Below are 72,089 nucleotides of genomic sequence, written 5' to 3'. Positions count from 1 at the left end.
TTTCACTGTATGGTCCAGGAAGTGAATCTCTTGTATGGACTGGTCCAGGCTGAGGTTGATGGTAGGGTGAAAATTGTTGAAATCCTGGTGGAATTCCTCAAAGGCCTCCTTCCCATGGGTCCAGATGAGGAAGATGTCCTCAATGTGGCACAAGTAGAGGAGGGGTGCTAGGGGACGAGCGCTGAGGAAGCGTTGTTCTAAGTTAGCCATAAAAATGTTGGCATACTGTGGGGCCATGCGGGTACCCATAGCAGTGTCGCTGACTTGAAGAAACTGCAGAACTGGAATTAATTTGCAAACTGTATATCAAATTAGGCCTGAATAAAGACTGGGAGTGGATGGGTCACTACAAAAAGTAGTTTTCACTCTGCTGATACTCACACCTTCTTGTCAACTGTTGAGAATAGGCCACTTCCACCTTAATTGAATTGGCCTCATTAGTACTGACCTCCCACTTGGTAAGGCAACTCCCATCTTTTCATGTGCTGTGTACACCCACCCACCCCGCTTACTGTACTTTTCACTCCATGCATCTGATGAAGTGGGTTTTATGCTTATGCTCCACAAAAGCTTATGCCCAAATAAATTTGTTAGTCTCTAAGGTGCCACAAGGACTCGTTTTATCTTCACATAGTGATTCATCCTTCCTGTACCAGCCAGAGAAGCCCCTGCTCGTGCAGGGAATTCCCCAGGGACCAGATCCCCTGGCTTTATGGTCCCTTTATGCTGCCAGAGCCAGAATGAAAGTCACAGTCCAGGGATGAATTGGATCAAAAATCTTTATGTACAGAATTAAAATGTTTCCCCAAAAAAGTTGTGACTCCTGGCTGGGAGCAGTGTACATCTGCTACCTTGCTGGTGATGAGGGGATGTGGTGGATGACTTCTTCCTCTGGAAATTTTTGGCACTTTGTAGAAATAGCTCTTGGTGCCTATATTGTGTAGAGAATGATGGCCTCTGCTGGGGTTGAGGCTTACAGTACTTCTGCTTTGATGCAGGAGTATAGACTCCCAAGGACCTCAGTGTCACCTACAGTCCCTCAGAGCATAAAGCTTCATCTGTTTTCTCATTGAGAAAGTTCACAGCCCTCAAATGGAACAGCCAAGAGAGTCTTGTACCTTGTACTTCCTTATGGATCCCTGGTGACTGAAGCCAAGAGAGTCCCCCCATGGCAATTGAGGCAGCCATAAATCTGAAAGCTATGGCCACAAAATAAAGGACTGTCCTGGAGGAATGTACTTGCCCCCTTCAGAGATTATGGGTTTAAATTAATTTCTGCTTTTTTGAGGAAGCCCATCTGCAAACTTACCTATGGAGTCCTGATATTTGCACTTCAACAGGTCGTTGGCCATTCTTCTTTGGAGACTCGATGTAGAATAATTTTTCTAGACAATCTAATTTCTTGGACTCCTTGTCTTGAGGTGTTGCTTTCTACTCACTGTCTCTGTCTCTTGTTAGCCAGAGTGACAACCAACGATTTTCAGTGAAGGGTGCATACAGAATTGCTCAAAGCGATGGGAAGGCACTTAGTACTGTCTGCAATTCCTCCTCCGAGCCTTGACCAGTCTGTTCAATAGGCAGTGCAGCAGATTGGAATGGTTGTAAAGCCGCCTTGTGAGGTTGTGGAGCAGGGGATCTAGCTGTAGATTGGGGTGCAGACACTGGCCTTCTAGCCTGAGGCAGCCCTGTAAGGCCAAAGAGGTTGTAGGCATAAAGGGGGAGGATCATAGAGAGCAGCCGCCTTGTTCAGGCTCCTGTATCTGAGGTAATAGAGATTAGCCCTCAACTCCACTCTGTACACTGGCTCAGAGTATCCTGGACCCAGGGAATGAATCAGTGATACCTCCCTACTGTCACCATAGCCTCAGGATGGGAATGACTACTCCTCTTGGAGAGGGGGAGCCAATTCAGCTGGAGTGCTGGGTGCCTCAGAGTGTGCTTGGATTGGTATCACTGATGTGGTCTGTACTGATGTAGGATCAGTGCAGGCTGGTACCAGAGAAGGTACCTTTACTATTGCCAACAGTGGGGAGTCTGATAACGAAGACAAAGATCTTTAGATGGCGTATAGGGTTTTGGCAGTGTAAGATGATGCTGTAGTCAGGCAGTTAGATGACACTGGTACCAGGATTGTCAGTACCGGGGGCCTCGGTGCTGAGAGGTGGGTGCCAGGCAAGTTTTGTAGCACCTAGGACACCAGTTTAGTGGCACAGTGACTGGTGCCTGAATGGGAACCAGAGGGATCCTCTTGGGGCCTTGTGCTACCCTTTTCAGCTGAGATTTTATAGGATTTGTGGCTCCTGGAGCAAGAATCTGGTAAAGGAGACCTGGCTCTCATCCCTTTGTGGGCTCAGGGCTCTTTTCTCCCTGTCCCCTGAAGTTTCCTAGAGAAGGACGGGTCTTCAGGAGCAGCAATCAACCCCAAGAGCTGAGGAGCCAGGAGGAGCACTTTCTGATACATGCTCAGGAGTTTCTGCCTTAGGCATCTCTGGGTCTGAAGAGAGATGCATCGAACTCTCCAGTAGGAACATCTGTAAGTGACAGGTTTCAGAGTAGCAGCCATGTTAGTCTGTATCAGCAAAAAGAAAAGGAGTACTTGTGGCACCTTAGAGACTAACAAATTTCTTTGAGTATAAGCTTTTGTGTTAGTCTAAGGTGCCACAAGTACTCCCTTTTCTTTTATCTGTAAGTGAGATTCCTTAGCTCTCTGCATTCTCTTAGGAAAAGGATTTACACATGGCACAGCTATCTACAGTAACCATCTGGCATGCCCATTGTTGGGAGGCATTACTGCCTTGCATGAAAGGCAATTTTTAAAACCTGCAGATTTGAGCTCAGTCGTAGTGCCTGGTCTCAGTACTGGGGCAAACTCACAGGCAAAAACAAACAAGTTTCCTTTTAAAAGGAAGAAAAGAAAGGCTATCAGAAAATCTAACACTAAGGACAGTCTCACAGCTAAGTATCTATTTACAAGTATCTCCAGAACAATGAGTAAAACACAGTGAGCCAACAGACTCAGACACTGCAAGTTCCAACTCACAGCCATGGTGGCAAGAAGGAACTGAGGGGCAGTTGGGGTTGCCCCACCCTTTATGGCCTTGGCAAGAGGCACAAGAACAGTTGGGGTGCAGGCATAGGCCCAATGGACAGCGCCGGCCAAAAGACTCTGAACTTAGACAGTAGTGGAATATGGATAAGCACACAGAGGAGGAAAACTTCCAAGTGTAACTTGAATATAAGCCACTATAATGCTATCTGCCTGCAGCTATAGACAGCTTGAAACAATAGTTCTGAGAGATGTAAACTTCCACCTCCCAGCACTGTGAACTCAAATCTAATCAGAGTATGGCAGGAATCCCTGTTGAGGTTACAGGGACAAACCATCCCGATGAGTTGAAAGAATAGTAAACATGGCAGGCGACCAGCTTGGCTTAATAGTGAAATCCTAGCGGATCTTAAACATAAAAAAGAAGCTTACAAGAAGTGGAAGGTTGGACATATGACCAGGGAAGAGTATAAAAATATTGCTCAGGCATGTAGGAAAGATATCAGGAGGGCCAAATCGCACTTGGAGCTGCAGCTAGCAAGAAGGGTTTCTTCAGGTATGTTGGCAACAAGAAGAAAGCCAAGGAAAGTGTGGGCCCCTTACTGAATGAGGGAGGCAACCTAGTGACAGAGGATGTGGAAAAAGCTAATGTACTCAATGCTTTTTTTGCCTCTGTTTTCACTAACAAGGTCAGCTCCCAGACTGCTGCGCTGGGCATCACAAAATGGGGAAGAGATGGCCAGCCCTCTGTGGAGATAGAGGTGGTTAGGGACTATTTAGAAAAGCTGGACGTGCACAAGTCCATGGGGCCGGACGAGTTGCATCCGAGAGTGCTGAAGGAATTGGCAGCTGTGATTGCAGAGCCCTTGGCCATTATCTTTGAAAACTCGTGGCGAACGGGGGAAGTCCCGGATGACTGGAAAAAGGCTAATGTAGTGCCAATCTTTAAAAAAGGGAAGAAGGAGGATCCTGGGAACTACAGGCCAGTCAGCCTCACCTCAGTCCCTGGAAAAATCATGGAGCAGGTCCTCAAAGAATCAATCCTGAAGCACTTACATGAGAGGAAAGTGATCAGGAACAGTCAGCATGGATTCACCAAGGGAAGGTCATGCCTGACTAATCTAATCGCCTTTTATGATGAGATTACTGGTTCTGTGGATGAAGGGAAAGCAGTGGATGTATTGTTTCTTGACTTTAGCAAAGCTTTTGACACGGTCTCCCACAGTATTCTTGTCAGCAAGTTAAGGAAGTATGGGCTGGATGAATGCACTATAAGGTGGGTAGAAAGCTGGCTAGATTGTCGGGCTCAACGGGTAGTGATCAATGGCTCCATGTCTAGTTGGCAGCCGGTGTCAAGTGGAGTGCCCCAGGGGTCAGTCCTGGGGCCAGTTTTGTTCAATATCTTCATAAATGATCTGGAGGATGGTGTGGATTGCACTCTCAGCAAATTTGCGGATGATACTAAACTGGGAGGAGTGGTAGATACGCTGGAGGGGAGGGATAGGATACAGAAGGACCTAGACAAATTGGAGGATTGGGCCAAAAGAAATCTGATGAGGTTCAATAAGGATAAGTGCAGGGTCCTGCACTTAGGATGGAAGAATCCAATGCACTGCTACAGACTAGGGACCGAATGGCTAGGCAGCAGTTCTGCGGAAAAGGACCTAGGGGTGACAGTGGACGAGAAGCTGGATATGAGTCAGCAGTGTGCCCTTGTTGCCAAGAAGGCCAATGGCATTTTGGGATGTATAAGTAGGGGCATAGCGAGCAGATCGAGGGACGTGATCGTTCCCCTCTATTCGACACTGGTGAGGCCTCATCTGGAGTACTGTGTCCAGTTTTGGGCCCCACACTACAAGAAGGATGTGGATAAATTGGAGAGAGTCCAGCGAAGGGCAACAAAAATGATTAGGGGTCTAGAGCACATGACTTATGAGGAGAGGCTGAGGGAGCTGGGATTGTTTAGTCTGCAGAAGATAAGAATGAGGGGGGATTTGATAGCTGCTTTCAACTACCTGAAAGGGGGTTCCAAAGAGGATGGCTCTAGACTGTTCTCAATGGTAGCAGATGACAGAACGAGGAGTAATGGTCTCAAGTTGCAATGGGGGAGGTTTAGATTGGATATTAGGAAAAACTTTCACTAAGAGGGTGGTGAAACACTGGAATGCGTTACCTAGGGAGGTGGTAGAATCTCCTTCCTTAGAGGTTTTTAAGGTCAGGCTTGACAAAGCCCTGGCTGGGATGATTTAACTGGGAATTGGTCCTGCTTCGAGCAGGGGGTTGGACTAGATGACCTTCTGGGGTCCCTTCCAACCCTGATATTCTATGATTCTATGCTGCTGATTGTCTAAAGCTACATTCTGATTTGGCTGGCCAGGCCTTTTGAATGATGTCACGTCATACACCAACTCACAGGAGTTTAAAGGTAGCACCTTGGACTCAAACATATAATATTCCTACACTTATTCCCCACAATTCAGGATAACACTTTCGCATGTGCTTAAATGCTACCCTGAATAGGGTTTCTTGAGTCAGGGGCATTATATTTAATGAGGGAGGGAGAGGAATGAGGCCACAGATTTTTAAGAAAAAAAAATAAAATACTTCCCTCTGTATTAATGATTTAAACAATTAACCATTTAGCTGCTTCTGGTTTCCATGAGAGCACTTCTCATTTGATCATTAGCATTCACTAATTTTCTCCTCTTACAAAACTGGAGACACAAAGTAACACTGAAGGAACAAAGACTAAATCTTTCAGTTTTTAAGCAAGTGTGTTAACCGGATAGATTAATTTCCCATAAATGGCATTTGGAATTTCCATTGGCAGGAGCATGGAGCCAGTGACAGGGCATGGCTGGAAAAAACAAATATTCTCACTTGTAACATCTCAGGCAGCACCCAGTGAGGATGGGGCTGAAGCGGCAGGTGACAGGGCTGGAATAGTGAGCAGCTGGAAGAGGAAAACAGAGCTTTAAAATGATCACAAAATGCCAAGCTGCAACAGTATAGTCCTTGAGCCATTTCAAACTCCTTTGCTAGAGTTAAAGCCAAAACCTGGGAGCTGTTCACTGTTCCAAATTCAGGCTGAGATTTAGAAAGCAACTCAAGGGCTGTAGATATCCAATTTCCAGGCATCCAAACCCCTTTGGCAGCTTTGAAAAATGAGCCTGAACTCATAAGAGACAGTGAACTACGATTAGTTGCTGGATTACTGCTGAAAAGGGTAGCTGGGATTCTGTGGATACAGGGTGGTGGGATGGAAGGGGGTCCAAATACAAGATATCTTAACAAAAGCAAGAAGATTATAAAACAGAAAAGCACCAATATCTCCAAATTAGCAGAGAAAAATCTAATTTTTCTCCAATGATTTTTCAGCATGTTATTAGGAACTACTTTTCCAGAGTGCAAGTATATTGTATATGTCACAAAATCCATTCAAATTTATACAATTAGTGAACCACCTAATGACATTATTGCAGGCTGTGCATAAATAGACTCCTTCCGCTGTCTCTCTCTCAGCACACCAATGGCATTCAACCCTATCCCACTACTTCCACACTCAGAAGGGCCTTATGGCTCTATTTAAATAGCTCACCATTGTTATCTATTGCACAGCCATTCATTTTAGTACCACCGGCCAGGGACCATCCTTACTCATTGCTGCTGGATACTGTGACAGATACTGGGGTGGGAAACTGGTTGCTGGAGTGGGGATGAGGACTTCTACACTCTTGTCTGAAACAAGGAATCTTAAAGTCACCTCTGCCCTGGACTAGAGGGAGAGTGAACAAAGAGATGCATCCCCTCCTGAGAATCAAAAGTTTCAATTGATTCCTGGTACCAAAAAACCAGACCACCTTCTCAAGTGCCTTCTGCCATTGCAGGGGCCTCAGGCTCTGCTGCACCTTTTGTCCTCCCTGTTCTCTGTTTAAGATACATAGTTTAGTCTCTGGAGGGCTGAAATACTTTAGTCTAATTCTGGTTTGGGAGCTTGGTGTGAGGGGTGGCTAGTTAGTGTTTGGTGGCTTTTGATCTACAGGAGGTCAGACTAGATGATCTGGTGGTCCCTTCTGCCTTAAAACTCCACATACAACTTTACTGTCCTCCACGCAGCTTCTCTCATTCCCAAACTTCCACAATACAGTTGTACATTGTCATTATAAAATTCTGCTACACTTACAAATTTTATGTACCAATGGCACTGTCCAGTTTCATGCTGGAGTCAACTATTACCTTGAGTTTGTTTTCCTAAATCTGCCACAAAATTTTTAATCTACTGCCCCCAAGTGCAATGGGAGCCTGGGGCTCTGCAGCAGAAGCTGGGCTTATTTTGCCAAAGAGAACATGGGGCCTTAAGTATAACTTGTAAGCTAGCTGAATGACATCTAATAAAGTATGTTACTACTGATAAGGAACAACAAAGCCAATTTAAAAGAAAAAGATACTGCAGCAAAAAGGAAGAGTTGGTCCAAATGCACGGAAATCTGAAAGCAGATCTTGACTTAAAAAAATTAAGACACCCCTAAAGCAGAGAACTTCTCATCACAAAGAGCCTTGTCAGACATGGGTTGGGAACAGCCAATTAGGGTCCAGAACCAGAGCCCACTGAAATCAAAGGAAAGATTCTCATTAAGCACTGGATCAGGTCCAACCAGGGAATTCCACATTACCCAACTTACCCATGGAATCCTTTCTTGACATAATGGGTCAATTGCCATTAGCACAGGTGCTGGAGATGCATCTCCCTTGGTAGGCATCGGATGGAGCTGCTCTGCAAGGCGTTCAGTGCAAGGACTCTTGACTTCACTCACTGCTTGCTCATCAAAGCTCATATTTGTCAGCCTTTCAGACACACTGCAAAGCCCCTCTCTTCTCTAGAGGATTTGGAGTGTTTGTGCTTGGGGCCGGTGGGTTGTTCCTTACATGCTTACCATCCACAGAGACAGAGTTCTATTATGGGTGTTTTATAAAAGCCAATTGAACACCTATTATATGAAATGAGGTATTTGAATATCACAAGATTAACATAGGTGAAGGTTCCAAAGAGTCAGAATTTAAGGCCAGAAGGGATCAGATCATGTAGTCTGACTGTCTGTATGTCACCAGCTATTAAAATTTCACTATTACCTACAGATCCTATTATCAGTATAGCTGTAGTCCTAACAGCCTTAGTGATGGATCAGGACCCCTCTGGCTAAAGCGTATCTTCCAGAAAGGCACCCAGGCTTGATTTGGCAACCGAACTCAAAAGGAGTCACATGTTTATAAATCAACAATGCTAGTAACTGATACTACATTTATAGTCAACAGCTACCAGAACTTACTCGAGAAGTAGGACCACCATCTATGCTGTAAGCACCACCTTATCCTCGTAACCAGATTGACTCTCACCTGCCTGTGTACAGTTGAGCTCTGATCATGCCACAGGTTTAGGTTGTAAAAACCACACAATAGTGTCACCTGTGCTTATGCATCTACACCAGATGCTCTGTTCAACTTTGTGCACGCATCCCGGGAAAATCTAAGCTCTTTGGCCGAGGCCCTGTAGGATGAAGAGTGCCTGCACACTCTTGAGTGTACACAAAGTAGCACCAGTAGCATATCAGGTCACGCATTCTGGATGCCCTTCTTCATAGGCAGCTGGGTGGACGGGGGACCAGTCAATATGGTTACACAGGCCTATCTACACTGCAAATCAGTGAGACAACCTGTAAGATAAACAAGCTGCCCAGGAGGACAAAACTGCCATGATTACCCAGGCCCCTACAAAGTTATGTACATGCTTTACTCACCTCCATAGTCCTGTTGACCTCAATGGAACGATTCAAATGCATAAAATAAAGCAGGTGCAGAACTCTTTGCAAGGTTGAGGCCTCAGAGTATTATCCACATTGCATGTTGCCACATTTAAAGCGGACCACAGCACTAGCAGCTCAAACACTTAAAAGCTGTAGTGTAGACAGGGTGTTTAGGCAATGATTCAAATGGGGGAATCCCCAAGCTATAGGAGCGCTTTGATACAATATGATAAGCGCCACATTAATGGAAATCCAACACCCTAGACCAGAGAGCTACTGTGGAATTTTCAAACAAAACCAACCTGTCTGGTTAGAGAGATCCCAGTTTTATTTATAACAAGCACCTCATACTCCTTTCTATCTTGCCCAAGGGAACGAGCATTAATACTCTCCACAGCTATGAAGAGAATTGCTTCAGACTATTTTCTCAAAATTACTGTACCCTAAAGAATCTGAGGCACATTGGACCCTTCTTACATGCTAATTTGCTTTCTGTGTTTAAAACAGAACAGACCATAGTATTGCAATTTCTCCTGGTTAGGCAACCTGTCAAACAAGGGCCTCTATACCACTTCCCTGACCCTAGCTCACTTTTTTCCTGTTTCCCCTCATCAGCCCAGCTGAATGCTGTACAGCTGAGAGAGCCCACAGCACCACACCCAATCCCCTAACAATGATCAGGCTGCTAACAATCTTGAATTAGTCTTGTGAGTCAGCTTTCAGCTGATTTCAGGGGCAGGAGTGCCTGTAACCATCTGGGCAGGACCCAGAGACCAAATATGCAGTTAAGAGGAGAAATTAACCATACAATGTCTTGTCAAATCAGAGAAAGGGGAAGAAAGGTGTATGCTAATGCCAGGGTATGGAGAATGTATCCTGAGTAAGTTCATTGGCGAACCTTTGTATTGCTCTCCGATGCAAAAATAGAGAAGTCACAGGAGATGCCCATTGATCGCCTAACGGGGCTGGAGTCCTCTGCCCACTGCTCTCAAAAAAAAAAAAAAAAAAAGGAAAAGAAAAATTCACTACTCCTGGAGACTGAGCTTTCCAGGACCCAGAGAGTCTGAAGGTATTTGAGTTTGGCCTCAGCTAACCTAAACAGACCTGTTTACTTAATGAAGTTCCTGCCTCATGCCCCAATGTCAACAGATAGACAACTATCATGTTGGCCAATCTCCCCACAATGCCCAACTTTTAAGCAGTGGTCCTTTAGGACAGGCACCACCAGTATGACAGCATGCAGCTGCAGGTTTGAGTGACAACCCTACACAGTGTGACATGCCTCGACCCTGACAGACCAGCACCTGGAGTAGTTCAAATCATGGTGAGAGCTTACTGAAGGTCATGTGGGGTTCAGCACCGCATGAATGAGATCCAAGTTCCTTTCTGGTCTGAATCCTAAGGACTAGTTTTCCCTCAATGCCTCAAAGATGGCTCCACACAACACTTAAATCCATTCATGAAATGGACCCCAAGAAGCAGGTCTAAAAGGGAAACCATTATACCCCCTCACCAAAGAGGGGATGGACAACTAGTCTTGGTCTATCTTTTAGGTTAAACTGTTTCTCCAGACTTCACCTTCAATACAAAGGGGGAAAGCCTTTCAGCTGATGGCTCAGACATGTGGAGAGAGTTGCCTAGATGTGGCTCTTAATGGCCCAGCTACCCAATGGGAAATGCAGAGACCCTCTTTTCCCCAAGAGCAACTGTGACCATTGCCAGCCCTCTGAATGTTCTTGCAGCTGACAAGGCCAAATGGGAACAAAAATGATACAGGAAATTCAAGTGGCCCAGGGAGAACTAAAGACTTTTAGTTGGAGATTGCAAAACAGGGGTATGAAAGTAGGGATCCTTCTATGTAGATACAAAAAGATCACCTCTCCCAGCTTGATACTTCAGGTAGTGGCACAAAGTCTGCATCCAAAGATTCCATTTGGAGAGACCCTGCAGATTTCATGGGGACTAAGTAGCACTGGAAAACATCCTCAGGAATTTGTGATTCACTCATGGCTCCAATTTCCAGAAGATTAAAATGACAACTTCCTCCCCCCCCCCCCCCCCCAACACAGATTAAGGGATTTGGGACACCAGTATTCAAGGGGTGGAGAGATGTGTGCGCCATGTAAATGAGTTCTATAAAGCAAACTTGACCCATTAAGAATGCCCACTGGCCCCAAAAGAAACAGATCTCCCCTGGGGCGGGCATGGACAGTCAAAAGGACAAAGTCTAACTTAGGCAAGGGAGAGATGCTAAACTATCAGGCTACTGAATTATGTATTACACTCATGCCAAATCTCAGACTGAGGCCAATACATGACAAACTTTTCTTTGCGGAAGAATGGGAACCGTCGGGCAAGAACTCAAACTGTGGTTGGGGGCATCATGAGGTCTGCCGTGGGCACCAGCGATGCCACAGATAGCTCTGTGCTCCTAGGCATGGGTTTACTGCAGCGAGCAGGCCTGTAAACATTGCCTTATGCTGAAAGGAGAAGGCAGCTATCAGCTCTGGCCTCCCTGCTGCTCACTGGAAAGGGGTGGTACTCGGGGGTGATGTTGCTCTCTGCTCCACCCCCTTTCCTTCCTGGGTGGAAGGAGAGCACAGAGCTGGAGGGAATGCCTATAGTAACTCCCCACAGCACAGGGAGCAGGCAGAAACTGGATTTACAGGCAGCTAGCTAGTGCTACTGCATTCAGCCCTGGAAGCACTGTTCATCTTTGAAAGACATCCTAGATTGGGGGAGCAAGTGGAACAAGATCAGGACTGCTGGATATAGCAACACCACCAATGATGGATGAAAGGAAGGAAGGGGCTTGTGATTGGATATAAGTGAATGTAGAGAAGTGAATGGATTAAGTAGAAGAATCTAGTCAGACAGAAGGAATGAGAGACCAGTTTAAAAAAGGAAAACACCAAAGTTAAGCAAAAGAAGCAGTCAAGCCACAGTAAATTTAATGTAATTATTTAATGGAGAGGCATTGCAAGACATTACAATCACACATGCAGATTTATGAACATACTCCCTGATTCAGAGGGGCAGTGACAATAGGGATTTCCCCTGTACTCTGTCTGTGGCTGCTGTTATTCATGCCCGGTTTGGCCTTTGCACCTCCAGAATGCTCAAGATTGTACTAAAATGGCAGGTTCTTTTTAAAATTCCCACAAGAATAACTTTAGATCCTTCCAAAAAAAAAAAAAAAAAAAAAAAGTCTTGCTCCTTCTTGTAGCTTTGACAGAAGTGGTCACCTGGAACAACTTCCATCTACAACCCCAACAGCGAAAAGTGCTCAGGACTCACAGAAGGGATGGAGGGGGAGAAGAATCAATTTTGGTTAAAAGTATTAAAGACAGGGGCAATGTAGGAGGTAGGGATCTATAGGCGAGGGAATTTAAGAGCTTCGGAGTAGCTAACCCTAGCAGGGGGTGGGGAGGGGGTTGGGGGCAGAAGAGAGGCTTGTTATTCATTGTTTAAAAAGTTATGGAACTAGGATGTTACTGAAGATAAGTTGCCATCCTCTGCTAGAATAAGATGTCACCCACAGGCTTCTGCTAAGCTGCAGTGTAATTACATTCACTGTCAGCAGCAGCGAAGCTTGTGTAATGCCCTTCAAACTCTCTACAGCAAAGCGATATTTTGACAGATTCCTAACTGCTCTGAGCAAAGATGCACTGACTTTTCCACTGCACCTCTCACATGCCCAGGTGCCAGAGCAGGCAGCTAGTGCTGCTCCCACAAGTGCATGTGGGTGAAGTGCAATGGGACAAAGAGGCATATGATCTGTTCTCCACGTCATCAAAACGCCAGGTCAGCAGGGCATCACTGGAGCTGCTTCACTGCTCTAAACAGCAGGAACATGGACTGGGATCATGAAGAGAAGGCAAGTAGGGCAGGACATATGTCTGACTGGCTGCTGCAGCCTGTATGGAAACCACTACTGCTTGGCCTGCAGTAGCAAGGGCGAGACCACCATTTGCTTAACACCTACTCTAATACAGTGGTGGATACACGGAAAGAACCTAGATGGACACTGACAAGGACATTTTATGGTACATTACTTGACTAGTGCAGACAATATTTTAGTAGAAAGTCTCTAAACACACACTCAAACATGCAGCTTTAGAGTATCAGCCCAATTACTGAATAGTCTCAGTTGTAAGTGCCAGAGCAGATCATCCTTTAATTACTGTTTGGTAAGAAGCGCAGCAGTGTCCCACAATTTAGGAACAAATTGGAGGATATACCAGATACATTACCTGTGTTAAAAGTTTAGAGCCTACCCTAGAGACAATTTCATCCTGTTACTTGAGAGGATGGGATTTGCATGTAACTAGGAAGATTTGAATAGATTTAGGCTAAAATTTGTAAGTTTATTTAGGCATTGCAACACAGAGCACAGCTACACCTAATTTAGAAGCCTACATCTCATTTTCAAAATATCTATATCCCACTGAAGTGCCTAAGCCCCTTTTTAAAATTATTGTAGACTCCTAAATCAGTTAAGTGTTGCAATGCTAAATGTAGCAGTGCCTAGATAACCAAAGCCCAGATTTTTAAAGGTATTAAATATAATCCTTTAAAAGCAAATCCCAGTGTGAAGAGGTTTAAGAATCAGGATTGTTTTAAGCTATCCCACCCCCAAAAACCCTAATGAAAAAACATCTAGACTCATTCCAAGACAAGTATTCCACATTGAAATTCAGACTAAATCATTATAACCATTTAATACAACAGACCGAGTGGAGTTCTTCTGTAAAGCAAGTTTTCACAATTCAACATCCAGAACTGTGTGATTTAGGTTTATCCAGAAGTGACAGAATAAAGCACCAATTTGACTGAATTTTCAGGAGCTACAATTATAGAATATAACACGTTGTTAAAGCTACAGGTAGAGAACTGGCAGATGATTTCATGAGGCTGCTGAAATTAAGATAGCTGGATGATGTTTTAGTGACAGTTCACCATCTGAAACCATTTATCTTTCATCTGGTTTACTGCAGTATATCCCAGTGTTCATAAAAACATTGAAGTGATTAGCTCAATCAGATATCTTTACAGCCAGAGTTTTCAAGAAGGCTCAGACACCCACAATATGGCCATTTTTTTTTTTAATATATAAGTAAACATAATTAGCACCCAGCAAAATGGGAACTGTTAGATGCAGAGTGCTTCTGAAGGTACAGCCCTATAAGTCACAGTAGTATCAGTTAAAGTGAACTAGTTAACTGAAACTGTAAAGTCACGACAAGCTCTCTGTTAGCTGCTTGGTTGGGCAAACTGATGCAAAAGAACCCAGAAACAAAAGCTTCTTGCAACATGTAATGCTTCAGTATAAGTCTACTTTGTAGCCAGGGATGTGAATGCAAGCCCATGTAGAGAGACATTATTGGTTATCTGTACTCCAATTTGCATCAAGCTAATTTAAGTGTACATCATGGAATGGGCTTTAGCACAGGCTGCACAAGCCTGCTTGCCTCCACAAGTACATGCGTAACTGTGCTGAAGCCCCATGCCATAGCATCCTCACTGCTATTTTTAAATGAGTTAGCTACAATACAACTAGCATGCACACATCTACACAAGGTGCTAGTCACACCTGTGGTTGCATGAACTCAGGTCCCAATAGATTAAAAGCCTTCACTTCGCCTACAGAGGGTAGAAGTCACTTTACTACAAGCGACGATATCCATGTGTAAGCTCGAATTTTGCAGAAGATTGAACACCCCCGTGATTTTGCATTAGCTTAGATCTTATCTACTTTTACCTAGAACAGACTTCTGCCACTCTTTCTATCACAACTGACCATGCAAGAGCTTCATCCACAGCTTTGAAACAGGCTCCCTTTGTTTCTCCATCTCTTCTTATAACCCTCCTCTACCCTTGCCCCTCAATCGCTCCCCCATCACACACACTTTGGTCTTCATCAGTAATTTCATCCATGACCACAAAAAGGATTGATTTAGATTACATATTCCACTCTCTGGCACTTACAGCAGACTATGGAGACTTTATACAAGATACTCAAAACAGATATGCGGTTAAAGGCAAGTAGTTGTTTAGTTATGCTTATCATTGAAGGTGGCAAGGAAGATCAAACATGGTATAGGAAGCTGTGCTGGTGACTTCACAGTACCCTGTGCTTTCCCTCAAGTGCCACAGTAGGGTACCAGCACAGTTCACACTGGAGCTTTTTTTTTTTTTTTTTTTTTTTTAAATTACTATTAAATATAAGGCCCCCAGTTTGTAGGCCCCCATTATGGCTCATTTTTCTATGGCCGTAATATCATATGAACATAGGCAAATGCAATTATGCTCTTACAGAATGCTTCAATAATGCGAGCCTTTCCCAAGTTCTTTTGTCCTTTCAGTGCAAGTTACTTCACATAAAATTGTACACCACTGTACTTTTTCCAAGAAGCAATCTATGCTCTTAGCACATCACCCGTTCAATATATGGCCATACGTTCTATAGCTCTCTGCAAGTGAAACTCTGCTCTGTTTCAGAGCCATTTTAATCAGAATACTTTGCTTTTTCCCCATGCAATAACTATAAAAACCTCCAAGTGTAAACCATAGCAGTTACCATGTGCCTGCTATCAAGACTCATTTGTATATGCAAGTTTTTCCTGTAGCCTGCTGCACAGAAAACTCCAGAGGCTGCTAACATTTACATGCAGATGTGCATAACCAAGGACATTGAGAGATGAGACAACTGGAACAAATTTAGACCAAACGCAGTGGACATTTATTCCTCATTTGTGCAAGTGCGTAAAGATGCATTTGAAAATGGATGGGACAGACCCCTGTGGCTGGAGACTATAGCCTCTCCTTCATTTTGATGGCTTGGTTTACAATTATACTAAAGGAGATAAAATTGCAGACTCACCTACTTCACATGAATGTTGCTGGCAAATACACTTGTTTACAAAGTAAAATTTCAAACTACATTTTCACTAAATTCAAGTGAAGACTTTGTTCAAATAAAAAAGACACATACAAGTACAATTTAAAACCATATGAACATTTGCAAATGTTTAGTGCAAAGTAAGCATGTAAAAGCTACATTTTATGAAAGTTTGTGCTGATGTGTGATCATTTTTACCCTTTTACATCCATTACTTTTAGTTACATAAGGTTTCACTTACCTACATATGCATTGTGTTAAGTCCCATGCAAGTGGGAATAATACCATTAGGTTTTGTAAAATGTTGCTCAGATCTTCATTAAGTAAACTGCTTTTTTGGTTTAACAGTCAAGTTGCTGGCACACTACATCTCTGGAGTTCATGTAAGTGCTTAACCTTACGTTGGTCTTGTTCAGGCGAATAGCCTTTTCTGATGCAAACTGAATTGCTCCATGATTCTGAAATGCAACTGTTTGTGAATGCAGACATTTAAGGACAAGCCACCATTAATTTTAGCCTGTAACAAACTGGTTTTAAAATTAAAAGCCTATTCACACAAAGTTATATGTAATGACTGTAGTAATCAGTTTATTACACAGATTAATCATTCTTGAACGTACAAGCCCCAGGGGAGCAGTTGGGTCTTTAAATATACACGAGTTTTCTGTCAAATGAATTTTTACCCTTACATCCAGAAAGACCTAAGCAGTTAAAAAAAACTTAAGAAAAATAAGAGCTATTAGCTATGTATTAACTGAGAAACCACATACAAACCAAAAAAGTATGAGGGAGGGGAGAGAAGAGTTGAAATAAATCAACATCACTTGATGCACTAATAGCTCCAATCCATTTAAATGTTGACCATTTAAACTTAGACCTTAAATACAGGATGTGGGTACAGGTTAATCTTGTTGGTCGTAATTTTTACCTAAGATGTAGATCCTTCAGAATAAAATGAATACAGAAACAGCTTTGAGTTCTTCACCTTGGTTTTCCATAACTGTTATGAGTTTAAAAGGATTCCATTTAAAAAAAATCCTCCCACAAGTCAGTGAACTGTCTCCAGAAAAAACGATGAAACCCACCACTCCTCCCCCCTCATTTTATTACCCAATTTAAATCATTAAGGAATGCTTTTAGGCTCACAACTAAGTTATGACTGAAGAACTGGCTTTTCACACACACACTTCTTTGCTAGGAGTCAATGTTGGTACGGGGAAATACAGTATTTCTATTTTGTTGTTCCAAGTATGTACAACACGCAGCACTGCTGTATCAGGTAAACATGTGCACAGGGGAAGATGAGGCGTGGGCTCATAGAAAGCAGTCAAATGGAAATCAAAAGGACTCTCTCTTTCAGAGTTCCCCTATCTTTATTTGTAGAGGTTATCCAATAATTTCTTTAATTACATCGCATACTTCTGAGTCCATTCCCGAGCTATTCTGTTGTACCTGTATATATAAAAAGAGGATTTGCTTAACATATATCATCCACTCAAATGCAAGAGCTATTTTTAACTCCAGTAGAATGTTCTACACATGCCTTTAAGCTAAGTTCTCTTCAGCAACATCAGAGCTTTCAGTCAGGTAATTTGAAGAGCAAAATAAAGTTTCATGCAAATAAGTGACACAACTTAACCCTTTATCAGGGCAGAGAGAGTAATCTTTGCTGTGTTTATAATTATTTCAGCAAGCAGCAGCAAAACAAAGTCTTTGGGGCAGAATTACATAAAAGATCTAGTGTTCTGACAGGAAGACTTAAATTTACATGTTTTCTAACCATTATCTTTGGGCAACAGTATGTTATTGTTGTAAATTTTATCTTCATAATAGTCTGAAAGCTCAGTATGATGCAATAACTACTTTGCAATGTTTTGCTTCTGCTTTCTCTCCAACCATCATCAGTTGTAAGGAAAAAGTAATAACAGTTTCCCATAGATGCTGAGCTGCAAGATATTGCCAGATTCAAAATAGTGTTACAGCATTTGTTTATTTTGCCTCCAGCTATTATGGTTGACTAATTTGACAGAGCAAAAGAGGGTCGAAACTTGGGCCATGACAACTTTCAACTTCTAAGGAGCAACCTGCTCCTTACAGACCCAATCCTACAGTCTTTTTGCACCCAGTGCACCCACTGGGGTCAGGAATTATGCACATAGGACATTTTGGATAGAGTCTTCAGTAAAAACTGCAATACCATCATGTTCAATGCACTACTAATATTTGGGACATCTCAGCTCCACCTGTCACAAAAAAAGTGAGATATATTTCTTTTGCAAACACTTCACCCTGGAGAGTACATTCTATTAGCTAGAGGACACTTGGCCGCCTTATAATACAGAATTCCAACTGCATCTTTGTTCCAATAAAGCTATTTAGTCAACTTAACCCAAGAATGGTTCTTTGCAACATAACAGGTTTTACTTAGACAACCCATTATATTAACTTCAACATTGTTTAAACTGTTCAAAAGCCAAGTTCAAATGTGTTGATAGCACAAGACTAATATTTTCATATTCCTTCCCAGAATATATGAACAGAATGGAATATATAAACTCAGTGGATTTGTCACTTTTACAGTTGTACCTCTTGCCGAACTGCTGAATACTAATCACGCAGCTTTGATGGCAGACAAGAATCACTGACTTTGCCCAGTATCTGCTTCTGAATTACCAAACATTATCCAGAAATTTGCTTAATTTCACCTCCCTCCCTACTCACAGGTTGCTGAAGTGCTGTCTTGACTTCATTAGATGGTCGTGTAAGGGAACTGCTGATCAGTTCTGGAGTGGGAACAGCTCAAGGTGGGGAATTAGTTTACAATCATCATCATCAAGCAATTGCTCAGACAAGAAGTTCCCTTTTAAACTGAAGCAGTTTGAGTTACATTAATGCAATTTTTTTTTTTGCAATTTGCTCCTTAAAAGCTTTTAAGTCTTCCCCACATCTCTCTACCACTCTTATCCTTCCCTTGCACCCTAAGTGTGCTGTCAATGAAGCTGAATCAGAGGTATTGGTTACCTCCGTGTTCATACCCCACCATCTAGAACATTAGTGCTTCCTGTAATAGTGTTTAGCTTGTTCCTTCTGCCAACTATATAGAATTGAAGCACAGACAGTGAAGGGCTTTTGAAGTGTGTAACTCAAACTGATGCTGCAAAATCTGTACAAAATATGGTTCTTAGTACAGCTTACATTTGTGAGATTTTCACAGGTTTATCAGGGTATCAATCATGAAGGTAAACCTGTAGTTAAAGCAACTAAACTGATATAGATTTGCTTATGGGCTGAGAATTTAGTACATGGTTTTGTTTCTTTTTTTGGTGGGGTGGGGGGGGTTATGGCTTACTTAGAAGTCCCTCAATACAGACAAACTGGAAATACAGACTTCCCTGTAGCAATGCCATTAGGTACTACTATATTAGACTAGTGTCAGTGTGCACTGTATCTACAGTGCCTCTTCTAAGCAATATCCTTAGAAGACCAAGGTTTCCAACTGATCAAGACTACTTTAACAAATTCAGAGATTAGTTTTTTGTAAAGTAATCCCATTTTCTTTTACCTCTGGCTCTGAGTACAGATTCTGCTGTTTTCATATTAACTGAAGCATTTAACAGGTTTTTGGCTTCCATACTCACTTTTCTCTATCTGTTTTGTAGATCCGTGCAATCTCAGGCACTAAAGGATCATCTGGATTGGGATCACACAACAGAGAACAGATGGACAAAAGTACTAGAGAGAAAAAAAACACTGCATTAGAATTTAAGTGCTGCTGAAAACACCTATAGAAAGTAAACCTACTTGGTTGCTATTTTAACCCTTGATGTCTGGAGTCAAGATGTGACCACCACAACAAAACAGACATGAACATTAACGAATAGTAAATTCCAGAAAATTTAGCCAAATTACTTCAGTATATAAAGTAATTACCATTTCACACCTAAACTAAGGCTTTGCAGGACCATAACATTGTTATTTTGAGTACACCAGGCCAGTATGGAGACAGCTGGACAGAACTGTTCAATTACAAGTTGGAATCACCTTTAAAAAGGTGTCATGCAATTAAAAAAAAATTGCAAATATGTATAAAATTGCCAGAAAGGTCTTAAGACAAGATTTAAAACAAACAAGAAAAACCACACCACTTAATAGAAATTTAGGTCCTGATTTGCCTGGAAGATAACTGGAGAACTAATGTTATGACACAGTCAAAGAGTGAAAGAGCAACCGAGAAGGGGATGAGATTTTAAGACCAACTGTTCACAACTTCATTTTAATGTTTCAATATTCTTTGTCCATATTGCTACTCATTTAAACTTAAGATTAGACAACTGAGGCCATGTCTAGAACAGGAAGAGCCATCATATTTGCCAACGTTTTAAACAATTTTAAAACACTGCTCTGCATCAAGTGTAAACAGGGAAAGTCATATTTAGAATGTAGCACAACCTTCCCTGTTTGAACTAAGTGCAAAGTCGTACTTAAAGCCATTTGCTAAAACTTTTGCTAAGTATTTTTTAATATGACTAATCTTCCAAGACATGACATAGCCTGAGACATTCAATAGACCCTCCAGCAAAGCCAGGAAAGAACAGAGTTGACATTCTGATATTTCTGAGGTTTAAAAACAAGCAGGAAAAAAAATCTTGAACTTATTAATACAGAGGAACAATATTAAGCAAGTTTTTAAAAATACACATCTTTACATCTTGCTATGACCTTGTCCATCTTATCCTTTGATGCTGCCACAGTAGTATAGACAAGGGCTCCCCCCCTGCCTCCCAGATGTCCCATAATTCCTACCACCAGCTCAGCTCCGTTCATGGTAGCAACAGAATGAGTCTTAGTACACACAAGGCCTGCTCTGGTCAAGTTTAGACACATGACATTAGCAGTGCTGGAAAATCTTAAACTTTGTATCTACACTAGCAGCTTGGAGTGCAAAATGAAATTAAATATTTGTCTAATCATACTATTTGATGTTTGCTCCATGATGGTTTTGGAAACTCCTTGTACAAAAGGATCTTCTACAAGACAGCACATACTGTTGTCCCACATGCTGAGTGCAAGAGTAGGATGGATTTCTCACATTCTTCTTAGTATGACAAATTAAAGATGAACTTCAGAGCTAGAGTGAAAAAAGAAATGATCCCAGGTATTTGGGCCAGGTGCTTTCACTAGCAAAGTTGTATTGGGTGGGGATGAGAAAACAAGAGGTGATCACAGATTCTTGAGTTAATGCAGTTTTCACTGTATTATGGTAGACTCTTTACTAGTGGAGTATATTAATGTCAAACTATAATTCCAGGTTTCTAGAACTATTTTAGGAAAAAACAAATTTATTGATTGGTATAAAATTCAGGTTCTGTATTGGATAAATTCCTGCAGATGTGGGGTCTCTGAAAAGATCAACCTATTTCTTGTTCTGGGTTAGATTAGTACCTCTTTTCCTCCAGCACCATGTTACCACTCTACTAAAGGTCACTCTTCAGCCATTTCTGGGTTATAATACCTGTGATATTCCAACAGATTAGTTGAATTTTTCATTGGACACACTATGTTCAGGAAACAAAATCCTTAAAGTAGTTGTCAGTGAGAAAAAGTATGACAAAACAGTATTCTGCATTAACAGAATTTCTGCACCCTCATCAGTATCTGTACATGCAATTTTAAAAACCTTTAAAAGTTCAGGAATAATCACTGTTTCAGACTAGTGGTCCCAATGGTCCAATATCCTGACAGGCCAGTCAGTACCCGATGTTTTGGAGGAAGGTCCAAGAAATCCCGTAGCAGGCAGTTATGGAATAGGAAAAATACTTCCCATACAAGCAGACTAATACATGACAGAGGTTGGCTTGACATGACATGGTTTATCCTTTCCAAAAAAACTAATATCCTTATTACTGTAAGATCTGGGTGTTATGCATAAAACATCCAGTCCTTTCAGAATTCTGCTAAACTCAATACCTTGTAGTTCCATAGGCTAAATGTACATTATGTGAAAGAGTATTTCCTTTTATCAATTTTTCAATTTCTTTCAATGTTCCCTTATTCTGCTGTTATAAGATGGTGAAAAGCAGTGCCAGTTCCATCTTCTCTATGCCATTGTTTTGAATATCAAGCCCTTTATTCACCTCCTTTCTGAAGTAGTTTGTCTTTTCAATCTCTTCACATGAAGTTTCTGCTTGGCTGTAGTCACTCACTGCCTCAACTTATTCCACTTCCCCAGACGCCCCCCCGCTTTCTTTTTTAAAGTGTGACCTGAATAGAACGCAATATTCCAGGTGAGGTAATCTCATTGATTTATATAGTAGGTTTATTTTCAGTTTTCAGAGTAGCAGCCGTTTTAGTCTGTATTTGCAAAAAGAAAAGGTGCCACAAGTACTCCTTTTCTTTTTATTTTCAGTGTTGTCCATCCCTTTCCCCTAAGGATTTTAATATTACCTTTTAATCCTCGCAGCAGCAGATGTTTGATTTCAGCTGTCCACAATGGGGAGAGGGATAGCTCAGTGGTTTGAGCATTGGCCTGCTAAACCCAGGGTTGTGAGTTCAATCCCTGAGGGGGCCATTTAGGGATCTGGGGAAAAAATTGGGGACTGGTCTTGCTTTGAGCAGGGGGTTGGACTAGATGACCTCCTGAGGTCCCTTCCAACCCTGATATTCTATGATCTTCAGATTTCCCCCCAAATACCTAAGTTGTTAGACAATTTAGAACCCAGCAAGGTTCATGAACAGGTTTTTCCCATTTTGCACCACTGTGCATTTGTTAAGACTTTCATCTGCCATTATGCAGCCCATTCACATCAGTTGGTTAGGTCGGTCTTTGACAAAGACATTTGCAAGTTTTTCTCCCTTATTCTTTGTCTTGATTTCGTAGATCATTCATTACTACAGACACTGGTCTTTGTATAGAACCTTAGGACACCATTGTTAACTTTCTGTTGGTCTTAATCCCAATATAGCCTCTAGGCCTTTTAAAGAAAAAGACAAACCTACACATCTGCCATGCTCCAATCCTTCAGCAGAGTAGCTGTTTTAATGAGGTCATTTGGTTTGCTAGCACTCAGGCACTGCCATTCTTAAGTGCTTTCAGAACTCTTGGATATAGACAAACCTGGTGACTTGTGCTTTACTTTAATCAAGTTGGTGCAGGCACTTCAGTTCTTGACAGCACCTCAATACCCAAGATGAGCAGATATCTCAAACTGCAGTGGTAGGGTTCCCAACCCTCCAGGATTGTCCTGGAGTCTCCAGAAATTAAAGAATAACATGTGATGAAACCTCCAGGAATACATCCAGCCAAAATTGGCATCCCTACTCGGTGGTGAACGCTGATGCAAACAAGTCATTTGGCTTCCCTACCATATCCTTATTGTTCAATTGTTCCGTTTAATCTCTGGCGATCCAGGATACCTCCTAGTTCTCCTGTAAACTTCCTGCTGCTGGTACATTCTTGTTAGCTCATGTAAAAAAGCCTACTTGCTCTTCAAAATCCATTTTAGCTTTCTTAATTTCCGTCTTATGTGTTTTGCCTACTGAAGTTAAGTGTTCTTCTCTTCACTAGGCTTGGCTTTCATTTTCTGAAAGAACAGTTTTGCTCAAGTAACCTCTTGAACATAGCTATTTATCCATATTTGTTTACTATGTGGCTTTCCACTTCCCTTTCTTCTCTTTGTTAAGTGTAGGCATCCTTTGTGACACTTATGGTTCATTTAAGAAATCTCCATATCAGTTTCAAGGATGAGGGTTGTGTCTACTTTTTGTTTGGAGGGAATTTAACTTTAATCCCCCTCACTCCCCTTCTAAAGTTTAGCATGCTAGTTTCTGTCATTTTCTTCACTGAAGAGGAACTTAATTATGCTGCAATCATTATTACCTAGTGCTCAACTATAGTTACTTCCTGAACCAATTATTGTGTATTACTTTGGACTAAGAAGCAGCTTCTCCTCATACTCTGGAGCTAGCTGTCCTAAAAAAATCATTTAAGGTGTCACAACATTGCTTCTCTACACCACATCCAATGTGACCAGCTTATATACAAGTAGGTGATGTCCTCCATTACTACCATTTTAGATTGCTGCCTATTTAATCTCAGTATTGTGCACTCACTTTTTTCTGATTAGAAGGTTAGCAGTGTAACCTTAACTAAATTTGTATACTAACAGCTTTGAATTTCTATCTATAAAAGTCATCTGGTCTTTCCACTCAGAATCTCTCACTAGATTTTATGGAGTCTTTAGATATAGTACTACTCCTCACCGTTAGAGCCTTATCTGTCCAGTTTAGTTTATGGCCAGGTGTTAATGTACCCCAGAATGTTAGGCAGTGTTGAAATATGGTAGGATACCAATTTCAAGATCCTCTTCCATTGCCAGGCATTCTAGTTCACCTGGACTTTACACTGTTGCCATGAAAGTTAAGACTAAAGAGGCAAAAGACTCTTCTCCCTCTCAAGTGTAATGGTTAGAAGTTAGAGAACCTTAAGAGATATGCTTCCTATATACGTAGTCATTCTATTTACAATTTCAGAGTTTACTTTACTCTTGAAATAGAATCCAGCTCTCAGTTTTATCATCCTGCAGTGCTGTCTTGCATATCAACCACAGAATTTAGGCTGACTGCAATTTAAGTAATAATGAGAATCCAATTCCTTCTATCCTGTGTATATCTCAGATTGTGTTTTCAGGTAGGCACAAATTTGATACGGAAATCCATTACAGAAATATGAACTTCGCAGTACTTGTTTAGGACTACTTTTAAGAGCAGAACTGCACCTTCAAGTAGTTGATGAAATTGGGATAAGATTCTTGGCTCCAGCAAGATCCCACTGCACCATTCTAGGAGCAGAGAGGACTTGTAGCCTAACTGGCCAGTTGAGGATTCCTTGAGCATGGGAAGTCCCCAGGAGTGATAAGTGCTTGGGGTGCCTCAGCAACCTGGCTCGCAGACTTCTCTCTTGGGGCTGTTGGCAGCTTTGAGACCGTGCACTCCGGAAGCCAAAATGGCCCCTGGGTCTGGAGTAGGCATACATAAAGTGACCTCCTCCCTCCACCCTTCCAGTTCTGCCTCAAGCACAGCTGTACCAGACCTAATAATCAAGCCATGCAGTACCTGAGTTAAAAATACAGAGGGGTAAAGCTTCAAATGGATTTTATGTTGGGCCCTAGCTCTCATCTCCCTTCACAAAAAGCCCAGTCAACTCTTATCTACATCCCCTGTCCTGTTACAATTTGAGTTTGGGTATCTATAGTTAGGATACTCAATATGCTAAAAAATAGGCTGTGCTATTTACTAAGTCATGAATGTAATTTAAGTAGAGCTTTCAGCCTGACATCATGGGCATATCATCTCCTCCACTCCACCACTGAAGCCATCACAGGTTCTTAAAGACTGTATTTTCCAGCTTGTCTTCCTACTCTGCAAGTCAGAGTTCAATGCCTGTTAAAGTTTTCAAGGCTCATGCACTAAGTAGACTAACTTTTGTAAGAGATAGGCTTAAGGGACATAACTTACTCCTAGAAGATACTACATGTCCCAACTGTCATGCCACAAATACAGGACATAGTGCCCAAAAAATGGGGTGATTATCTAGGTGCCTTTATTTTCCTTAGCTCATCTTGTTTACGCCTCCAATTTTTAAGCTACACTGTAATCAATAGGCTTTTTGTTTTAAAAAAATGAGAATGGAGAATACTGTCCTCATTCTCTGAAGTCTAAAACAATGGTTCAGGTTCATTCAGAAAGATAATGGGCTCCTATTAGGCCATCTTCACTATATACTGGACATAGCTTGTCATTGTCTTAGCCTATTATACACCCATCAGTTAAAGTATTCTTGATGCACCTGGCAGAATTCAGTTCAATATAAATAATTATTTCTTTTTAAGCAAGACCAACTTGAGCACAGCAAAGAATCTGAGTGTTAAAAATTGCAGTTTCTTAATTTGAGGGAATAAGCTCAATTGAGGACAACTTAATTTCCTGACTTGAAACTTTCAAGAGTTATATAAATTGGAATGTAGTCTACTTTAAATTTGCTATTTTTTTTTTTAAAAAAAAACATAGGGGAAGAGCCTCAACCTACCATATCTGAATCCAGATATTTTAGCCAAGCTTACTTAAAGCAAGCTACCATTAAGTAAGTTCTCATGTATAGGGACAGTACACAAAACAAGTCTAATGATATTTTACTGTAGTTTTCATAAGGAAAAAGAAGAGGCAAGAACCAGTAGCTCCAAAATCCGGCTGGATGATGTTACAGTCACTAGGGAAGAGGAAAAACGGAGATTCAAAACAACCTTCCACAAGCCTAGCAAGCACCAAATTTGAGTCTGAAAATATTCAGGCTTTCAAACTTAGGTTTACAAATTTAACCTTTTCAGGAACAATTTCATGAGGAGATTAACAAGAGGCCATCTGAACAGGAATATGACAAAATGAAATTACTGTCAATTAGGGTTGTATTTCTGCACAGTGATGACGAATAAAATGAAACCCAGATGGATATGATTCAGGGTAAATTCTTTAAGCTCAGAGTCAAAGTGCTTCCATTCAGAGTGCAGGAAATACTTTGTTATGAAGGTCCTATTTCTTGGCCATGATGACCTGTTCAAGAAAGAATCCTCCAGCACCATAGCAATCTAACTACTCAGACATCTATTGGGAAAACAACGCAGCAGGGCACAGATTATCCAACAAGTTCTTGGAATGTACTGGAGACTTTTTTTTATTTCAGAAGGTGGAGAAAGCTACTAGGGGAGATGCTGTTCTAGATTTGATTTTGACAAACAGAGAGGAACTGGTTGAGAATTTGAAAGTGGAAGGCAGCTTGGGTGAAAGTGATCATGAAATGGTAGAGTTCATGATTCTAAGGAATGGTAGAAGGGAGAACAGCAAAATAAAGACCATAGATTTCAAGAAGGCAGACTTTAGCAAACCCAGGGCGTTGGTAGGTAAGATCCCATGGGAAGCAAGTCCTAAGGGGAAAAACAATTGACAGTTTTTCAAAGACATTTTTAAGGGCACAAGAGCAATCTATCCCACTGCGCAGGAAAGATAGGAAGTATGGCAAGAAGTCACCCTGGCTCAACCAGGAGATCTTCAATGATCTAAAAATCAAAAAAAGAGTGTTCTACAAAAAGTGGAAACTAGGTCAAATTACAAAGGATGAATATAAACAAATAACACAAAGTATGCAGGGACAAAATTAGAAAGGCCAAGGCATAAAACGAGATCAAACTAATTAGAGATAAAGGATAACAAGAAAACATTCTACAAATACATTAGAAGCAAGAGGAAAATCGAGGGGAAAAACAACAGAAAATATGGAAATGGCAGAGGTGCTTAATGACTTCTTTGTTTCGGTTTTCACCAAGAAGGCTGGTGGAGACTGGATGTCTAACAGTGAATGCCAGTGAAAATGAGGTAGGACCATAGGCTAAAATAGGGAAAGAACAAGTTAAAAATTACTTAGATGATCTTCAAGTCACCAGGGCCTGATGAAATGCATCCTAGAATACTCAAGGAGCTGGCTGAGGAGATATCTGAGCCATTAGCGATTATCTTTGGGAAAAAAAAAAGTCTTTGAATACAGGACAGATTCCAGAAGATTGGAAAAGGGCAAATATACTGCTAATCTATAAAAACGGGAAACAAGGACAACCCAGGGAATTACAGACCAGTCAGTTTAACTTATGTACCTGGAAAGATAATGGAGCAAATAATTAAGCAATCAATTTGAAAACATCTAGAAAATAGTAAGGTGATAAGTAACAGTCAGCATGGATTTGTCAAGAACAAATCACATCAAATCAACCTGATAGCTTTCTTTGACAGGGTAACAAGCTTTGTGAATGGGGGGGGGGGGGGGGGGGGAATGTGGTATATCCGGACTTCAGTAAAGCTTCTGATAACTGTCTCACATGACAGTCTCAAACAAACTAGGGAAACGCAACCTAGATGGAGCTACTATAAGGTGGGTGCAAAACTGGTTGGAAAACTGTTCCCAGAGAGTAATCAGTGCTTTACAGTTATGCTGGAAGGGCATAATGAGTGGGGTCCTGCAGGGATCAGTTCTGCATCTGGTTCTGTTCAATATCTTCATCAATGATTTAGATAATGGCATAGAGAGTACACTTATAACATTTGCAGGCGATAACAAGCTGAAAGGGGTTGCAAGTGCTTTGAAGGATAGGATTAAATGATCTGGACAAACTGGTCTGAAGTAAACAGGATGAAATTCAATAAGGACAAATGCAAAGTACTCCATTTAGGAAGGAACAATCAGTTGCACACATACAAAACAGGAAATGACTGCCTAGAAAGGAGTACTGTGGAAAGAGATCTAGGGTCATAGTGGACCACAAGTTAAATATGAGTCAACAGCGTAATGCTGTTGCAAAAAAAGCGAACATCATTCTAAGATGTATTAGCAGGAGTGTCGTAAACAAGACATGAGAAGTAATTCTTCCACTCTACTCCATGCTGATAAGGCCTCAACTGGAGTATTATGTCTAGTTCTGGGCGCCACATTTCAGGAAAGATGGACAAATTGGAGAACGTCCAGAGAAGAGTGACAAAAATGATTAAAGGTCTAGAAAACAATGACCTCTGAGGGAAGATTGAAAAAAAAAAAAGGGTTTGTTTAGCCTGGAAAGGAGAAGACCGAGAGGGGACATGATAACAGTTTTCTAGTATATAAAAGGTTTTTATAAAGAGGAGGGAGAAGAACTGTTCTTAACCTCAGAGGACAGGACAAGAAGCAATGGGCTTAAATTGCAGCAAGGGAGTTTAGGCTGGACATGCTCCTTCTCCCTCATTTAACGTACAGCAGAACTTCAGCGTTACTAACACTCAGGAATGGAGGCTGTTCATAACTCTGAACAAAACATTAAGATTATTCTTTCAAAAATTTACAACTGAACATTGACGATACAGCTTTGAAACTTTACAGAAGAAAAATGCTGCTTTTAAACATTTTAATTTAAATGAAACAAGCACAGAAACTGTTTCCTTACCTTGTCTATTTTTAAACCCCCCCCCCCCCGCCTTTTTTGTAGTTTACATTTAACACAGGACTGCAGTATTTGCTCTCTGTTGTTTGTCTCTGTTGCCTGATTGCATACTTCCGGTTCTAAATGAAGTGTGTGATTGATCTGTCAGTTTGTAACTCTCGTGTTCAGAGCTCTGAGGTTCTACTGTATCAGTTTAAAAACTAATGAGTCTCAAATTGGCAGCTTTAAAATTTCTTTAGACATCACCCATCCTATTAAAGCCTTTTTCCTGCTGCTGTCCACTAGACAGACTGGAAATAAGTTTCCCCAATACAGAGAAGTATGGTGATAAAGTAGCAGAGCACTATCACATTCATCAGCTCTTCTCAGGACAAGCTATTTTTATTCTGCCTCAACTGAATTACGCTTGCCTGCTATTGACAGTAACTTAAAACCATCCAAGTCCTCTTGAATCTGGCTATGGTCTCACCATTTGTTCCACCCCCAATATCAGTTATAAGCTTACAGATTCCATTCCCACATCCCAGCCAAATGGTTGCATGATACGACAGCCTCCCTTGCAATTAGATTTTTAGCTATATTTCCAAACCCTCCTACACCCAGTTAAGATACATTTGTGCTATTCTGGCCATGTCCAAGTTACATTCGGAAAGCGAACAGGTTTACTTACCATGTCATGAATTAAGAGGACTTGCAAACAAAGATAACAATCCTGGAATCAGAGTCTTGGAATTTAAGGGGAATAGGTTTTTTATGGTTGCTGGCATACTATGCTCATTTGTCTAAGGCGAGTATCCAGCCTCTTGCGTGTGTGTCCATCAAGCCTCCAGTTAGACTATTGTAATACACTCTACGTGGGGCTAAAAGACAACATACAAGCTCCAGTTCGTACAATGCAGCAGTTTTTTCCACTTCAGAGGAGAGCTGCTAAGATTATCTTACAAGTGCTCCATGCTCCCCACCTCCCACAAGTTTTTGGATATAATTAAAAAACTTGATCCTATTCTTAAGGGCCTAAGTGGGCTCTGAATTTCAATGTCAGACCACCATGACATTCATTCCCTACTGGGACAGCTGCACCCACTGCAAATGCTGTAGCAATAAGGGTACAAGGGTGAAAGTTTCAGGAGCTAGCTAGAGACAGCTTTTTCCTGAAGGCCCTCAACTTCATGGAGCTCTAGTTGAGAGCCTTAGCTAAATGTTGTAACAGAATGATGCAAAAAAACCTCATGAATTCATGTTACCGATAACTCAAGCCAAAGGAAAAGTGAACAAAATCTTGGATTATTACTGAAATTCTGTTATAGGTGGGGCAGATAGTAATGCCTATAGTAAAGGTTGCCCAGCACTTTCAGTATCAGAAATGGAAAATAGGGTCTTAACTCTGTTAAACCAGCCATTCAGGGTGAAGTTCTTCATGACAGGTATCTGCCTCAAAAGCTGAATTTATTTTCAGTGAGATCTCCAGCTAACAGTTCAGCTATTTATGAGAATGAGATTAGGGGAAAGTTTTGCCTGTGCTTAAAAACATTACAACTACCTCACTGAGAAGTGCCAGTGCCGCCGTACTGAAATCTGGCAAGGGATCACAGTAATGTCAGTCAAATTTGGGAAGATTTTTACAGGAATGGTGAAAAACCTCAGCTTACACATACTCAGTAGAAACTTGTTAAGAGCATGGCAACTAAAAATTCTTCAAAGATTTATCTGTAGTGAGCATGCACGTTCCCTAGATCAGCATTTTTCAAAGTTCGGGTTGCGACTCCGTTATAAGGCACTGGGTTGCTCTGGTCAGCACCGCCGACTGGGACATTAAAAGTCCAGTTGGCGGGGCTGGCCAGTGCTTACCTGTTCCAACACCATGCTGAACGCTGGAAGTGGTTAGCAGCAGGGCTGGCTTCTAGGCGGGGGGGGGCCACGTGGCTCTGCATACTGCCCCCAACCTGAGCACCGCACTCCAGTTCCTGGCCAATGGGAGCTTGAGGGGCGGTAGGGCGGTGTCTGCGGGCGAGAGCCGCTTGTGCATCTCCGCCTAGGAGCTGGACCTGCTGCTGGCCCTTTCAGGTGCAGCGCGGGACCTGGACAGGTGGGAAGCCTGCCTCTGCACCCCAGTTGTGCTGCCAGAGGCAAGTCTGCACCCCATCCCTGTGCCCCCATGCCCTGCTCCAGCCCTGAGCCCCCCAAACCTCTTCCTGCACCCCAACCCCCCCCAAATGCAGAGCCCCTCATCCCTAGCCCCACCCCAGAGCCTGCACCCCAAGCCCAGAGCCCTGTCACCCTCCTGCACCCCAACCCCCTGCCCCAGCCCTGAGCCTCCCACACCCTGAACCCCTCATTCCCAGCCCCACCCCACAGACCTGAGACCCTCCCAAACCCCTCATCCCCAGCTCCGTTGGGTCACAGGCATCAACAATTTTCTTCAACTGAGTTCCCAGAATAGAAGTTTGAAAACCATTGCCCTAAATAACAGATTATGCTCCAGCCCAGGGATGCAGGAATGGGATACTCCCTGCAACTGCTCCTCCACACCACTAGGGGCACTGTGGTGCTGGGCACAAGAATGTGCAGTGGTTTCAATGCTTCCCATGCCTGCTAGTACACAGGGACCCACCTAATACAGAGGAGGACTGGGGCAGAAGGGACTACCTACCATTAGAGCCCACCCCCTTCCAGAATTTGCAATCAAACCCATCATTTCCCAGTTTAAACATTCCTTTTTCTGCTGTCAAGCAAAGAGCTGTAAAACCCACTGGCAAAGCAAGAGAGAGTGAGCGCACGCATGCACAGGCTCCATGCAGAGATAGCAGGAGAAAACGTATCAGTTACTTTAATTCGCTCACAGCGAAGAATGCTGTGCTGAAGAAATAAAGATCCCAACGCCAATGATTACTCATGTGAAGGAGAGGTCAATAAGGTTCTACACAGTTAAAGAAAATCAATTATCTTTTCAAGTTAAGTTTCATACTTAGGAAATTACACAAAAAACCTACAGTGAAAAACATTAAGGTTGCTAAATCAACTCAAAAAGCTAAGAAATGCCAGAGAATCAAAGTGGCCCATGCAACCTTAGTTCAGCCCCCTTGTGTATATGCATTATGCTAGAGTATTTATTAGATGAACACAAAGAATCCCCTCCTCCCATGACCCCTCCCTAATTCAATGCACAGGTATGTCCTCTGGGAATGAATCAGGGTTGCATAGTGAAGGAGACTGTTTGTAGGACTTCTGCTTCCTTTGTTGAGGAAACTGGAAGATGTGTAGTGAATTTGGCAGGATGTTGGAAAGACGAGAGGATGATCTCCTGGTTAAGACAGCTGAATGTTGCCTTAAGGAATTGGTTTCTATTCCTGCATCTGCCACAGAGGTCTTGTGATGCTGGGCAAGAGAAAGTTTTGATGTTTTACAGGTGGCCAATAATTGTGTGTTCCTCATTTTCCGGGTGCCCAATCTGAGAGACCTGAGGTTTGAATTGCAAAAGTGCTGAGTGAGCACTCAACTGCAACTGCCATTGGCATCACTGGAAGCTATGAACATATCTATATATAAAAATTCCAGGATTGTCACTCTGAAGCCTAGAGTGACTGCCGAGTCAGCATGAAGCAATGCAGACAGCTACATTACAGGGGTTCTCAAACTGGGGGTCTGGTCCCCTGAGGGGGGTCATGAGGTTATTACATGGGGGTCATGAGCTGTCAGCCTCCATCCCAAGCCCTGCTTTGCCTCCAACATTTATAACCGTGTTAAATATATATATAAAAAAAGTTTTTAATTTATAAAGGGCGGGGGGGGGGGGGGGGGAGAGGTCGCACTCAGTGGCTTACTATGTGAAAGGGGTCACCAGTACAAAACTGAGAACCTCTGAGCTAAAAGCATGGCTGAAAGCTCTTTGTTTAGAATATCACCAGGTTCAAACACTAGGATTCATGGTCTGTTACCATCCAATTTTTAAATTCTCAGACATTTTGAATTTACAAATTATACCTGTGTGACAGCAGAGACTTTCAACTATTAGTAAAACCATAAAATGCCGAGTACTCTGAAAATTCAGATCCTAGGCTTCTCAAATGGGGCACCCAAAACTAGTGGGCATTAATAATTTTGGCTTTAATCTTTGTGCACCAGTTCCCCATGTGTAAAATGGGGATGTCTTCTCACTTCACATGGGTTGTGTGAAGATAACTCATTAAGATACTAAGACACAGAGCTTAGTATTCAGTGCAGGTTTTAAATGGTGTGAAGTAATGTGCAGAGCCACACTGAAAGAGGTTAAAGAGAAATATTGAATAGCTACCCATTCAGTGGGCATAGTCCATACTGTGCATTGCATTAGGCAACGATCCTGTGGGACAGTATGTGATCGTGTACTTAAAGACTGTAGCAGAATACGCACACGGGGACTGAATTAAGATTGAATGGGCAACCTTCACTGACATTTGCCTTAACAAAAAACCCATACATGAAAAGAATGTAATCTATATGTAATTTGGCAAGTGAAGTCATTGCACACAGCACATGCAAGAAAAGCCCCAGAAGTGGTTAAAGAATAAGTTGCATTAAATTTGTCCAAAATAAGAGGTCTTCATTTATCCTTCCCTTATATCCTATGGTGATAGGAACTGCTAATAAGAAAGGAGGTCCACCTATACAGTAGAACTTCAGAGTTATGAACACCAGAGTTACGAACTGACAGATCAAACACAAATCTCATCTGGAACCAGAAGTATGCAATCAGGCATCAGCAGAGACAAAAAAGCAAATGCAATACAGTACTGTGTGAAATGTAAACTACTAAAAAAATAAAGGGAAAGTTTAAAAAAAGATTTGACAAGATAAGGAAACTGTTTCCATGCTTGTTTCATTAAAATTAAGATGGCTAAAAGCAGCATTTTTCTTCTGCATAATACAGCTTTGAAACTTTACTAAGTCAATACATTTTTGAAAGAACCATAATGTTTGTTCAGAGTTACGAACCTCCATTCCCGAGATTTTCGTAACTGAGGTTCTACTGTAACTGAAGTCTACATATCGTTGCTGATGTAACACGCAACTTAAAGAACTTTCAGCCTGAGTCTACAGCTACCATTGTTACTAGACCAAATATTACAAAACAGCTTACAGAAAGTTTCTCCATTTCAGTTTATGAAAAATTAAAGAAAGCTATACAAACAGGGAAGAGAAATTAAGACAAGCCACTGCCCTGCAAGTTGGCAAGACATCTCCAAGGTGTAATACCCAAAAGTACCTTTGGGAACATGCCAGACCAGACCAGTAATGTCTAGCCCTGCAGCCTCATCAGAGCCAGATGACTCAGAATGTTACGTGAAAAGTCTTGTAGCGCAGTTAAGCCAGAACCTGACCCAGGCAAAGATTCTTCCTAACTCTTCCCCTCACCTCCATCAGTTAGTGGTTGGCTTATGCCACAGCGAATAAAGCTTTATACACTATTTTCTGCTAAGCTCTTAACCTCAGGGACACGCTATAGTATTTAGTTCTACAAATTAATTATGCTTTGTATACAAATTTTTTTTATTCATTTTAAGTTCGCTGCCTTTAAGAAAAAAACTAGAGTTTAAGCTGTTATCCTTTAAAGAGCACTGATTATTCAGTTTGAACCTTCTTTAAAAGAAGGATCAACCAACCTAATGGCTTTAACTGATTCTTAGAGCTGAACAAACAATCAGAGGGAACAGTTCTATCAAAAATCTGAAGATCGTGGAAGTGTCAATTTTGACAAAGGTTGAGAGAATAAAGACCAAACAAATTGCGTAATTACACAGTTAAGATATTAAATATTTTTGCATATGTTTTAAACTTAATTTTATTTTAAAGAGTCAATTGTTCCAAACAGATTTCCTTTCCTTGGTAAATTTTGACTTTGTTCCAATTTGGAACACGACAAACTTCAAAAATGTTGGAATTTCCATGGAACACCTTCTATTTTCTGATGAACTGTACTAATTGTGTACTAAGAACAAAGTTTCTCTAAGGTCCCTGAACATCTTCCAGGGAACTTAGTCAATTCCCCACTCTGCCTCTACATTGAGAGCTGGCATTCAGAGAGGACATGGCAGAGCTAATATTTCCACTGCCTCCTTTTTAGTAGGCATTTGGTGGTTTGTCCTTGTATGACCATTTGGGTAAGCTGTGTAAATTTATGAATTCCAGTTTGGGAGGATGAGCTCTTTATCAAACAACTCCATTTTGAATGTGGGGCTGAATGGTTTGTTGATTTTTACTTCCATGCTACGCTGAATTTCCAAGGGATATTGACAGGGCTAACAAGGGAGGGTCATTAAATCTTGATGATCTCTAGTCACATGGAGGCTCCCTGGGATAAAAAAAAAAACAAAAAACAAAACACACACCGAACAGCTACCACTCAGCAAATCCCAGTTTATTGTTTAGTTATGTTCTCCTGGAGTCCAGACTTAGATTATCTAGTTGGGGACTGCATCTCATGAGACTGATCAGGAGTCCTCTGAAAAAAGGGGACTGGAAGTTATCAAAGAAAGGATCTCTCTGGCAATTTTGGAAAGAGATGGAAAAGACACCAGAGAAATTCCATGTTGCAGAGAAGAAGCCATCTACAGGAGGGCAGAGGTGATAGAAGACTGACTCAAGTCCCAAAGAAAACAGAGTGGTGAGGAAATTGAGGAAGGGAAACGCATACACAAATCTGTTAACATAAGAACAGCCATACTGGGTCAGACCAAAGGTCCATCCAGCCCAGTATGCTGTCTGCCGACAGTGGCCAATGCCAGGTGCCCCAGAGGGAGTGAACCTAACAGGTAATGATCAAGTGATCTCTCTCCTGCCATCCATCTCCACCCTCTGACAATCAGAGGCTAGGGACACCATTCCTTACCCATCCTGGCTAATAGCCATTAATGGACTTAACTTCCATGAATTTATCCAGTTCTCTTTTGAACCCTGTTATAGTCCTAGCCTTCACAACCTCCTCAGGCAAGGAGTTCCACAGGTTGACTGTGCGCTGAGTGAAGAAGAACTTCCTTTTATTTGTTTTAAACCTGCTGCCCATTAATTTCATTTGGTGGCCCCTAGTTCCCATATTATGGGAACAAATAAATAACTTTTCCTTATTCACTTTCTTCACACCACTCATGATTTTATATACTTCTATCAGATCCCCCCCTTAGTCTCCTTTTTTCCAAGCTGAAAAGTCCTAGCCTCTTTAATCTCTTCTCATATGGGACCCGTTCCAAACCCCTATACCTTTTCTAATGCCAGTATATCTTTTTTGAGATGAGGGGACCACATCTGTATGCAGTATTCAAGATGTGGGCGTACCATGGATTTATATAAGGGCAATAAGATATTCTCCATCTTATTCTCTATCCCTTTTTTAATGATTCCTAACATCCTGTGTACTTTTTTGACTGCTGCTGCACACTGCGTGGACGTCTTCAGAGAACTATCCATGACGACTCCAAGATCTTTCTCCTGATTAGTTGTAGCTAAATTAGCCCCCCATCATATTGTATGTATATTTGGGGTTATTTTTTCCAATGTGCATTATTTTACATTTATCCACATTAAATTTCATTTGCCATTTTGCTGCCCAATCACTTAGTTTTGTTAGATCATTTTGAAGTTCTTCATAGTCTGCTTTAGTCTTAACTATCTTGAGCAGTTTAGTATCATCTGCAAACTTTGCCACCTCACCGTTTACCCCTTTCTCCAGATCATTTATGAGTAAGTTGAATAGGATTGGTCCTAGGATTGACCCTTGGGGAACACCACTAGTTACCCCTCTCCATTCTGAAAATTTACCATTTATTTTGACCCTTCGTTCCCTGTCTTTTAACCAGTTCTCAATCTATGAAAGGAGCTTCCCTCTTATCCCATGACAACTTAATTTACGTAAGAGCCTTTGGTGAAGGACCTTGTCAAAGGCTTTCTGGAAATCTAAGTACACTATGTCCACTAGATCCCCCTTGTCCACATGTTTGTTGACCCCCTCAAAGAACTCTACTAGATTAGTAAGACATGATCTCCTTTTACAGAAACCATGTTGACTTTTGCACAACAATTTTTCTTCTATGTGTCTGACAATTTTATTCTTTACTATTGTTTCAACTGATTTGCCCTGTACTGACATTAGACTTACCCATCTGTAATTGCTAGGATCACCTTTAGAGCCCTTCTTAAATACTGGCATTACATTAGCTATCTTCCAGTCATTGGGTACAGTAGCTGATTTAAAAAGGACAGGTTACAAACCATAGTTAATAGTTCTGCAATTTCACATTTGAGTTCTTTCAGAACTCTTGGGTGAATGCCATCTGGTCCTGGTGACTTGTTACTGTTAAGTTTCTCAATTAATTCCAAAACCTCCTCTAGTGACACTTAAATCTGAGGAATTGTCACAGATTGATTACCTACAAAAGACAGCTCAGGTTTGGGAATCTCCCTAACATCGTCAGCCGTGAAAACTGAAGCAAAGAATTCATTTAGTTTCTCTGCAATGACTATTGTCTTTAAGTGCTCCTTTTGTATCTCGATCGTACAGGGACCCCACTGGTTGTTTAGCAGGCTTCCTGCTTCTGATGTATTTAAAAAACATTGTTATTACCTTCTGAGTTTTTGGCTAGCTGTTCTTCAAACTCCTTTTTGGCTTTTCTTATTACATTTTTTCATTTAATTTGGCAGTGTTTATTCCCCTTTCTATTTACCTCACTAGGATTTGACTTCCACTTTTTAAAAGATGCCCTTTTATCTCTCACTGCTTCTTTTACATGGTTAAGCCACAGTGGCTTTTTTTAATTTGGAGTATACATTTAAGTTGACCCTCTATTATGGTGTCTTTGAAAAGTGTTCACGCAGCTTGCAGGGATTTCACTTTAGTCACTGTACCTTTTAATTTCTGTTTAACTAACCTTCTCATTTTTGCATAGTTCCCCTTTCTGAAATTAAATGCCACAGTGTTGGGCTGTTGAGATGTTCTTCCCACCACAGGAATGTTATTATATTATGGTCACTATTTCCAAGTGGTCCTGTTATAGGTACCTCTTGGACCAGATCCTGCGCTCCGCTCAGGACTAGATCGAGAGTTGTCTCTCCCCTTGTGGGTTCCTGTACAAGCTGCTCCAAAAAGCAGTCATTTAAAGTATTGAGAAATTTTGGTTCTGCATTTCATCCTGAGATGACATGTACCCAGGCAGTCAATATGGGGATAACTGAAATCCCCCATTACTGAGTTCTTTATTTTGATAGCATTTCATCATCACTATCACTGTTTAGTGATGTATATTTCTTGTACTTATCAATATAAGGAATAATTGCGTTCAAACTCTTTGCAAAGCCTGTGTATTATGTGCTTCACTTATGTGCCCCTGGAGAGATACTGTAAACTAAAGTGCTCAAAAGGTTGGATTTCTGAAGGGTGTGCTTGAGCTACTGTGGTATCTTGGGGGGTCAGAACAGACCTGGTCTCTAGACCTGCTGGACCTGGAAGACCCACTTCCATGAAGGATTAAACAATCTGTTTGAGGAAGCGTGCAAGGGAATATGGAGCCAGAGATGGTGGTTGGAGCCCACCGAGACCCAGGGAAGCTTAAGAAGTGTATAGGTTCCAATATCTTGGCACCCAAACAGCAGTCTGAGGAGTTTTACCAGAGCTGTCACACCCTGCCTTTTATTTTACACATATTAAACATAAACCAGCCATTTGCAATTGTCCTGTTATCTTATACTTTAAACTATTTTGTTTCCAGCTTCTTTAGTTTCCTTTTTTCTACTTTATATATGCTATTTATACTCTTTGCTCATTGCTCCTTTTAGAATCCTCCCTGTATAGAGAAAAATGTATTCGCTTTGGAGAAGACTGAGCTCTGTGTGGTAAAGTACACAAAGAAAACTAAATGGTGATCAAAGTTTCTGTGGGCAAAGGTCATAAGTAAGGAAACTGGGATTTTAATTTGACAGTCAGAAGACTGAAGATCTAGCTTATTTTCCCTGTTGATGCTGGATCTTCACTTCATAGCAGTGACAATTTAACTTTCAGCTTCATGAACTAATTGTGATCCCTGGTGAGCCAGCAAGTCATGTGGTACTAGCTCTTTGTTTCCAACAGCTTCTGCAAACGTACAGGTTCTTGAAGGCCACACTATATATTACAGAGTATCTGGAAGTGAGCTAGCCTAACTGCCCCCATTAGGAGCTTCAGTACACAAGAGAAGAGGTAGCAGGAGCTGCCTTCATGGACCACCACCACTAGCATTAGGCAAACATTTAGAGAGAAGGGAAGAATGAACCTGGAAACCCATGCAGTGGCATGGGAGAGAGAGGTTATGTCAAATTGAACATGAATAGCCCTTTAACATGTGATGTATTACTTGCCCAATACTTCACAAATTATGATCCTCTAATCTGAGAGAAAGCAAACTGTGCCCCACACAATGGCATAGATGGTCATAAAAACAGGACATACCAAGCTGAGATTTTTCAGGACATGTAGGGCAGTAGTTGAGAGTATTGCAAGACAATTTGTTTTCGAACAATGATCTTAGCAAACCCATGCCTCCATGGTTTTATCATCGAGTCCCACTAAAAGATAAGAGTTTGTCCCTATCTATGTTTTCCTCTGAATATAGGAAGTCTGCTTTAAGATGTTTTACTCATGTAAATTGACTTAAGTAGTCTGATTTTAACAGCTTGTTTTGTTAGATATGGCTATATTATTCTAGAATAGCCCCTATACACCATGAATTATTCCCTTCCAAGTAAAAAACCTACCAGAACAAGAGACTCTACAATGCACATGCATCTCCCCATGGAGAAAAGATAAAAGAACCAAAACCACATGCCAGATGCATAGTCACATTGCTAAGCATACTACTGGAAAGTGCTTATACTACAGTCATGAGTGTGGTATGAAAATTCATCACTATAGGCACTTTCCTGCCCCATGTTCTTAAACTCCTAAACATAAGCTCATTGTTCAAATGGATTTGAACAAAAGGTAGAGACGAGCAAGACTGGGTAATGAGATAAGAGTTACCTCTGCTTACATCACCGGGATAAATCAAGGACTCATTGGTATAACTGGACCATAGGGACAGTGTTTAAGATTCTATATGAAAAGTATATGCAGCACTCATGGAATTAGATATTGAGCTAGAATTGTTGACCACATGAGTAATCAGTAATAGGCAGGCAACAGTTTTTCACATTAATAAATCCAAAATAATTTAACAAAAGAAGGATTACCTCCAATGCTCATTTAGTTACCTTTTGAAATAGTTAGTGCTGGGGACCACTGTGACCGTAGAATATCAAGACAAATGCTGCCATTACTGTTAATATTTGGATGATAGATTCTTGTTGTAAATGCAACCTGCAGAAGAGGGGAAATTTCAATTTAGGCTCATTGATGTAGGCTATACAACACACCATCATGTAGATTTATACAAGCCACTCACCTTAGGTGGTTTGAAAGGGTAATCTGTTGGGAAGTGAATGGTCAGGAAAAATACTCCACCCTGATAGGGACTGTCATTCTGTTAAAATAAAGAATCATTATTAGAAGAGAATCAACTTCAAGAGAATCAACTTTACATGGAGTTGTGAAATTCATATACTTACCGGTCCCATTATTGTAGCTTGCCAATGGAACACTGAAAAGAGGAAAAAACACAAGTTACTTACTATAATTTCTAATCTGAAAAAGTCCAAGTATTTGCCATTATCACCAAAGCACTGGTCAGTAAACTGTATGCATATGTAAAACAACCTTTTGAAGAAGGGGTAGAGTGGGGGGTGGGCAAACTTTTTGGCCCGAGGGCCACATCTGGGAATAGAAATTTCATGGCCCACCATACATGTTCACAAAATTGGGGTTGGGGTGCAGCAGTGGGTGAGGGCACGGGCTCCAGGGCAGGGCCAGAAATGTGGAGCTCAGGGTGCAGGAGTTGGCTCATGCAGGGAAACAGAGTGCGAAGGGAGGGGGAGGGCTCCGGATGGGGGTGCGGATGAGGGATTTGGGTGCAAGAGGGTAATCCAGGCTGGGACTGAGGGGTTCAGAGAGCAGGAGGGGGAATCAGGGCTGGGACAGGGAGTTGGGGCACACGGAGAGGCTCAGGGATGCAGGCTCCGGGAAGCACTTACCTTAAGCAGCTCCTGGAAGCAGTGGCTATGTCTCCACTCCGGCTCCTACGGGGAGCTGTGGCCAGGCAGCTCTGCACACTTCCCCATCCGCAGGTGCCACCCCTGCAGCTCCCATTGGCCTCAGTTCCCAGCCAATGGGAGCTGCAGGGGCGGTGCTTGGGGCAGGGACAGTGTGCAGAGCAGAGCCCCCTGGCTGCCCCTACATGTAGGAGCGGGAGCAGGGTGATGCCGCTGCTTCCAGAATTGGCCCCAGACCCTGCTTCCCAGCTGGAGCAGGGCAAGTGCCAGACCCAGCTCCCCAGCGGGAGCTTGAGGGCCGACTTAAAACAGCCTGTGGGCCAGATCCGGCCCACGGGCTGTAGTTTGCTCACCCCTAGGGTAGTGTTGTAAGCCAGGAAACTCCTACATGAAGGCCCAAGACTCCACACTTACATGAGCTGAAATACTTAGTACCACACCAGCAATGCAATCCCTAGAAGTCTAAATCAAACCATTCACATACCATCTATCCATACTCCCATCCTATGGGACACCATACATTCTGCTGCAGTACAAATCTACACTGCCACACATCCAATTGTACAAGATCAAGGTCAAATATTCAACTACATAGGGACAGTTGACAAGATTTTTTTAAACTAGTTTTTAAAAAACTTCTTGTAAGCTACAAGAGTGAATAATCTTTAAAAAAAATCTAAAGAAAAAAGTTTGAGCAAGAAAAAAGCCTGACCGACTATACAGGCAAAGAGTGAAACTGACTATACAAGTTTTCAACAGCACAAAGTTAGTACTTTTTGCTAGCTTCTTTCAGTTCTAATGATACTGAGGTATTAATTCTAGTACCATGGTATCAGTACAAGTAACAACTTAGAATACAAGATTCAGACAGACATAATAAGGCCCTAACAGTGAAACTAGACCAATTTTGGATGTGTAGGGAGGTGTGTGGGAAGACAGTATCTAGACAGAAGCCATGGGGCTCCAGGCAGGCATAAGGGTCTGCCTGCATGGGTCTATTTGCAAGCTCTAGGTCTAAGTTTAGTGTTAAGACAATGGCAACAAACATGAAGAGTATGAGTATACGAAAGACTGATATTTTAGAGGGATTGTAAGTTGGCTGTAGATCAAAGAATGTATATGGTTAGTTCAGGTTATGCACTTGACTAATTGGTTGTACATTATGTAGAGTGTTTAGAGTTACCCAGGATAAAAGACTGCTAAAAAGTCAGCAAGTCTCAACATTTGGGCTCAAAATACATTTGTAAACCTTGATGGCTTGTCACAACCCAAAGATTTCTCCCTTGCCGAGGCTTCCCCAGACCAGATGTCCCCCTCCCCTGCAGGGGTCCATCAGGGTGCTCAGAGCTAAGATTCCAGATGCTCTGGCCAGATGTGAACAGCTGAGGACCTCATACAGTGGCAACTGGGAGTGGCAAGCTGAGATACCCCAAAAATAGCCTCTCCCCCATAGCCCAGGGAAGCAAATGGCATTATGGGGCAGGTGAGATTTGGGGACCTGGAGGTGAAGTGGGGAGATTGGGGTATAGTGTGGAAGGAGTTGTGGGTTTGGAGAAGGAATGGGGGCAAAGAGGTGGCGAGCCAATAACTCCTCTCCAAAAAATACAGCCCCCACATAAGGCCCATGGGGGCAGAGGGTAAAGGGGTGGTATGACAGAAGGAATCATCCAACTATGAGGGAGAACCGCCTCAGGGGCTTGAGATGGGGGCAGGCAGAAAGTATGGAAGACTGCCAGGGTTGCAGGGCAGTGGTTACATCGGGGCCAGTATTTCCTAGCCGCCCCCTCCTTGCTCTTGTCCCATGGGTCTGGGTGGGCTCAGCTTCCCGCTTCAGGTATCACAACCTTTGAGGTCACAGCACCACTCAGGTTTGACCCAGATCCCCTGACAGGAGCTGGCCAGGCCTGGATTGATGAGAGTGGCATTGTGACCTGGCAAAGGGGGTCAGAGCACCACTCACACAAATTTGGCCTGATTGTCATAATGATGCGGAGCCAGAGAGAGAGCTTGGCCAAACCCAAGCAGTGCTGCAACTATGTGCAACAGGTTGCAATGCTCAGAGTAGGGAGCCCAGCTGGTGACTCACAGGTTGAGAAATCCTGCTATAAGGAATATAAGACCGCATGCTGTAGGACATAGGCAAAAACTTTATGGGGTTAGAAAGACGTTTCTCCCACACAGGAGATTTAATAAAATATTCTCTTTGGCATTTCTCGCTTCCTCTGCGAGATGTTAGAGTTCAAGAGAGGACACTGGACTAGACCACCATTAGTCTGATATCCTACCTTCCTATGAATGTGTATGTTTGTGTGGAAAGGAATATGTCCAGGAGTCTGTCCTGCCCCCATCGCTCCTCAGCTGGGGGGGGGGGGGGGGGGAGGAGGGAAGGGGGTCACTGTATGGGGAGCTGCTCCCCCATCCACCCAACCCCCAGTGCATCTGGACCCACCTCATACCCAGATTGCCCTGCCAAGCCTCACACCTTGCACCCAGAACCACCACTGACCCCGAACCCACACTGCAACAAGCCTCACCCTCTGCATCTGGAGCCCCCCTGCACCCAGACCCTCCCACCCCTGCCAAGCCCTACCTCCCTGCATCTGGACCTCACCTTGCAGCCAGACTGCCCCCTGCACTCAAGCCCCCACCCCAACAAGTCCCATCCCACAGGCACCTGGATGACCCTCACTAGCTCCCCACACACAGACTCCCACCCCACTGAACCCTACAAGCCAGTACCAAGACCTGCACCTCATCAAGCCAGTGCCTGGACCCCCCCTCCCTCAGCTGAGCCCTCCAAAACCAGACACCACCCCCCACTGAGCCCCAGCCACCTTCACCTGGACCTTCCTGCAGAGCCCTATTGTGTCTGCACTCAGACCCCCACCCCCAACGAGCCCATTCATCCAGATCTCCCCACGCACTTGGAACCCCACCACCACCAGGCCACCCACAGCCATACTGCCCCACACAGAACCCTGTCACCCGGATCTCCCTTCACTAAGCCCATCCATACTTTGACCCTGCTCGGCTGAGCCTGCCTGTCTGCGTCTAGCATGCTTGGCACAGAGGGGCAGGGCCCCGGGGTGTTTCTGGGACAGTCCTGGTCCTTGTACTGTGTCAGGGTCAGGCACAACTTTACCGCTGAGCCCATGTTCCGGGAGGGGGAAGAGGGAGCACAGGGTGATCTACCAGTGGCCTGTGCTCCCCACTGCCATGCTGGAGCCTCCACATTTACTTACTGACAAATAAAATTTGCTAAATTTTAAAATATGGTGTGCAGAATTTAAAATTTTTTGGCACAGAATACCCTCAGGAGTACATAGAGCAGTATAAACAAGTCATTGCCTGTATGAAATTTTAGTTTGTACTGACTTCACTAGTGCTTTTTATGTAGCCTGTTGCAAAAGTAGGCAAATATCTAGATGAGTTGATGTACCCCCTGAAAGACCTCTGCGTCCCACCAAGGGTACACATACCCCTGGTTGAGAACCACTGCTCTAAAAGAAGTCAGACTCCTAGATGTTAACACCCTGTTTTAATATGTATGGTGGATCCTCAATTTTTCTTCCCTACTTTAAAAAAACAAAACAAAAAAAACCCAACCAAACAAAAAAGAACCACAAGTATGACCCAGATCTCCCCTTAATACAACCATAGCTTGATAGGGAGATTGAGGATGGAGGTTCTTTCGGTGTCTAAGTTGTTTGACCACAGTAAGAATGTGCCCTCACATTCTTCCTCAGAGAGGATGATATGGAGCCCTCTTCAAGGCTAAAGTAGAGGTAACTGGGGATGTGCAATTTGTATCAAACTACAACAATGCATTTCTGTTATTAATGCTTTAAGGGTTTTTTTAAGCTAAGATTCTTGTCATGTATCTTTTGTGCAAAGGTTATATTATTTTATGCAAGGGTTATATTTAGTGTGATAACCTTATTTCAAAGCTGCTCCTGTATACACTGTAGTCCTGATTGCATCCTCTATATAAAGGCAGATAACATCTCTTGTGATGCGTTAAGTCTGGGTATCTTGCTGATTTAGATAGGAACTCTGATAGCTACTCCAGCATTTTATCTGCTGTTGTAGCAGTAAGTCATGTCTTCCACTGTTCATACAAGAGAATTTAAGAGTGACTGGAAGATCTCCACTACCAGGAGAAAAATATTAAGGTGTTGGAGTAGTATCTGGAAGCGTACATGGAGTAACATCTAGCATTATTTAGGATTGTCCACTCAGATAAGACTTTCTCCAGCTTCAGGAAATACTTGTACTCTTGTGAGTTAGGAATTCCCATTTTAGAGATAAGAAAGTGGAGGCCAGTGCCAGTATTGCCTATGAATGTGCATGCTAGATGCCCTATTACTCAGGCAGTACTTACTGTCATCTCCAACAGGCCCTGCTGAACACTGTGCTGGGGGATCACGTGCCAGGTCATTCAACTCCTAAAAGAAAGAATGGATGGACAGTTGATGTTTCACTTAATCCAGAAATCAAAACACATTTTGCCTCTCTAACAAAAGACTGACAGTGGTACTTCAGCAGCACTTTTCCCTCAATGGTGTATTCCTAAACCTCAAATGAAACTTTGTTTATCTGGTGAGGATAATTTCTTACTATGTGAAGTTGGTTTTGAAGTTTAACCAAAACCTACACTCATGACATCAATCTTTTGTCCCCTGTAAGCAGTGCTGAACTAGCTTCCCTTTCAGCCAACATACTCAGAAGACCATGTTCCATCTTAGCCTTAAATTCCTTGCATTTGCATCTTCAGTTACTTCCTTTAGACTGTTCTCTACCATTTTAATAAATTAGGGATAGGATCTCAGATAATATAGAAACTAATCAGGTCTGAAAAGTCGATTATCCTGCTCCAAGTTATTTCCATTTAGCTATTTGTGCTTTGATAAGGCATTCTTAAAATGTTCACAAAGTTAAAATAGGTGACATTAAATCCCACTTTTTAAGCCTGGGCCATGTAACAAAAAGGACATTAGGAACATAGCCTTAATCCATACCAGACCTCCCAAAAATCAGACCTTTACCCAAAAGGTAAAAATGGCCTACGAATAGGGAAATGAAAGTTACCTGCATGCTTCTGCTGTAGTGACCAGCAGCTATTAGTTCAGTGTATGAAGTAGCAGTACCTTCCCTGCACGATCTACAGCATTAAGGACACAGATACCTTTTTGCTGGCCCATCCTCCTCCACTCCCACAGACTAGGGAAAGAATGTTATCTTCAGAATTTGAACTTGTTATGCATGAAGTTGCTGACAAGCATGTTGCACTCAAACTTAAAGAAAAGAGTGTGTACTAAATGCCCAACCAATGGTCAAGTTAGACTGAAGAATCTCATTTTGGAAGTCTCAGGCTCCTGTGGGCACTGGAGTCAGTGTTTCATGGTTCAGAACATCTCTGAAGGAATTTCAATACAGTTTTAAGTAGCCACAGAATTTTGAACTTCAGTCCAGAACACAAATAAAAAAAATCCTAAAAGTTGCATGCTTTATGAAGATTTCCAAAAATGACTATTATAGATTTACATTTTATGTAAGTAATAGATCATCATGGATAATCCAAATGTTAACAAGTTGGTCCCACTAGATTTTCCTAGACATCTTATTGTGTTTGAGACACTTTCTCTTACAGTTCAGGGTATTGGGGATTTAAGGAGGAAGCAGTGCCGCCCAGTAGATAGAGCTACTAACTGAAACTCAGATGTGGGTTCTATTTCTGACTCTGCCACAGACATGCTAGGTGACCTTGGGTCTCTGACTCAGCTTCCCCACCAGTGAAATGGGGATAGATACTGACTTCCTTTGTCAAGCACTCAGATCTACCGAAGAAAGGTGCTATGAGCTAGGTGTTAGGTAGATTGGAGAGGTTTAGTGCCAAAAGGGGTTCTTGTTATGAGTTTCCCTGCATTTATTGAACTCCTTAATTTCAAGGTGTTATAAATTAACTGTTTTGATTAAGCATTAAGGTGGTTTTGAGAATTTTAGGTTAGGGTATTGTGCTTTTAGTTAACTTTTGGCAGCATTGGTTCATTGCCTAGAATGCTACATAAACATCATGAAATTATTTTCTATTTGGAACATCTACCACACTTCTTTCTAGACAGACTATGCTTAACCAAGTACCAAGATCCAGCACACTCTACCCTACCCCATAAACAGAGGGTTCAGAGTGTGTGTGTGTGTGTGTGTGTGTGTGTGTGTGTGTGTGTGTGTGTGTGTGTGTGTGTGTGTGTGTGTGTGTGTGTATATATAAAGAGAGGTTAGTCTTCCCCTTGGAACTTCTGCTCCTTCTCATACCCAAGTCTGGAAAATTCAGAGCTCCCAAGCCCCTACTGCCGAGAGAAGTGCAGCATCTGACTATTGCTTTCTGACTGACAACGAATTTGGGGAGAGGGACAGAGCTTCCTTTCCTCCTCACATCCAGGTTTTTGTGCCTCCTCAGAAATTCAGTTATACGTCTGCTGCTTACAGTTTTCCATGAAATTTACAGAATATAAATCATCTTTTGCTGAAGTATTGTTCAGGTTGTAACACCCAAGAACAAGTGGGAAAGAAGCATCACCCAGGAAGCATTCATATGGAAACTCAGCTTTAAGAACCTTCTACTATTTGCAAGTTTCTGGCAAATCTAGAAGTACACCTCTACCCCGATATAACGCGGTCCTCGGGAGACAAAAAAATCTCACCGAGTTATAGGTGAGACCGTGTTATATCCAACTTGCTTTGGTCCCCCTGTTCCTTGTTCCCTGACCGCCCCCTCCAGAGACCCCCAACCCTAATCACCCCCAGGACTCCACCCCCTACCCAACCCCCCGCGCCCTGCCCCCTGACTGCTCCGACCCCTATCTACACCTCCCCCCCGGCCCCGACAGGCACTCACCAGCAGTGCTCCACTCCGCCACCTCCCAGCCGCAGCACTGCGTTTCCCGCCACCGGTGAGTGCAGGGAGGTTGGGGAAAGGAAGACCTCCGCACTCACCGGTGGCAGGAAGCGGAGCTCCGCTTTCCTTGCCCCAGCCATGTCACTTGGGGGGGGGGGGGGGTCGGTGTGCGTGAGTGTGAGCGAGAGAAAGAGAACTGCGTTGGGGATAGGTCCCACACTCACCTGCAGCGGGAAGCGGAGCACAGCAGCTGGGAGCTGGCGGAGTGGAGTGGGCTGGGGCCGGGCTGCTCCACTTCTGATGAGTGCCGGGGGGAGAAATCCCTTCCCCCAAACCCCCTCCCCTGAGCGACATAGCCAGGGCAAGGGAAGCGAAGCGGACTGCTCCCAGCCCCCCGCTAATCCCCTGGGCCACTCTGGGACTGCGGGGCCCCCAAAAGTGCCCCCCCAGGCCCTGGGGGGGTGGGGAGGGGAAGAGAGCCCCTGACTGCCCCCAAGACCATCTGCCCCTTAGCCAACCCCTTGGCCCCGGCCCAGCATCCTTAACATGCTCCTCAGAGCAGCATGCTGGAGCTTTACCGCGTTGTATGCGAACCCGTGTTATATCAGGTTGCGTTGTATCGGGATAGAGGTGTATTGTGGGTTTTTAATCTAATCAATACTTTGACACTGGATTACATTTTTAGCTACAACTGAACTGAAACCAGTCATCTAATAAATCAAGAAATATTTGCATTAAACAGTTCCATCAAAGATTTACTTACAGTAACCTATTTACGCACATTTCCTCTATAAATGTCATTAGAATAGGTCTCTAAAATAAATCTTTTATAACTTAACTTCTACCTCCCATAGCACAGCCTGCCAGGGTTTATACACAAGCCTTAAAAAGAGGCCTTGAATCAAAACTGGCTCCACTAAAACTTTCATTCTGGTTCTTAGTAGGATTAACCCACATTTGAATATCTATAGTTAGATCACTGACAGTATTTGAGGCTTATGTGGAAACAGTGATATTGAAGAGCAAGAATCAAGATAGGTAGCTGTAATGGGAGGAAAGCTTGCAATGTAGATGCCACCAGTGGATATATAGCTAATACCTTTTCAAAAGTACATTTTAAAATCCCCATCTATCCCCTACCTCCCATCTTTGGAGAGGCAGTTTAACAAAGCCCACATCTAATTAAGGGTCAAACACACTACTTAACAAAAGGAGGTGAAGCTTTATTTAGATTTAATTGCTGTTTCATTTCTGTATCGTGACTTTGCAACACAAGGATATCGTCTTGAGCTAGACACAAGGGGCAAAAAAAAGGCTTTTAGATCAGATCCTGTTCTCAAGTATTCCACAGTTTAAGTGCTTCCAAAATTGGATTAAGTCTCTCCTAGGCTGTATGTACATACCTACACAGGGATGCCCATGGCTCCACTTGTGCTTGGGGCAGTGGTAGTTTGCTTAAGTGATCTCTACCATCTGCTGGGGTGCCTACAACCATTCCTCAGGCCAGGCTGAGGGGTTTCCAAGATGTGCTGCTCATCAAGTGAGCTTGTGTCCATTCAGGAAGAGCAATGCTTCAGCCCCACTCCATGCCAGCAAAAGGACTTATGCACCTCATGCTGTCTGAAAACAACTCTGGAGTCACATGGGGCTGAGGTCCCATCCCTGCCCCTCCATCTCCTTGACTGGACAGAAGAGGGAGCTGCAGGGACTCTGGCCAGCCTGAAGACAAGCAGTAGAAAACCCACTGCCTGTTGTCAGTGGAGAGATTAAAGAGGTTAGGACTTTTCAGCTTGGAAAAAAGAGGAGACTAAGGGGGGATACGATAGAGGTATATAAAATCATGAGTGGTGTGAAGAAAGTGAATAAGGAAAAGTTATTTACTTGTTCCCATAATATGGGAACTAGGGGCCACCAAATGAAATTAATGGGTAGCAGGTTTAAAACAAATAGAAGGAAGTTCTTCTTCACACAGCACACAGTCAATCTGTGGAACTCCTTGCTTGAGGAAGTTGTGAAGGCTAGGATGGGTAAGGAATGGGGTCCCTAGCCTCTGATTGTCAGAGGGTGGATGGAGATGGCTGGCAGGAGAGAGGTCACTTGATCATTACCCGTTAGGTTCACTCCCTCTGGGGCACCTGGCATTAGCCACTGTCAGTAGACAGGATACTGGGCTGGATGGACCTTTGGTCTGATCCAGTATGGCCATTCTTATGTCCTGTACAAGAAAGGCCCCTTTATGCACCACTACAGCAGAACCACCAATGCTTAAATGGTATAGTGTTGGCAGCCCACAATAAAGGCCTATAAGTATTAGTGGCTGCATGCCCCTGCCACCCTAACAGCAGCGTCACATAACTCTGCCCCAGCCACTGTAACTACAGCCCTCAAAGTCTCAAGTGTTTAGCTGACTACCTGAGCCACCCAGGCCTCCTGCACTGCAGACTGCTCTGATGCAAGCACTGGGCTCTGTCCACACCATTCAGGCTGTATGTGATGATACCCCATGACCCCAGTCCCAGCGAGGACCCTAGGGGTTAATACAATCCTGACTATCTCACTTTGAAATAGATATTAACCCAAAACAAAGACTAAAGACTGAGATACCTTTAAAGTGACAGGGGGTCTATATCATGATGGTGTCATTATTTGAACGAGGTAGCTAAACCAATCTAGGACTGATCACACTCAAAATTAAGCCCCACAACTATATCTTTTACCCCAGACTAGACCTCCCTCTTACCACTCTTCAACCCACCCACTCCATCTTAGCTATGCACCTGTATAGCTGGACCACTACTACACCTCCCTCACAAACTACAACGCCTTATTTGAGTTTTTACATACAGGCCATAAACTACTGGGGCAGTCTGATGCATAAATTCACTGAAACTGGTAAATGTAAGTAACCCAAGTCCTTTATTTCAGACCTTGCTTCAGCAAAAACTAACATCACAGTTCTTGAAGCTTTAGAATGATAAATATGAGGAATTAACGTCCACAAGACATTCTCTTTAGAGTTCTGGTCATATTAACATCAGTAGGCAAATGACTGACTTTGAACCCTGAAGAGACTAAGATTACAAGATCTGCTGGGAAAGCAGAGGCACTAGTAATCTTTATGTGCCACTGTGTTTGTACCAGCATGTTGGCAGTTTGATTTCCACTAATCATTTTCCCCACAATTCAGAGCAGCTGCATTTGCCCATGCAGTTACAACTGCACATGAAACCAGTGTTGGTGGGTGCTCATATTTTTGGCACACACTTAAGAAATGGGCCTGCCCCAAGTGGTTGTCTGCCTTTTGAAAACATGGTGCACAATACTTAAAAGCACTTCCAGCAAAGTTCCAGAATTTAGAATCTGTGCATCATTTCTAGATGTCTTTGACTTTTCAGCTCTGAGAATCTGTTTGGGCTTCCATGACCTAAAATGAATGATTCAAGACTATAAATAAAGCGTGATCTTAACTCTTGAGATGCACAAAGTACTCAGTTATGGGTCAACTGGCACAAAAATTGTCACCACGTATGCCAGAGACTTACATGTGATATAAGACCCACTAAAGCCTCCAGCAGTTTCTAAGCACCTTGATCCAAGATGAATGAATAATGAAATCTGCCATCTTGCTGACACTAATTCTAAAACTAATTCCTGACAAATGGTTCTTGAGGGTTACTAGCTCTAGCAGAGAGGTAGCCGTGTTAGTCTGTATCCACAAAAACAAGGAGTCCAGTGGCACTTTAAAGACTAACAGATTTATTAGGGCATAAGCTTTCATGAAGAAGTGGGTTTTTTACCCATGAAAGCTTATGCCCAAATAAATCTGTTAGTCTTTACGATGGCATCAGACTCCTCATTGTTTTAGCTCTACCAGTTTACCTGCACTACGTGTAATAAACCCTCAGATGAAGGGCTGATGGAGATAAAGTTCATCTTTATAACACCTTTTAAAAACCCTATAGCCCCCAGGAGGAATGTGGTTTCAAGTTCTGCCAGCTCACCTGCAAGAGATTCCAAGAACCACTAATCCTAAGTTAAATCCTCAACTTCCGAAAAACATCAAGAGCTTGATCAAGGTTAACGTCTATCTAGAACAGATGTAAAAAGACCAGACGTATTCTGCAACTTAACCCACAGTCGTACAGTCCTATCCCAAGCCCCAAAAATATAATAGTGGTGGCTCTCCTCAAACTAGGGTGACAAGGTCCCTCAAAGGCTCTTAAGTAAAGTAAGCGGTCATGGGATAAGAGGGAAGGTCCTCTCACGGATTGGTAACTGGTTAGAAGATAGGAAACAAAGGTTAGGGATAAATGTTTAGCTTTCGGAATGCAGAGAGGTAAATAGTGGCGTCCCCCAAGGGTCTGTACTTTGATCAGTCCTATTCAACATATTCATAAATGATCTGGAAAAAGAGGGAAACAATGAGGTGGCAAAATCTGCAGATGATACACAAGTACTCAGTGTGGTTAAGTCCCAGGCAGACTGCGAAGAGCTACTAAAGGATCTCTCAACTAGATGACTGGGCAACAAAATGGCAGATGAAATTCAATGTTGATAAATGCAAAGCAATGCACATTGGAAAACATAATCCCAACTATACATATAAAATTATGGGGGTCTAAATTAGCTGTTACCATTCAAGAAAGATCTTGGAGTCATTTTGGATAGTTCTCTGCAAACGTCCACTCAATGTGCAGCGGCAGTCAAAAAAGCGAACAAAATGTTGGAAATTATTAAGAAAAGGAGATAATAAGACAGAAAATATCATATGCCTCTATATAAATCCATGGTATGCCCACATCTTGAATACTGCATGCAGATGGTGGTAGCCCAATCTCAAAAAAGATATATTGGAGTTGGAAAAGGTTCAGAAAAGGGCATCAAAAATGATCAGGGGAAACGGAACGGCTTCCGTATGAGAAGAGATTAATAAAACCGGGACTTTTCAGCTTAGTCGTCTTTTCCAAGGAGGGATATGATTGAGGTCTATAAAATCATGACTGGTGTGGAGAGAGTAAATCAGGAAGTGTTATTTACTCCTTCTCATAATACAAGAACTAGGGGTCACCAAATGAAATTAAGAGGCAGCAGGTTTAAAACAAACAAAAGGAAGTATTTCTTCAACAATGCACAGTCAACCTATGGAACTCTTGGCCAGAGGATGTTGTGAAGGCCACGACTATAACAAGGTTCAAAGAAGAACTAGATAAATTCATGGAGAATAGGTCCATCAATGGCTATTAGCCAGGATGAGCAGGGATGGTGTCCCTAGCCTCTGTATGCCAGAAGCAGGGAATGAGTGACAGGGAATGGATCACTTGATGATACCTGTTCTGTTCATTCCCTCTGGGGCACCTGGTATTGGCCACTGTCAGAAGATAGGATACTGGGCTATATGGACCTTTGGTCTGACCCAGTATGGCCGTTCTTATGCAAGTCACAGGGTCCACCAGTTTTGCTGCTAAAACCACATTATTACCATCAGCTGGAGATATGAGCTTCTTTGCCAACATATACTATTTGTAAGAGTTAGGAACCACATTTATTTCTCGTAGCAGTTATAAGCTCTGCATGTGCCTAGCTGTCAATAATATCTACTTCTCTGTGTGCTTTCAAACTCTACCAGCTTTGCAAGCAAAGCCTTAATGTACTATAAACCTCAGAAAATTTACAGTTTGCTGTCATAGCTCACAATCACCATGAAACATCCCTCATGGGACATAAAGCAAATTCTCTTTTCACCCTCATCTGTAGCTTTGACTTACTGAATTTCAACCCCACAGATATTCGAGTTACTGTCCACTTTAACAGAATTTAAACAAGATCTATGAAGATAATAGGTGCAGATGTTTAAAGTTATGCAGCCAAAAGAACTAAATTGTTCCCCACACAGCCTTAGTAAAGAATAGCTCTCATTAAGGATTTAATATTAGGCAAGTGTGAAGTTTAGGCAAAGTTGCTGGTATGGTAAACAGAATAGTGAGGGAAACTTGCCTGTACCTTAAAATTGGTCAGAGCAACTTCCAACTTTCTGAAAAACGTATTCTCTGGAAAGAACAGATAAGGGATTACATACTAGTTGTATTAGTTGTACAGAAACTATTTCATGTGCCTGGCCACAGAACATCGACTATTAGTTTACAGTATATGGGCACATTACCAGGACAAGCCCTACATTCTATAGGTTGAGGGTATAACAAATAACCTTCCTTCTCCCACTGACTCAAGTTACTCTACACCTGCAAATGCCTTTGGACCTGGATTCCAGAATGGAGGAGTGGGAAGAACAGATTATTTCCATATAGACATCTTGTTTTGATGAATACTGCTGCTTTGGTCAGTTTTTAAATTTTTATCACCTGCTTGTATAGGTCTCAACAGATGTCAAGAATGCACATGGCTTTATATAGTCTCCCTTTGGTGTTGAATTTTAATAAAATTGAAGTCTAAATAACCAGTTAATGCTTAACCAGTACAGACTTATCTGAATCCATACTGACACCAGTTCAGATGATATGGTTCACCTAGTCCTTCCACTACTGTCCCACAATACATCAGTGGCCTTTGAAGTCTCCCAAAATGCACTGCTTCTGGAGCAGAGCTGGAGTTGTAGGATAAGTACCCACAGGGTATTACAAGTGAAAGTGTTTGAGTATAGTGTGAACACAGGACAAAATTTAAATTCATTCAGCATAGTTAGTGCACACAGTGATTTGCGCTTGAGCTAACTCAAGCAATCCATTCAGTTACCAGTGATTCAATTCTCTGGTTATGACAAGGTCTGATGGTAGCACCTTGTACTGGCAATTACTGTTGTCCACTTTGAATCTGAGCTGGTACTTGAGCCTTTCCTTGCTTCCACATGTTGACAAGTTACCTCCAAAGCAGAGATGCCCTAAAGCTGTCCTTCGGGTGGGGTGTAGGTATTATCCTCTGCAAAGAAGCTACAGATTTTGATTTCTTCAGATGTTTGTAGTGATCCAGAGTCTAGCCACAGACTATTGATCCTCTTGGGGATAAGGAAATACTAGAATAAAAGTCTTTTCCCTTTGTAAAGCTCAGGCATCGCTTCTAGAGTTTGTTTTCAACAGAACTAAGATCATTTCTCAATGTTTCCCATAAGGAATCCATGAAAAAGCAGATGGAATTTGGCACACAGCTGTGAACAGGACGTCAAGCAAAACGTTTTCCCTTGCCTGAAAGAGTTGGGACAAGTGTTCCCCAGTTAGTGGAGAGGAAGGAGACGACTCTGGATCTCCTGACCAGTTTGAGGTCATCCTGCACATTCTCAGGTTTGTCCTAAGATCGGCTTCTTCCAACAGGGAAGTGCTTCCCAAACTTTCTAGATATGTAAGCCAGCAGGCATACAGATAAGGTCTGCTGAGATTGCCCCTTGTGCAACCTGAAGGAAAATTTTCTGCAAAGAACAGACTAACACAACCCAAGAGATCTGACAGTTTATCTTATAGCTTTTAATTTATCCAAGACTTCATCTGTTTTAGGACTAACGTTTCTTCAAAGCACTCTGACTAGAGAATACAGAACTCCAAAGCAAGTCTCTCTCTTGTGGATACCTGCTGAATGAGACATGGCCACTGTATCGGATTTCATACTTCATATAAGACCTTCTAGGAGCATCTACAACTCTTGACAGTCAGACTTCAAGCAACTTTGCTTTGCCCTCTGAAATGACCTGACTCCCAAGAGGCCATCTCAGACCATAACCCCACCAGGGGACTGTCCCTGTAAATTGATCAGTGGCTTCAACTTTTGGATCACAAACATAAGTACTTCTGTAACTCCCATCCCCACAGTATCAGAATGTATCATTAGTGAGCTGACCACCCAACCCCCCGCTTCAAGGCAAGGACAAATTAGACAAATTGACTTTGCCCAATGTCACACAGAAATTCTGTGGCAGAACTAGGAACTGAACCTTGATATCTCAAATCCCAGTTCACAGCACCTTACCCACAATGAGCATCTTCCTACAGGCCAGAGACTGATACCCCTATTTCCTAACGTAGCTAAGAACTTTCATCTTCCTTACCCCATACTCCAAAGTCTATTGGTCTGCTGCTACATTAGCCACTTCTCACAACTTTCTCCTCTAGTAAAGTTTGAGAGAGAGAATTTGCTATTCCAGCTTCTGAGGTGATTTTTAAGGGAGGTCTTCCTCCATGAAGAATTCTGCTGCTTCTCCAGGACTACTTCAGTGCAAAGTACAAACCTTTATGTTAGCGTCTGCAGCATCAACACAGGAATTACTGCACAGCACTTTAGTGCACACTGCTATTCACTCCCCACGGTCCAAACTGCAAAGCAGTACAGACATGGCCTAAGTGTCACAATATTTTAAAGCGCTAGAAACTTTTCCAATAGAAGCTTGAATTCTGTAGAAATTTATGGCTTAGGAGCCCTTCCCACACAAAGGGATTTGGTTTCCCTCCCAACAACCCCCTATTTAAAGTTAGCATTTCAGAATGTGCATTTCACTCTACTGGAATGCCTCCTATGTTAGGATAAAAAGGCTATATGTAGTTTTAGTTGCTATAGAGATAAATTGTCCATGGCCAACATTTGGCTTATATGGCTATTTTAAAGTGCCCCATCCTTCCCCAAAATTATAATTATCTTGGAATATGAGACCAGCATTCATGGGCAGCCACCATACCAACACCCTCGTGAACAGATGAAAGAACAGTTATTCAGTTTCAGTCTTCCACCTGTTACAAGGACTGAAATTTCTTCAAGTCTTGAGTTGTTAAAACAAAGAATTAAAGGTTGAGTGAATGAGCCATGTTATGACCTAACCACTTCAGCCTAGACTTCAGCATTGAAAGTGCCAAGTACAAATGATAAAGTCCACACTAACCGTGCCTACTAGTGTTCTGCATGATATTTACCCTAGTGCTGTTCTACAGTTTGCTACAACTCCCTCTGGGTACTTCTCAGTTCCTGGCACAAACCTGCAGAGACAGTGGACTCTTGAGTCTAGGAGACTTTGAAAAGGCCACTGGGAGAGAACTGTCTGAACCACTTGTCATTTTAGTGCTTTCTACAGGGGTGTTAGACTGGTGCAGACTGAAATGATACCAATTAAACTGGAATTTAACCCAGCTGAAAGCAAAGGTAATCCAAATGGTATTTGACAGGTGTATCAGTTTGGTGAACATGTGTAGACCCAGTGCTACCCTTAGCATATCTGCAAAATCACAGATATTTTCGACATGGGAAATTATCAGCTAACTATAGTGATTAAATTCCAGAAGACGAGTGCCTTTTTCCAAGTTAGCTTAAGACACAAAAGTTCTGCCAAAGCAACATAAGCTACACCAGAGGAAGGCACTCTTACTCCATAAGTACAGGTCCACATGGGGGAATTATATTGCTATAGGTAACCTGGTATAATTATGCCAATAAATTTTCCCATGTAGACATATCTTAAGCTTACAAGCTTTTTCGAAGTGGTGCTTTTTGGCACTCAATGAGCTACTTTAATTTGATCAATGGAAGACATTAAAAGAAAGCTTCCTGAACACTTACAAATGCCATGCAATCGCAGCAGAAAAAAGTTAGTCTGCATCTGTGATGCAAGTCCGCTGCTCGATGCATCAGAACAGAAATAGCATCAAATATCTCCATATCAGCCACCAGCTATACACTAAAAGAAAAGGAGGACTTGTGGCTTGTTTCATGTTCTCCGTGTATATAAATCTCCCCACTGTATTTTCCACTGAATGCATCCGATGAAGTGGGCTGTAGCTCACAAAAGCTTATGCTCAAATAAATTTGTTAGTCTCTAAGGTGCCACAAGTCCTCCTTTTCTTTTTGTGGATACAGACTAACACAGCTGGTTTCAGAGTAGCAGCCATACACTTTATCCGACTTTTGAGTTAGAATCGAAACACAAAATCCACACTTGAAAACACACAGGAAGGTTGCACACGTGGGGCTTGGACTTAAAAGTCAGTTCAGGGCTGGATTTTGTTTTGGAGAAGTGTTCCATTTGTTTGGCAGACTAAGTAGGGCAGCAAAAGATTCCTCAATAGTTTACTCTTGGATAGCTGTCCTTTGCAGATCTTTATTAGGTACTATGGGGATGACTACTTAAGAATTTAAACTTGTAAACGAGCTTGTAAACGAACAATAGCATTGTACTATTATGTCTAGCTGAATGTATTCAGCTAATCAGTTTGACAACTATGGTCACTTCACTCTCCACTAACAGACAACCCAGTAGTGGTATAGGGGATGAAAAGGGAGGAATAGATTATGAAAATCCACCCTCCAAAATACAAGAATCTGATACAGTGTCGCTTCTGATTAACAGAAATTAAAACTGAAACTGTGCAGACCCAAAATGTTTGTGCAGAGTAACAATATACCAGACACAACAGTTACAAAGCTCAATTAAGGCTTTCCCTAGAAAGTTTAAAATTCTTACTGGGTAGATTTTCCAGCTGAGGAAAAATACAAGCTCATACAGCAAGTACATGTGTCTATTAATGTTGCCACACTCAACACTGAAGTTAAACAAAAGCAAACTTGCACCTGGGAAGGACTTCCTGAGTTTCAGGGTTTGGGGTTAGATAGCAACTCCTACAAAAAGGATTACCTTCACCCTCAAAAGAAAACTCCTGGGCAGCACCTTACATGTCCTCCATGGAGGAGGGAGACTTTTGGGGCCTTCCTCAGATCCTAACAGGCTTTCTGCTTAGTGTGACTAAAAAAATACTGCGTTCTTATTCAGTATTCTTACTCCCTGTATTAGAGTCTTATCTGTTTAACTTTAATAATCAAAATGAGTTTACTTTTTACTTGAGGATTACGCAGAGACCATGTAAGTAAGTGAGCAACCAGGATTCTCTTCTGCCTCATATTTTGTCACCCAGTTTAAAAAAATATATAGTTTGATTTTGGTCCTTCAACTCATAAAAGATCGAGAGGTTTTTCTGCTTGTTTACCATTACAAATTTCAGCTTCTGTGGGTGCATATTTGAGCACTAACCCCCTAATAGAAGGCAAAGCGTTCAAGATTTAGTAATGGTTTTCTTTAGTCAAAAAAAGTTATTGACCTTAAATATGTGTTGATAAAAACGCAGGTTTGAGGAGTCTGGCTACAATCCCTCACCGTCACTTTTTCAGCTTTCGCTTTCTGCTCTAACAATGTCACTCCTCTCTCTAGGCTATATTTCTCTCGCTACTTGGGTCTTCGACACTCAAAACAACAAAGAGATGCAAAAGCCCCAAACCGCCCCGTGCCGGGGTCCCTTCAGGCCAGCTCGGTTCGCCCCGCGATGGCTGAGAAGGGACGGCCCCGAGCCGGCCAGAGCCCGCGGGGCTGACAGCGACAACGAACACCTCTATCTCGGCCACGCCAGTCGGCTGGCTCCCGATTCACAGCCGCCTGCGCGGAGCCCCGGTCGGGGGCTGCGGGAAGCCCCTTCCCGAGCAGGCTCCCTCTCGGCGCAGCTCACACGGGCCGACGGGCAGCCGGGGAGGCCCAGCTCCTGCGCGGGTAGCCCCTGCCAGCGAGGTTACGTAAGGGGGGGACGGTCTGCCCCCCACCCGGCCTCCCTCCCCACGAGGCCGCCTCCAGCCCCCTGATAGGGAGCAAAAGAGGAAGCCGGGGAGCACCCCCCACCCCATACACGGGAGCCGGATCCCTGCGCTCCCCGGGGGGCGAGGCCAGGCCCTTCGCGGGGCCTACCGCACAGCCGAGGCCCAGCCCCTGGCTGCGGCCTGAGCTCAGCCGAGAGGGGACAAGGAGCCCGAGGTGGCGGCCGAGAACAGGAGGGAGCCGCTCTCCTGGGCGGCGAAGCCGGAGCCCGACCGGGCCCTGCCTGCGCGCGACGCCCCAGCCCGGGAGCCCTTACCTTATGGATTCTCTTCAGCGCCATTGTGTGTGTGAGGGGCTCGGCGCGGGGAGGGGGGCGCGCGGCTCGGGCGGTGCGGGGGAGGGAGGGGAGCTCGCTCGGGATTATTTCGCGGGGGGAGGGGCGCGGCGGTGGCGGCGCTGTTGGGAGGCGGCGCGGCGGCTATCTCGGTGCGGCGGGCGGGCCTCACTCTCTGTTTCCCCGGCGGCTGCTGGGTTCTCGCTCGCTGCCGCAGCTGCTACCGCATCACACCGCGGGGCCTTTATGCGCTGCCGCCTCCGAGGCCGTATCACTCCGCCACCATCCCAATAGTCACCAGCGGGGCAGCCGGGCGGAGGGGCAGCAGCACCTGGTGATGGGGCCCGCTCGGGCACAGGGACTATTTCCTCACTCTCCTTTCACACAGAACTCTCCAGAAAGGGGCTCGGAGAAGCGGAAGGATACGATCAGGGAGGAAGGGGGTGGAGTGAAGTAACTGCTCGCGAGAAGAGAAATAAAGAGGTTCCGGATAGTAGAGGGGCAGAGTAGCGGAGAGACTTGGAGCGGCTGCGCGGTGCGGGGGGGGCCAAGGCCGGGGCTGGCCGGCCGGCGGCGGCAACGACTATAGCCGCGCGCATGGCTGCAGTACGTATCGGGACCCGGCGCTGCAGGGAAAGCGGAGAGCCGACTCCAACCCGTCTGGGGACATGTCCCGTCCTCTCTCCGGCCTGGGCCCGTGCCCCCGCCGCCACCCTTTCCCCTCCAGGAGCCCCCGTCCCCTCCTCTCTCCGGCCTGGGCCCGTGCCGCCCCCCCCTCCGTCTCCCTCTCCGCCCCCCAAGGGCCCCCGTCCCCTCTGTCCGGTCTGGGCCCGTGCCGCCCCCCCCCCCCCCGTCTCCCTCCGGTCCCCCGTCCCCTTTCTGCGCCCTAGGCCCGTGCCGCCCCTCCCTCCGTTTCCCTTCCCCCCCCCAAGGGCCCCGTCCCCTCTCTGCGGCTTGGGCCCGTGCCGCTCCTCCTCCCGTCTCCCTTCCTCCCCCCGGGCCCCCGTCCCCTTTCTGCGGCCTAGGCCCGTGCCGCCCCTCCCTCCATCTCCCTTCTTCCCCCCGGGCCCCCATCCTCTCTCTCCGGCCTGGGCCCGTGCCGCCCCTCCCCCCGTCTCCCTTCCCCCACTCCCAGGGCTCCCGTCCCCTCTCTCCGGCCTGGGCCCGTGCCGCCCCTCCCCCCGTCTCCCTCCCCCCCCCCCGGGTCCCCTCTCTGTGGGCCTGGGCCCGCGACCACCCTGCCTCCGTTGCCTTTCCCCAGGGGGCCCGTGCTGCCCCCGCTCCCCTCTTCCAGGGACCCCGTGCTCCTCGCTTTCGGGCTGGAGGCCATGCTCCAGCTCTAGCTCCCTGAGCAAGTACCTGCATGCACTAGGGTTCCTTCCCCCTGGCTCCTGCCAGGGCCTGCGCCCAGAGGCACCGGTGGGCAAGGTCAGGTGCACTTTGGCCTACCCCTTAAGGGCTCTGAATGGTAAGCCTTTGGCCCTGCCCTCTTGGCTGGTGACCCACAACATGGAGGTGACAAGGGAGATAGATCCTCTCATAGACTTTCTCTGAAAGTCCAGCTGAAAGGAGAAGTTGGAGGTCTCTAGGAGTAATGGGGGTCTGCACAAAGGCTGGTCCTGTGAAAGTCTAGACTTTCTGCTCTACAGGCAGTACTGAAAGAACTTGAGGCCTAGTTGGGGATAGGGGGTGGGAGGAGGTTCAGTTTTAAATGTATGTTCTAAAGGCTGTAATAATACTTGTTCGTTCTTCTCCTTACCCTTCCCCCTATGGTTGTAGGTAACCCTGCAGTAGGGAAAAGCAGTAATAGGGGAGCCTGTCATCATGCAGACCAGGCTGAGAAGCTATCTTTTCTTCCACATAGCATAATTTCTTTCCACTCAGCTGAAAAAATGTGAAATGTCTGGAAGAATGTATCTTTGGGTTGCTCTTGTTCTCTGTGCCTCTCCTTTTCCTGCCTTTCTGTTGCTTGCCCTCTTTGATGTACATTTGGTGACTTGTTCATAGTATGCCATGTAACAGTATTTGCAAGTAGTTTTAAAATGAGTTAAAAGAACACATTACAAATCATGCAATTGAGTACCTGAAGGGACAAATTCATAGCAAAGTTTGAGCTGTTATATATTCACAGAAAGTCATGTGGCACTCAGTCTTCTGGCAAATTGTTCTCAACCATAGTTCTACAGTATTTTTGAACAGTAATTCATCTCATTTATTACAGCAGTGCCTTAGGGCCAGTGGCATTGTACAAACACAGTAGTCAATTCCTGCCCTGAAGAGTTAACAATCTAAATAGATAAGACACTTGCACTGGGAGGGAAGGGGTAGGACATGCATGGAGAGTGAACAAGGTGATGGCCGCAAGTGTCATGTTCTATGATTTTTTGGAGTGGGGTGGGTTTACTTAAGAGGGGATAAGCTAAATGAAAAGGTAATCGGGTGGGGAATGGGACAGGTGAGAGGAGCTGAGGTGAAGAGTGAGGGAGAGGGAGCAAACAGCCAATTAACACAAGGCACAGAAAGTCCAGTTGAAAGTGTAGGAAGTGCTGCTATAGTTTAAATTATAGCATGGACAATTTGTCATCAACAGCTTTGGAGAAGAATAGCTACCACAGGTATTTTCTCAGCTTTGTCATGTGCTGTGTGGAAATAAAACAGCAATTCCAGCTATTTAACCAGCTACCTAGCTGGGTATCTGATTTTTTTTTTTTAACTGATTGTGTAGCAACAGTTATTTTCTGGTTTCAGAGTAGCAGCTGTGTTAGTCTGTATTCGCAAAAAGAAAAGGAGTACTTGTGGCACCTTAGAGACTAACCAATTTATTTGAGCATAAGCTTTCGTGAGCTACAGCTCACTTCATCGGATGTGATTTTTCTGTGATATTTTCTGTGATCCTAGCACTTCCACCACTAACAGTGGAAATCATGACTTATAATATATTATGAGTCACTACATTTGCATAAGGAAAAGAAAAACAATCAAATTGCTTTATTGGTCTTACCACTTGATTTTGTATGATTTCTGGTTAGGGGCATGCAATCCTATCACTACTTACTCTAGTGGTGTCTTTCTGCAAGGGAGCCACCATGGTGCTTCAGGAAGAAGATACTTCCCTTGCAAGGATCCTCCTCCTGTGTGACAGTTGCAAGCCATCTGGAGACCTAAAGCTGAGGAAATGGCTCATTAGTTCAAGTGAGCTGGTAGATGAATCATTGTCATGTAATCGACTCTTGCTGACACACAATTGGGAGGATTGGACAAAACAATGAGGAGACTTCCTTAGTCACACTCTGCCTAATACAATCCAGGTTAAACGTTCCCCACCCTTGCAGGATGGGGTTGTAACAACTACAACCCATGCTCGCTGGGGACCCCATCCTGAAAGAAAGCTTTCCTGAACTAGGGATGTAAAATATTAAATGGTTAACTGGTAAGCATTAATCTTACTGGTTAACCCACCCTAACCGTTAGCCCCCTGCCGGAGCGGCCCCAACCCTGAGCCGCGCCAGCCAGAGCAACCACAGCCCCAGCCAGCTGGAGCAACCCCAGCCCCTCTCCCTTATATCGGTTAACCAATTCAATTTTAATTGTTTAAACGGTTAACTTTTTAAACAATATTTACATCCCTATCCTGAATCCCCTCTTCTGGTCTTCAAACCATTCCCCCCCCCCCACACACACACACACACCTGTAAGCTCCCCACAGACCCTGCCAGAACAGATACAAAATCTGCAGATATATCTACTCTGCTAGAACGATCAACACCTCTCGACACACCTTTCAAGATCCAGGGGTCTTACACATGCCAATCTCAACATGTGGTATAACTCATCCAATGCACTAAATGCCCCTATAACAACTATGTGGGTGAAACCAATCACTATGCTCTCGAATGAGCTCACACAGGAAAATTATAATAGACAAAACACACCATATTACATGTGGGTGGACACTCTATGTCTGACCTATCAGTCCTCATCCTCAAAGGAAACCTGCACAACACTTTTAAAAGAAGAGCCTGGGATCTTAAATTCATAACTTTGCTAGACACTAAAAATCATGGTCTTAATAAAGATACTGGGTTTATGGTTTATTACAACAATCTGTAACCTACTCCCTTTTTTGTCCTACAACTACAGAGGTATTAGGCTACTTCACCTCGGGAAACGGGGAGCCTCTAGAGGAAGGATGGGCTCTACCTAAACCAAAATGGAACCAGATTGCTGGTACTTAAAAAAGATCGTAGAGCAGTTTTTAAATTAAGGCTGGGGGAAAACTGACAGGTGTGGAGGAGCATGTGGTTCAGATAGAGACATCCTTTAGGGGAGGATCTATTAATGGAAATTCTCTATGTCCTAGTAAGGAGGAGAGGATGGAAGATGACAAAATACAGGTAGGATCTGATGAGAAACAGTCAAATGAAAAATCCCATTCAATTACATCATGTAATGGCAGACAGCTAAAAAGTGACAAGTTTTTAAAGTGCTTATATTCCAATGCTAGAAGTCTAAATAAGATGTGTGAACTAGAGTGTCTTGTATTAAATGGGGATATTGATATAATAGGCATCACAGAAACTTGGTGGAATGAGGATAATCAATGGGACACACTAATATCAAGATACAACATATATCAGAAGGACAGAACTGATCCTGCTGGTAGGGGAGTGGCATATGTGAAAGAAAGCATAGACTCGAAGTAAAAATCTTAAATGAACCAAACTGCACAATAGAATCTCTATGGATAGTAATTCCATGTTCTAATAATAAAAATATTACAGTAGGGATATTTTACCGATCACCTGACCAGGATGTTGATAGTGACTCTGAAATGCGCGGGGAGATTAGAGAGGCTATTAAAATAAAAAAATAATAATGGGGGATTTCAACTATCCCCATATTGACTGGGTACATGTCACCTCAGGACAGGATGCAGAGATAAAGTTTCTTGATACCTTAAATGACTACTTCTTTGAGCAGCTAGTCCTGGAACCCACAAGAGGAGAGGCAATTCTTAATTTAGACCTAAGTAGAGCACAGGATCTGGTCCAAGAGATTAATATAGCTGGACTGCTTGGTAATAGTGACCATAATAAAATTAAATTTAACATCTCTGTGGCAGGGAAAACACCACAGCAGCCCAACACTGTAGCATTTAATTTCACAAAGGGGGACTACACAAAAACAAGGAAGTTAGTTGAACAGAAATTAAACACTACAGTGTCAAAAGTGAAATCCCTACAAGCTGCATGGAAACTTTTTAAAGACATCATAATAGAGGCTCAACTTAAATGAATACCCCAAATTAAAAAACATAAGAGAACCAAAAAAGTGCCACCATGGCTAAACAACAAAGTAAAAGAAGCAGTGAGAGGCAAAAAGGCATCCTTTAAAAAGTGGAAGTTAAATCCTATTAATGAGGAAAATAGAAAAGAACATGAACTCTGGCAAATGAAGTGTAAAAATATAATTAGGAAGGCAGAAAAAGAATTTGAAGAACACCTAGCCAAAGACTCAAAAAGTAATAGCAAAAAAAATTTTAAATACATCAGAAGCAGGAAGCCTGCTAAACAACCAGTGGGGCCATTGGATGATCAAGATACTAAAGGAGCACTCAAGGACAATAAGGCCACTGTGGAGAAACTAAATGAATTATTTTCATCAGTCTTCACGACTGAGGATGTGAGGGAGATTTCCAAAGCTGAGCCATTCTTTTTAGGTGACAAATCAGAGGAACTGTCCCAGATTGAGGTGTCATTAGGGGAGGTTTTGGAACAAATTGATGAACTAAACAGTAATAAGTCACCAGGACCAGATGGTATTCACCCAAGAGTTCTGAAGGAACTCAAATGTGAAATTGTAGAACTAATAACTGTAGTCCATAACCTATCATTTAAATCAGCTTCTGTACCAAATGACCGGAAGATAGCTAATGTGACATCGATTTTTAAAAAGAGCTTCAGAGGTGATCCTGTCAATTACAGGCCAATAAGCTTGACTTCAGTACCGGGCAAACTGGTTGACACTATAGTAAAGAACAAAATTGTCAGATACATAGATGAACATAATTTGTTGTGGAGGAGTCAACGTGTTTTTTGTAAAGGGAAATCATGCCTCACCAGTCTACTAGAATTCTTGGAGGGGGTCAACAAGCATGTGGACAAGGGGCATCCAGTGGACATAGTGTACTTAGATTTTCGGAAAGCCTTTGACAAGGTCCCTCACCAAAGGCTCTTAAGCAAAGTAAGCTGTCATGGGATAACAGGGAGTCCTCTTATGGACTGTTAACTAGTTAAAAGATAGGAAACAATGGGTAGGAATAAAGGGTCAGTTTTCAGAATGGAGAGGTAAATAGTGGTGTCCCCCCGGGGTCTGTACGGGGCCCAGTCCTATTCAACAAATTCATAAATGATCTGAAAGAAGGGGCAAAAAGTGAGACGGCAAAATTTGCAGACGATACACAACTACTCAAGATAGTTAAATCCAAAGCAGACTGGAAAGAGCTACAAAAGGATCTCTCAAACTGGGTGACTGGGCAACAAAATGGAAGATAAAATTCAATGTTGATAAACGCAAAGTAATGCACATTGGAAAACATAATCCCAACTGTACATATAAATGATGGGGTCTAACTTAGCTGCTACCACTCAAGAAAGAGATCTTGGAGTCATTGTGGATAATTCTCTAAAAACATCCACTCAATGTGCAGCAGCAGTCAAAGAAGTGAACAAAATGTTGGGAATCATTAAGAAAGAGATAGATAATAAGACAGAAAATATCATATTGCCTCTGCATAAGTCCATGGTATGCCCACATCTTGAATACTGCATGCAGATGTGGCTGCCCCATCTCAAAAAAGATATATTGGAATTGGAAAAGGTTCAGAAAAGGGAAACAAAAATAATTAGGGGTATGGAACAGCTTCCATATGAGAAGAGATTAATAAGATTGGGACTTTTCAGCTTGGAAAAGGGATGACTAAGGGGGATATGATAGAGGTCTATAAAATCATGACTGGTGTGGAGAAAGTAAATAAGGAAGTGTTATTTACTCCTCATAACACAAGAACTAGGGGTCACCAAATCAAATTAATAGGCAGCAGATTTAAAACAAAAAAAAAAGAAGTATTTTTTCACACAATGCACAGTCAACCTGTGGAGCTCTTGCCAGAGGATGTTGTGAAGGCCAAGACTATATCAGGGTTAAAAAAAGAACTAGATAAGTTCATGGAGGAAGGTCCATCAATGGCAGTTAGCCAGGATGGACAGGGACGGTGTCTCCTAGCCTCTGTTTGCCAGAAGCTCGGAATTGGTGACAGGGGATGGATCACTTGATGGTTACCTGTTCTGTTCATTTCCTCTGGGGCACCTGGCATTGGCCACTGTCAGAAGACAAGATACTGAGCAAGATGGATCTTTGGTCTGACCCAGTATGGCCATTCTTATATTCTTATGTGCTAACTACCTGTGCTAAACTGTCCATTTAATCTATTTAGCTGTGACACTGTACCTTTTCCAGACCTGAAGAAGCACTTTCTCTACATTGTTGATGGAGCAGTGGAAGAGTCTTGAAGGGAGATATATAAGCCCTAGGCTAATTAAGGCATGGTTCCCTGTAGACTAGGGAAGGTTACTACAGATTAATTGAAGCACTTGTCAATTAAGGCCCTGTCAGGAACCTAATTAAAAAAACCCTGCTTCAGGTAGACAGGGTGGAGTGAGGAAAGAGAGAGGACTGGAGTTTGGAGGTGTGTTGCTGAGAATTGAAAAACCAGAGATCTGGAGGAAGGGAGACTCCCTCCCCCAGCGTCAAAGACCGAGAGTAACCCTACCTCAGAGGGAAGAGGGTAAGAAACCCACAGTGGTTGAGAGGGGCTGGCGCTCAGAGTGAGGAGCAAACCCAGACCCCTTCCCTGCTTCCCTCCTCTACCACCTTCCTGGGCCACTAGTGGGGCCCTTGGTGCCCCAAGAGCAGGGGAAGAGGTGGTGTTCTAGCCCCCCTGCCAAGAAAGTTTTGGGATCCTCCAATATCAACACTGGCCATTTGTCACATGATCAAAAGCTTGTCCCTCTCACCCCTACAGAAGCTTGTCCAATAAAAGTTGTTAGAAACCCTGTTTCTCTACTATACCAGGACCAATATGGCTACAACAATGCTGCATATGAACACCCTGTGAGTCAAATCAAATTCAGAACACTTGTTGAGTATGACACACCATGCAAAAGTTGCCAAACTTCTAAAAAGGATAGAACTCTAGGATCTCTGTCTAAGTCAGATACAATGCTTCAAGGATTTGCCCACGATAGGGTTTACATTGGGTCTAGGGTTTAATCCCACATATCCATTTGTGATTAATGCTCATTTCTAATCCAGTGGCAGGTTGCCAGGTAACATGCTGGTATATTTGCTGTTTCTCCTTCCCCTCAGTTTCAGGTGAAATTAACAGTGGTAGGAGGGCTTGCTGATGTCCTCTTAGACTTACCACACTTACAAATTATTTGTATAGCTCTTAAAGACCTCAATTAGGAGGGGGGCCACATGCTAGGTGCCATACCGACATAGAAAGACAATCTCTCTGCCCCAAAACGTTTACGATCTTTAACCTGAATTCACAGCTGATATAAGCAGAGGTAGCTCTGTCAAAAGAAGTTGATCCCATCTATCCCAGTGCTGCCTTTGTCTTTGCATCACATCTTACACATTACCGAAAAAGAATGAGTCATGGGAAAGGACAATGTTGAGGTGTTGTGATCACTATTGTATTATAAATGTGCAGGAGGTTGGACTAGATGATCATGATGGTCCCTTCTGATGTTAAAGTTTGAGTCTATATATAAACTCTGGTAGCATGAAACTGAAATCCATGCCCTTTCCTGTTTTTAACTCTCTATTATACCTGCACTATGACTTGTTATTATAGGGTTACTTATGGCACCTTAGAGACTAACAAATTTATTTGAGCATAAGCTTTCGTGAGCTACAGCTGCTCATTACTTTTTGTGTGTATATGAACATAGATCCAGAGTTTTTACATTGTGTTCTACCTGCACACCTAAAAATGGACATTGGAGTGGACAGGTGGATTTTTCAAGCTGTGCAAAAGAAGGTGAAAATACACAGCTGCCCTGTCAAAGGATTTGTGGGCTGATCCTTCACCACTGAACTCATTGGGCGTTCTGCCATTGACTTCAATGGGAGCAGGGTCAAGCCCTTATTCATCAACACTCAGAAATGGTGGAGAGTGGAGATGATATGGAACCTTGCAAGAAAGTGGTGAGAACAGCTGAGACAAATAAAGCCCATGACAGAAAATGGAGATATCCTAGAAGTGTGTCAAATGACAGGAAAAATATTTCTGGCCACTCATTTAACGGCTAAAATGGCTCTAATGGGCTAAATTATGCCTTTCAAGGCTCAGGAGGCAAAATTCTGTGACTCATAGTAGACTTGCATTTTTTAACCACAAAGTGACTAGTTTTAGATGAAAGCATACCCAGCAGATCATTTTACAACTATTATAAAGATATCAAGCAAGCCATATTTTACCTGCAGTATTAAAAAAAAACCCTCTAATGTGTCAAACCTCAAGCTTATTGAACTTGTCAACAAAGCATTGTTGTAGTAAGGAAAACCAATCATTAAATTATTTAAGCAAAATTAATGCTTGTGAAAAGCACTAATCTGTGTGAGAGGCCTCGAGAGTGAAGTTTTCTATACACAGAGCAGTTACCGCATATATAGCAGTAATGCAGGATTCTCCTGGAGTGTTCTGCCAGTGCTCCTCAAATGTGCCCTGAAGGTTACCACTTTTAGCAGTGAAAGGAAAGTTCCATTCACTTGGTGGCCTCTCCATCGAGAGCACCAATAACGGTGAAGATTATAGCGGTAGTTTTGTGATGGATGTGCACATGACACCTGTGCATTTGATTTTATGCAGGCTTTCATCAAAGAGTCAGATAGTAACTTTTCATCCCTACCAATCAGGGATGGAGTCAAACCAGTAACCATGAGCTGTGTCTTTTTACCAATCTTCTAAGCCATATAATCTTTTCCTATTTGCATAGCTACAACATCCAGGCATGAATGGATGATCATCATGAGTGAGATTGGACACAAAAGAGCAGCCTATGCTGGATTATCTAGAAGCAGAGAGAGCCAGGGCTAGAAATAGTGACAGGGACACTGACTAGATAAATATTACTTTAAAAACAAAATCCTTATACAGTCATGTCTATAGTCTCTTAAAAACCTCTAAATCTAACCTCTTACAAATCTTTATGCTTCTCCCCAAACCTCTGAGTTACTAAAATAGATGTTTTTAAGTCTCTCAGTTATAATAATCTAACATTTTCACTGTTTATAATATTTCTTTCTCCTCAAGCATCTTGGCACTGTGGAATGAGACTGTTCAGTTGCACCTCACCATTAGATTTTCTTTTGGGTTCTTATGCTGTTGTGGTTGGGCTTCCAGCCCTGCAGGCAGGTTTTTCAATTTTTAGCTATTATTCTCTTGCTTTCTGAATGCTGAAAACGTTTCATATTAATTTTTGTAACCCTTAAGCCCTCCAAAGAAGATATCTGTGTCTGTTCCCTTACATGTGTGCATGGGAGGTCAAGCATGAGTGGCATTGTGACAATAAACAGTTCTAAAGAAAATAGAAGATCCTGTGGTGAGCAAGGAGTGAAGGTCCCAATGGCATGTGCTTAACTTGAAGTCCGTGGGACTTAATGTTAAGCATAGTCATGATTGCAGCGTCTAGCCGACTGAATGGAAAGAACACCTCAGTCCTGTTTACTGATGTTCAGTATAACATTCCACCCATTGATTTTTAATTTATTTTGATTTAAAGCAATGTATGTTCAAACAAGCACCTATCCTACACTCTAGGTGCCTCTGCCAATATTTAAGAATGCAATCAACAAAAGCAGAACCACAGCTGCTGTTTACTTCTAAGCCAAAAATAACCAACCACACCAAAATCAAGTCTGACAGTACTGCCCATCCCCACACAAACAAGAGCCTCTGTTATGACCCTCTTTTCTCCAAAAGCCTGGGCAAAGAGATGTTCCTCGCAGACAGCCATGAAGGTCACCAAATTCAGGCTAGTTTAGACCAGAAGTAGATTCTTTGTTGAAGGCCCTTCACGGAGAATGCTTAGACAGCATCATTCTCTCTTATTTAGTCCAATAAGCATCTCTGCTTATAACTGTGGCAGTAGGGCACAGAGGGAAAGGTGGTCCCTCAAGAAGACCAGTCTCAAGCCACTTAGGGTTTAATAAGTGAAAACCAACATATTCAATTCCATGCAGACACCAAAAGGCAGCCAACACAGCTATCTATCCATCCCTGTCACAGGGCATCTCCATCACCACCTGGTGATCCTCAGTGCCTGATTAGTTCAGATGGTTTCACAGTCACAAACGTACCCCAGGCTGTTTATCTTTCACCAAGGTGTGTATTTTCCCCTCTCTTACATAGGAATACCAAGCAATACAGGCATACACCAAGGATAGGCTTCATAGGTTCTAGAACAATTTTTATAGTTGGGGGTGCTGAAAACCATTGAACAAAACTGTAAATCCTGTGTATGATGGAAACCACTTCAAATGACAGGGTGCTGCCACACCCCCTGCACCTCTAGTTCCAGCACCTATAGTAGACTTCCCTGCAACACTTGCTCCCCAGCCCAGGTTCACCCTGTGAGCCTCCTTCTGAGCTACGCCTTGCTTCCTGTTTCATAGAATCATAGAAGATTAGGGTTGGAAGAGACCTCAGGAGGTCATCTAGTCTAACCCCCTGCTCAAAGCAGGACCAATACCAACTAAATCATCCCAGCCAGGGCTTTGTCAAGCCAGGCCTTAAAAACCTCTAAGGATGGAGATTCCACCACCTCCCTAGGTAACCCATTCCCGTGCTTCACCACCCTCCTAGTGAAATAGTGTTTCCTAATATCCAACCTAGACCTCCCCCACTGCAACTTAAGACCATTGCTCCTTGTTCGGTCATCTGCCACCACCAAGAACAGCCTAGCTCCATCCTCTTTGGAACCCCCCTTCAGGTATTTGAAGGCTGCTATCAAATCCCCCCTCACTCTTCTCTTCTGCAGACTAAACAAGATCAGTTCCCTTAGCCTTTGCTTGTAAGTCATGTGTCCCAGCCCCCTGATCATTTTCGTTGCCCTCCGCTGGACTTTCTCCCATTTGTCCACATCCTTTCTGTAGTGGGGGGCCCAAAACTGGATGCAATAGTCCAGATGTGGCCTCACCGGTGCCGAATAGAGGGGAATAATCACTTCCCTCGATCTGCTGGCAATGCTCCTACTAATGCAGCCCAAGATGCCATTAGCCTTCCTGGCAACAAGGGCACACTGCTGGCTCATATCCAGCTT

At 43.2% G+C, this 72,089-nt stretch overlaps 1 protein-coding gene across 2 annotated transcripts; it reads right to left on the bottom strand.

Moving 5' to 3' along the window:
• Positions 1-11,882: 11,882 nt before the first annotated feature.
• Positions 11,883-60,080, bottom strand: UBE2D2 (ubiquitin conjugating enzyme E2 D2). 2 transcript variants are annotated; one of them, XM_074960728.1, is made up of 7 exons: positions 45,994-46,108; positions 45,287-45,350; positions 40,366-40,397; positions 40,203-40,280; positions 40,012-40,117; positions 19,387-19,480; positions 11,883-17,200 (listed from the first exon to the last, which is right to left on the bottom strand). In XM_074960728.1, the coding sequence occupies exons 1-7, from the start codon at positions 45,997-45,999 to the stop codon at positions 17,155-17,157; spliced, it is 426 nt and encodes a 141-aa protein (XP_074816829.1). In that variant the 5' UTR covers positions 46,000-46,108; the 3' UTR covers positions 11,883-17,154. The 2 variants fall into 2 exon arrangements, with proteins under 2 accessions (XP_074816829.1, XP_074816828.1); XM_074960727.1 differs by lacking the exon at positions 45,994-46,108 and adding an exon at positions 59,683-60,080 and having other exon boundaries at positions 11,884-17,200.
• Between the last annotated feature and the right edge of the window lie 12,009 nt (positions 60,081-72,089).

This window comes from Natator depressus, chromosome 8 (genome assembly GCF_965152275.1).
Source record: "Natator depressus isolate rNatDep1 chromosome 8, rNatDep2.hap1, whole genome shotgun sequence".
NCBI classification, from domain to species: domain Eukaryota; kingdom Metazoa; phylum Chordata; order Testudines; family Cheloniidae; genus Natator; species Natator depressus.
Note: the sequence above shows the minus strand (reverse complement) of the source record. Positions and strands in the feature narration are given on the sequence as shown.

Coding starts and splice junctions, on each gene's coding strand:
- UBE2D2 (XM_074960727.1), bottom strand. CDS start 59,706: ATGGCGCTGAAGAGAATCCATAAG. Junction 45,351..59,682: donor CGCTGAAGAGAATCCATAAG/GTAAGGGCTCCC, acceptor TCTTTCTTTTAG/GAGTTGAATGACCTGGCACG. Junction 19,481..40,011: donor AGCACTAACTATTTCAAAAG/GTAACTAAATGA, acceptor TTTTCTCTCTAG/TACTTTTGTCCATCTGTTCT.